Source organism: Dromiciops gliroides, chromosome 5 (assembly GCF_019393635.1).
Source record: "Dromiciops gliroides isolate mDroGli1 chromosome 5, mDroGli1.pri, whole genome shotgun sequence".
NCBI classification, from domain to species: domain Eukaryota; kingdom Metazoa; phylum Chordata; class Mammalia; order Microbiotheria; family Microbiotheriidae; genus Dromiciops; species Dromiciops gliroides.
Window position 1 is genome coordinate 300,507,021 of NC_057865.1, and position 72,089 is coordinate 300,579,109.

Below are 72,089 nucleotides of genomic sequence, written 5' to 3' on the forward strand. Positions count from 1 at the left end.
CCTCCTCTTTTTACATGAGGAAACCAAAGCGTACACAGAAAAAGGTAACAGCTGCTAAGTGGCAGAGCAAAGATTCAAACTCATGCCTTCCTATTCCAAATCCACATTGTCTACAGCTCACACTGCCAGCCAGTGGTTCCAGCAATAGTCTGGAGGCCTCTCTGATCCTTCTTTAACTCTAAGATACCATAATCTATTTCCTAAATTTATTCTTATAAATCTTGTTTAAAGAAAAGTCTATAGGAGCTACTTAATTGAACTAATTCACCATTGTCAGTTTCAACTTTCTCAAAATATGGAAAATGAAAAAGCAGGTAAGTGGTACAGACAATACAACCCTCAAGAACCCTGAAGAATCCTCCCTGGGTTGGTGACTGGCTTGAACAAACAGAGAGAAAGATTTTGCTTGATCTTCTCTCCACATTTTTTGTCCTGCTATAAAAAAAAGAAATCTTATGGCTGGAGGGACAATTTGAAAGCCCAGTCAGGGAGCAAGGCACTACATGCTGAGGGCTGGGAATCCTGGACAAGTAATTAAAAGCAGCAGCAGGGTGTGAGTGCCTTCCTTCTGATAGGGTCCCTTCCCACTCTGCCATCCCATGACTTTATGAAGGTATACACATAGCAGGGCTGCTGACACTGCTGCAGAGCAAAACAGAATGAAGGCTGAGAATCTCAGATCCAAGGAATCTTCCAAAATCACAGACTGTGACCATTGGAGCATGCTGGAATCAGAGAATCCTGGCAAACCAGAGCTGAAAGGACCTCCAAGGTCATCTGCCCCCAACCTCTATGGAAAATGGAAACCCCCTCTACATCATCCCTGGGCCATGGTGATTGAACCTCTGCTTGAGGCGTGGAGTGATGAAGGCATTCCAGTGTGAATACTGTGCTAGGCTCTGCTAGAGAATTGGGAGAGTCACATTTCTCCTCTCCATCTAAGCTGTTGATCACACAATTAAGGTAAGCAATCAATCCATAATCCATAAGGTTAGCAATCAATCCACTCTCATGTCATTAATGAGCACTGATGTAACAGAGTCATGCAGCCTCTGACTTCAAGGCTCCTACAAACAAGGAGAACTAAAAAGAATAGGGAAGAGCTCAGAAGGCTTTGTCCAGATCATAACCAATGCTAAATGTGTCACGGAATGCCTGCTCTACTTTGAGGCCTTTCTTAATAAGGGGAAGTCACAGTCATCATAACCCAAGCCCATTACTACTCTCTGTGCTCCAAGACTAGGAGCAATGTATCACATGAACAGACATCCAAGACTTATCCAGGGACACACACAGTACAAGGCTCTTGCCTTTACGGGAGATACAAAGGAAAGGATAGTCAGGAGTAGAAGGATGCAGAGCTACAGTGATTTCTTTCTCCCATCTGAGAGAATCATTCCTACAATAGCAGTGTGATGTCTCATCTTTAAAATGGCAAAAGCTAAAACAACTAGGTAGCACAGTAGATTGAGACTGGATCTAGAGCCAGGAAATTCTGAGTTAAAATCCAGCTTCAACCACTTAATAGCTGTGTGACCCTGGGCAAATTACTTAACCTCCTTCTGCCTCAATTTCCTCATTTGCAAAATGGGAATGATAACTGCACCTACTTCCTAGAGTAGTTGTGAGGATGAAAGATAATATTTGTAAAGCACTTTGTAGAGTGCTATATAAGTGTTGTTTTTGTTACTGTTATTATCAATTAAGTTCTGCTGTTCCCATCTTTATTCTGCTAACCATAAGTAGGCTTCAAATGGAATAGAAGCTGGTACCTTCTTCATGGTTGTGCACAATATCTGTTATCTATTTGCTCCTGTAGTTTAGCAACCTGGCTTCCATAGGGTGATAACAATGCACAGTGTTTCTTCCTGTGTATACTATTTCTTTCAAACTTCTTTCAAATGATAATTCTCTTTTTTTGTTATGGTTTTGTTTTTTTGTGGGACAGTGAGGGTTAAGTGACTTGCCCAGGGTCACCTGAGGCCATATTTGAACTCAGGTCCTCCTGAATCCAGGGCCAGTGCTTTATCCACTGTGCCACCTAGCTGCCCCGATAATTATCTTTTAACGTTAATATCTAATCTCAGCTCAAGTGCTCCTCTGCTGCTGGATTATGGCATTTAGATGACTCTAGATTTTCAAAGACAATGCCAGTGGAGCAAAAGCTACTTAGAATACCAACCTATTGGCAGAATGTGTGTCTATTGCACCAGGAATAGCCCAGGTAAGCTCAGGGAGGATCATTATCAGGATGGTGACAAGGTAATGAATTCTTCAGCCATAGCAATTCTCAAAGATCATTTACTAAGTAATAGAGAGGTTGTGGTTTCCATCAGAAAAGAGTATCCAAAATAGCAGATTACAAGCCCTTGAGATTCTGACAAGTCAACATGCAAATGTTTAAATACAGCTTGCCTGAGTAGGGGGAGGGGAAGAGGGTCCCCACTGGAAGTCTTTAAGCAGGGGATAGATGAATATTTGTTGAAAATGTTCATAGAAGACAGATCTAGGAGGCATCATAGGGGTCATCTAATATAATCCCTGATTTTACAGATGAGAAAACTGAGGCCTAGGGCTATATGATTTGTCCAGAATTCCGAAGTAAGCATTAGAGGAAATATTTAAGCCTGGGTTCTCAGACTTCAGGGACACTGCTCTTTCCACTGTCGATTTCTCCTGAGGGAGAATGAAACAAAACCACTGATGTCTTTTCCAATGCTAAGAGTCTGTGATTCTATTTAATTAATGTCAGTAATACTACTACTTCACTAACTACGTTTTAATAGAAAAAGCATAAATAGCTGAACGATTAGCATCAATAAATATTTATTGAGTGCTTGCTTTGTACGCAATATCATGATAGGTTTGGATTATTACAATTACCCTATTCTCAACATTACTCATGCCTAGGGTCACTGAGGATATACTACCTAACCCATACTACTGCCTCCTGGTGATAACCAACAGAATTGCATGCAGTATGTTTCATATTTTTTAACTTTAGGCCATATATCTAGCCAATTCAACCCAAGTGATAGTCATCATCATGACAATTATACAAAGATGGCTAAAAGCAATCTTCTGAGCAAATTTTCCTATGGCATCTTGGATATCCAATATATTTCACCCCAGATTCTACTAAAAATTCCCTCCCACCCCAGATAAAAGTTGGCATGGTCTGTGCTTGATTCAGAACCAAAAGGACAGAGAAGCCAGAAAATAAGAAATCATCTGAATATTAATTGAATTTTTTCCAAATCTTATTAAGGGTTTGTTGGAGTTTTTATTTGAGACTGGAGAAAATGAAGGCAGTTCTCATTTTCCTGTTGCTCTTCCCGAGCTGTTTTAATTTACAAGTCAAAGTTAATAAATTGTTTATATACCCTATCACTCAATGCTGGTAGTGTTCAAAAGTGACTCATTTTCTAATCTGCAGGAAGATGCTACATCCTCCAGTGACATTGATCTAAGTGAACTTGCAGACCAAGTTAGCTCAGGCAGGAATGTGCAGCAGAGCTGAGGACAGCTGCTGACCTCACGCGGTCATTTTGATATTGTGATTTTTGTCTGACCACACACCACAGGCAGGAGGAAGGGCCGGTGTTTGGCCTCTTTATTTCTATGCATCCATGGCGACCACCACGCAGCTCATAGATCATAGAGGGTTGGAGCTAGAAGGGACCTTGGAGATCATCTGCTCCAACCCTTTCATTTTACAAACCCTCTTGCTTAGTCTTGGGCTGATGGGAGTCATTTCAAAGACTAAATAAAACATTAAGAGGTATAATGAGACTCAACACTGCAGACTTGGCCAAGATGTGCAGACCTGGGACACGTGTTGAAAGCTTGATTTCTCTTTGCTATTAAGGGTAATTCTCACGGCTCAGCCTTTTATAAGCACAACTTTAATGCTGAGCCACAAGACAAAGTAGCCCAGGCCCAGGCTGGCATCAGGCAAGACTGGGAAGAGAATGAAATCTATTTTTCAATCATCTCAAATTCCCCTTTTCAACATCCTCTCCTCTTGTGGCTTCAAAAATATACTCGGATACCCCTCCTAATATTATTCCATGGGAGAAAACAACAAAAGTAAAGATCATGAACAGCTTCACTTGAATTACTTACACTTGTTAACCTTTCTAAACATTTTTACATTTGAATGCCACATGTGAAAAAAGTCAAAAATCCAGTTTGCCTGAGTGTAGATTATATATATATAAAGTGGAGCAATAAGAGAGGTGGATTGGGACTACGTAAAGTGCCAAACAGAAGTCTGGGGTTTTTTTCCAATTCTAGAGGTAATAGTGAGCCACCAAAATGTATTAAATAAGAGTGTCATGGTCACACTTTTGCTTTATAGAAATCCTCTGTAGAGGATATGTTGGAGAGGAGGCAAGGAAATAAGTTAGGAGGTTATTGGGATTGACTGATCAAGGGGTGCTAAGGATTTGACATAGTGTTGCAGCTGTGTGTGTCAGAGGGTTTTCCAGGAGGTGGATGTGAGAGATGTTGTAAAGGCATAACTGATAAGATATGGCTACCAATTGGACATGTTGGGGGATAGACATTGAGGAGCAGAGGATGACTTCTGAGGTTGCAGAACTGCATGACTGGAAGGACAATGGTGCTCTTAACGTAGCAGGAGACTGAAGGGTTTAAGGGGACATATAATCACTTTTCTTTTAGACACATCAAATCTGAGATATCTTTGGAACACTTATTTTGTCTGGACTTCAAGAGAAAGACGAGTGCTAAATATGTAGCCAGGGGACTCCTCTGTGAAGAGATGATCATTGATTCCATGAGAACTGATAAGTTCACTGGGAGAGTATAGAGGAAAAAGAGGCCCCAGGTTTTGGGGGATACCAACAAGTACTAGAGATGATGATCCAGCAAAGGAGCCTGAGAAAGAAAGTCCAACTCTTTCAAAAAGCAAGATATTAGGCTCTTGTGAAAATTTAGAGACAGGAGAGAGTGCACAGGAGGAAAAATTGATCAATAGTGTCAAATGCAGCAGATGGGTCAAGCTAGATGAAGATTTAGAAAAGACTCATAGTATTTGGGCAGTAAAAAATTAGTGGTAACTTTGCAGAGAGGTTTCATGTGAGTGATGATGGCAGAATCCAGATTTCAAATGGCTGAGAAGCAACTGAGAGATGTGGAGGCAATGGGTATAAAAAGCCTTTTCTAGGAATTTGGTTGTGAAGGTGAAGAGGAGTGTAGAATGAGTGTTTGAAGGTATGAAATGTCCAAGTAAGGATTTTTAATGATGAGGAAGACATGGACATGTCTGGAAACAGTAAGGAAGAGTCCAGTGTATATGGAAAGATGGAAAAAATGAAGAGTGATGGCTATGCCTATGGGAGCAAACTGCTGTAGGAAGAAAGAGTAGAAAGGAGGAAAGAATGTGAGATGAGGTCAAGCCTTTTTGAGATGTTGAGTAGAGGTGAAGAAGGAGCTCAGCGTTTGTCTTGTTTGTGCCCTCATTAGCCTATGAGCTCCTTGAGGGCAAGGGCTGTGCTTTTGCTCTTCTTTGGTAACCCAACAATTACCACTAGGCCTGAAACTTAGTAAGTCCTTAAAAACACTTGTTGATTTTACTTGACCTCTCAAAAGATTTAGGAGTTTCAGTTTTGCATTAACTCCACTGAAATAGTTTATATTTCCATACTGCCTCTTCAACAACTTAAAAAGGGATTTTTAAAATAATGTCAAGGGAATCAAATTTTGAGTGAGAAGACCTGTACTTTATTCCCAATTCTGCTCTTTATGACCTATGCTACCTCGAATAGGTCCATTCCTCTAGGCCTCAATTTAGTCAATTATAAAATGAATGGTTTGGGCTAGATCAATACTTCTCTAAGTGTGGTCTGGGGATCCCTCAAGGTCCCTGTGATTTTTTCAATGTGTCCAAAAGATCAAAACTAAGTTCACAATAATAATCCATTTGCCTCTTAAAATATTTCTCCTTTTCCAACTACAAATCTGTGTGAGGCCAGATTTTCTTCATATATATCAACCAAAACAACAGATTGCAACAGATTGGATGAAGAAGCAGATATGATCATCCCGTTTTCTTCTATTAAATGAGATGAGTAAAGAGATTTCAAAAATATGTAAAACAATGCTATTTTTGACAACATGGTTTTTAATAAAATGTTATTTATGTTAAACAAAAAGAAAGCTCATGGTGAATAAATTCTATTTTTTTTTTCAGTAAAGTGTTGAAGTCAGATCTGTGGAGAGGGAGTGAGAAGATAGAATGGTTGAGAGGATAGAAGGTTTTAGGAGAGAAGAAAATGTTTGGAACAACCTCTGTGGTGAGAATAGCAGGAATCAGTTAAGAATAAAAGCATCACCTTGATGCAGGGAGGGTCCAGTAGAAATTACATAACATAAATCTACAATGAGCATAGTCATTAGTTGCCTGACTTCCTCCAGCTCTGTCCAGCAACATGTGAACAGGAGTAGAGGAAGAGACTGATAGGAGTAATCCAAGGTAATATTATAGCAAAGCTTAAGAAATGATATTACAAGTGGTCAAGGAATTTGAAAGCAAAGGTCAATGTAATTTTGACCTGATTAACTGTAGATGATCAGTACAGGGAAGGGAGGATAGTGACTCAGAAAGATGAGAAAGGGTGTGAGAGATGTTAGGTAGGGAGATTGACAAAACTTGGGAACTGATTGAATATGGGAAGTGAAGAGTTGAGTTGAGTATGCTTAGGCATCTGAGATCTCAAACTGGATTACAAAGCGGCAATCAACAAAACAATATGTTACTGACTTAGAAATAGAGTGATGGATCAGTGGAATAGGTTAGGTACTTAATACATGGTAGTAAATGACTATAGTACTCCAGTGTTTGATAAACCCAAAGATCCAAGCTTTTGGGACAAAAATTTACATATTTGACAAAAATTTCAGTTTGGCAGAAACTAGATATAGGCCAATATCTCATGTCATATAACAAGATAAAGTCAAAACAGGTACGTGATTTAGACATAAAAGATGGTAGCATAAGCAAATTGGGGGAGCATGGACAATTTTACTTGTCTGATCTAAGGATAAGGGAAGAATTTAGGACCAAACAAGAAATAGATAGGATCACAGAAAGTAAAATGGATCATTTTGATTACATTAAATTGAAAACCTTTTGCACAAACCTAACCAATGCAGCCAAGAAATGCAGGAAACTGGGGAGAATGCTTTTTTATAGCAAGTTTCTCTGATAAAGGCCTCATTTCTCAAATATATAGAGAACAGTCATATTTATAAGAATATAAGTCCTTGCCCAATTGATAAATGATTAAAGGATGAACACAGGTAGTTTTCAGATGAAGAAATCAAAGCTATCTATAGTCATATGAAAAATGCTCTAAATCATAATTAATCAGAGAAATTCTAATTGAAAAAACTCTGAGGTACCAACCACTTCACACCTATCAGATTGGCTACTATGACAGAAAAGGAGAATAATAAATGTTGGAGAAGCTGTGGAAAAATTGGAACACTAATGCATTGGTGGTGGAGCTGTGAACTGATCCAACCATTCTAGAGAGCAATTTGGAACTATGCCCAAAAGGCTATGGGACTGTTCCTACCCTTTAATCCAGTGGTACCACTGCTAGGCCTGTATCCCAAAGAGACCATAGAAAAGGGAAAAGGACCCACATGTACAAAAATATTTATAGCAGCTCTCTTTGTGGTGGCAAAGTATTGGAAATCATGGGAATGCCCATCAATAGGAGAATGGCTAAACAAGTTGTGGTATGTGAATGTAATGGAATACTATTGTTCTGTAAGAACCAATGAGCAGGAAGAGTTCAGAGGAACCTAGAAGGACTTATATGAATTGATGCTGACTGAGAGGAGCAGAACCAGGAGAACATTGTACACAGTAACAGCAACATTGTATGATGAACAATGGGGATAGACTTGGCTCTTCTCATCAGTGCAATGATCCAAAACGGTTTCAAAGAACTCATGATAGAAAATGTTCTCAACATCCAGAAAAAAATAAAGGACCATGAATTATGAATGCAGATCGAACCATACTGTTTCTACTTTTGGATTGTTTTTTTTTCCTTCTTTTTTGAGGTTTTTCCCTTGTGCTCTGATTCTTCTTTCACAAGACAACTAATGTAGAGATATGTTCAATGTGATTGTACATATACAACCTATAAAGGACTGCTTTCTCTCTTGGGGAGGAGGAAGGGAGGGGAGGGTGGGAGAAAAAAAATTGGAACTAAAAATCCTGTGAAAACAAATGTTGAAGACTATCCTTCTATGTAACTGGAAAATAATAAAATACTTTTTAAAAAAGAAAAGAAAAATGATAAATGTTGGAGGGATGTGAAAAAATGGAGCACTAAGAGCAATTTGGAACTATGCCCGAAAGGCTATAAAACTGTGTGTGCCTTTTGACACAGCAATACCACTACCAGCTCTATATCCTAAAGAAATCAAAGGAAAAGGACCTATATGTACAAAAATATTTACATCATTCAGTCATTTATCAGTTGATTCTGACTCTTTGTGACCTCATTTGGGCTTTTCTTAGCAAAAAATATTGTAGTGGTTTGCCATTTTCTTCTCCCATTCATTTTACAGATGAGGAAACTGAGACAAACAGTCTTAAGTGACTTGCCTAGGGTCACATAGCTAGTAAGTGTTTGAAGCCAAATGTAAACTCAGAAGGATGAGTCTTTCTTATTCCAGGCTCAGCACTCTTTCCATTGTACCACCTAGCTGCTGCTAATAAATATTTCTAGCAGTTTTTTTTTTTTTCTGGTGGCAAAGAAGTAGGAATTGAGGGATGACCACCAATTAGGGAATGGCTGAAAAAGTTGTATTATATGATTGTAATGGAATATTATTATGTTATAAGAAATGATGAGCAAGATGGTTTCAGAAATACTTGGGAAAGTTTATATGAAGCAGGTGCAAAGTGAAGTGAGCAGAACCAGGAGAACACTGAACAGAGTAATAATTTTATATATTGATCAAATGCGAAAGACAGGTATTTTGATCAATATGATCCAAGACAATTATGAAGGACTTATGATGAAAAATGCTACCTACCTCCAGAGAAAGAACGGATGGAGACTGAATATGGATTAAAGCATAATTTTTCACTTTATTTTCCTGCTTTTTTGCAACATGGCTAATGCAGAAATGTTTTTCATGATTTTTTATGTATAATTGACATAAAATTCTTTCCCTTAAAATTGGGGGAAGGGGGAAGGAAGAGAATTTAGAACTCAAATTGTTTCAAATGAATGATTAAAATAAATTTTAAAAATTAAATCAAAATTAAAAATTAAAAAAAGAATTGAGCACAACTGGTGTTGTGAGTTTAGGGGACTGGAAAGACAAAAAGGAATAGCAAAAGGAATTTTAAATTATATGAAATCTAGAAGAGGAAATTCAGAATTCTAGGAATGCCTATTTGGACATTAGGCATTTGGGATGTCTGTGAAATATCCAGGTGGAGAAGTCTAACAGGCAGCTAATGAAATGGGCCTAAAGCTGAGGAAAGGCCATGACCTAAATGAGCATGTTAGGTAGTCGTGGATTTGGGAGTCATGAGCTACAAATGGGCAGTAGGTGGTCAGGAGTTCAATGATGAGAACCCAACACGAGGGAGCCAGAGATGAGCCAGAATGAACAGGGACAGGAAGAAGACAAGAGATCCCTGGACAGAGTCCTAGAAGACATCCTGCCATCATGAGCAGGACCAACATATTTCCATAGAGACTGAGGATCCAAGGAGGAGGAAAATCAGGTCAAAACAGCATCACAAAATACAGGGAGGCATGTTGGACATAAAAAGGTAGGACATCTAGGCTTGGTCACCCATGAGAAATGTTACAAAGAGATCAAGAAGAGTAAGACCTTGGAAAAGGCAACCTGAAAGAGGGCAGTTTCAGTCAAGTGTGGCCAAGCCAGGTTGCAAAAGTTTAAGAAGTGAAAGGAGCTAGGAGGTAAAGTCAGGGAGTAATGAGTCTAGACAACTCTTTCTAGAAGTGTGCCTATGAAAAGTAAGAGAGATATAAAATGACAGCTTAAGAATATGGGAGCATAAAGTAAAGGATTTTTCAGAGATGAGGATATGAGATTGTTTATAGGCAGCAAAGAAGTAAATGAGAGATTAAAGATGGGTTGGGTGAATGACAAAAAGGGCTGACTCTGGGAAAAGACAAGAAGAGATAAGAACAAGGGCCCTATCTGTGGAGTTAGCATTGGCAGGGAAAGGGACCAGTTCCCTCTTCCAATACAAGTGCAGAGAATGAAAGGACAGGAGTCATGAAGAAGAAATTGGAAGTGGGGAATTAAGAAGAGGGAACTTACATAGATAGAAAGTTGTGGGAGGTTGTAAAGTCAAAGGTAAAGTCCTCTGCTAAGGAAGAAAAGGGGGCTTGAGCTATATAGATAGGTAGGTGGCTTGAGGAGAGCAGAAAAGGTTGACCATTCCCCCCTGTTTTGGGAATGTGATGGGGGGGGCATCAGGAGAAAGGGAAAATGCCAAGTGATGATCTAGATAACATTAGATAACATTAATCTAGAGGAGATCCAATCAGCAGGACGGGGGGGGGGGATCTCCTCCAGGGACATTCAGCAGCACACACCCACAACTAGGGAAGGAGCCCAAGTCAATGTGGGTATGTTTCTCCTGCAATACACAACTGTGGGAAATTGTCCATCATTTCTTCTGTTCAATGCTTGTCTGCCTAAGGATGTTGGTTGGCTGTGACTGTGTTTGGTACCTTTCCATTATCTAGGGGTAAGCGTTCCATTGCAGGGGAGTCCTCAGGCCTGGAGATGATCAAATGGTCTGAGACGCTACACCGACCCCCACCCCCAACATGAGGGTTGGGTCCCACATAGAGCAGCAGGGTGAAGAAAGGTGCAGACAGGCATAAAAAGACACAAGCCAAGAGCTTCCTAAGGGATTCTGTCCATTACTAACTAGTGACTCATCAGATCACTACTTATTACAGCTTTCAACTAGATCAGTTTTAATAGCTGTTTGGTATGAGTCTTAAGGGACCAGATTCAAAGATTTATGGCTACCACAGTCAGAGCACATGTCAATGAACTAGCATGAGGACATTTTTTTTTATAAGGGAATTAAAGGAAGTATTATGGTGAAATTTATCATTTAATCTATGAAAACATCACATACTATTAAAGGTTACACCTTTACTTTATAGAGAGAGCATGTCATACTCACTAACTCGATGAGCATAGGCCACAGTCATAAAGTCACAGTGGGCTGAAGGTGATAGAAATATTGCTTGGTTCTGGCCATGGTGAATCATGTCCCTGTAAATTTTTGTCTGGGAAGGGCATCCCCAAATGCAAGATGCTCCTAAGTCCCCTCCTCTGCTCAAAGATTATTGGAAATTCTGGCATCCCTTTCAAATACCATGCCTTGCTTTGGCCCTTTGGTCACTCCAATAACAAGAGACAAGGAGGAAATGAGCTGGAATGGTGGAATGTCCTTTGGACTGGGGGTCAGGCTTTGCCACTAACTCAAAAGGAGGCTAGGAACACTATTGCCTTCTCTAAGTTTTAGTTTACCTTTATGGAATGGTTGTGTGAGGTGAACTTCAGGCCCCTTCTAGCACTAGCCGTTTGTGTTCAATATTCTAAATCCCCTCGCAGTTCTGACATTGCCTTTCTCAGACCCCTCCAAGCTCTGTGACAGCAACAAATTCTGAGCATCAGCTTCCTTTTCAGAACACCAATCATGTGAATCACCAGTTCCTTGTGCTCTCTCTCCTTTCTTAGTAAAACTGCCCCAGCCTGAAGTCACTCAGGGCTGCTCCAGAGGGTAATAAAATCTGACAGATTCCTTCCTTCATATTTTCTCAATAATTTGCCCTATCAAGACTCTTGTTCGATCTCACACTAACAGATACCCTAGAAGTATAGAGAGCTGTTATAAAGTGCTGTCTGCCGAAGAAGTGTGAAAGAATAGACTTTCCCCACCATGTTTATTCATATTCTATACTCAATTAGCTCAGAAACAGTTGGATGCCCAAACTCAGAAGGAAAACTCTACCCAGGAATCATTAAAAATTCCCCGCCTGGCAGGAGGGTTTCTTGAAACAAAGGCAAATGCACTTACCTTATTATTGAAATTGATTACCCATTTTTATCACTTCTTCCTCTCAACTTGTCTCAGCCTGTTGACAATAGCACTAGGCCCATAACTGGCTCAGGGAAGGAGGGAGGACCAAGGTGGTCCATCCCACTGAGCAACCTAATGAGCCATGTGTTCACACAAGACTCAGGGACCTCGGGAAGAAAACCGGGCCCTGGGGGGGAACTCGTGGCACTAGAAATGAGCTTGCCTAGAGGCAGAATCACTACCAAGGGCAAGCTCTTTAAAAAACCAGAAAATAGCAAGGCAGCATGTATGAAACTATACAAGGCAGGGAACAAGAAAACCCAGGTTTGAGGATTGGCTCTGCCTCGACACGTCATGGGAAAGCTAAGCAGTCTCTTCAGCTTTCTCCTTCTACTCCTCTGCCTGCAAAGTGACAGGATTGCCTACCTCTCTATATAGAAGTTGTGGACCATAGGTGTAAAAGGTTAGATATTTGATCATTTAGATTCCCTAGATTAGACTATTTTGTTTAATTGGTAATGGTGGGTTTGGGGAAGAAGGTATTTCTCTGTTTTGTTTTTTCAAAGAAGACACCAGGGGAAGAGAACTTATTGGGAAGTGACTATGGTATTTCTTATTCAGTTGTTTCAGTCATTTTGGACTCTTCATGACCACATTTGGGATTTTCTTGACAAAAATATTGTATTTGCCATTCCTTTTCCATCTCATTTTACAGATGAAGAAACTGAGACAAAGAGGGCTAAGTGACTTGCCCAGGGTCACACAGTAACTGTCTGAGGCTGGATTTAAACTGCTATAGCCTCAGTGATACTTGTAAGAAAGTCTCTATATATTCTCTCTCTCTCTCTCTCTCTCTCTCTCTCTCTCTCTCTCTCTCTCTCTCTCTCTCTCACACACACACACACACACACACATACACACACACACACACACACACACACAGGCACTGCTTCAAGACTTCACTAGATCTGGGTTTTCTCACAAACATAGGTACTTTATAAAATGAGGTAGGCTGCAACCCATAACCCCTTCTCATCCAGGGTAAATGTTGTCAGTGCCTCCCATCACTCCTCCCTAAGAAGGTCTACCCAATCTTCTAGAGCCCTGTTCTGGGTGTTTTCCTATTATACAAGGAAAAGTAGAGCCCTAATTCACAGTGCCTCATAGAGCTTACATCACTTTCTCATCATTCATCCCCTGGATTGAGTAGTTCTCCCTATACCTCTTGTTCATAAATAATCCTATGTATAATATATATATGAATTATATTTGTGCAAATATGTAATTCACATATAATGAAAAATACCATATAATAATCCTCTTATTCTCTGTCTTCTCTATGCCCTCACATGCCATATGTCTCTCTCCATGATTTTGATTCTTTGAAGACGGTGACATTCTCTGACGCACAACTGTAGCACATCACCAGAAGAATATTGGTGTTAAAAAAAGATGGTCTCCTGTTTCAGAGAGTAGCTTAAGATCATCAAATGTGCCATGCCATTTCCTAAATGTAATCCATCTTCCTTTATTGCATTATTATTCTATTCTGGACCCAGCTCAGTGTGCATCAGCAATGTCTACTTAAGATCTGCATATTGATGGGCTAACTAAATAGGCTGTCCATCCATCTAAATGCCAGAGGCATAATGGGTAATAAACATTCATCACTGATTTGGTTTTTTCCCATGTGGATTGGTAAGCCAAATATTTTTAAGTTGTCATGGATCATAGGAAGTCCTATAGTGTAGCAGGACTGAAAGAAATCAGTGCAATATCTTCTGCAGCATCTGGGGGACTTCACCATTATGGAAAAACTTATTTTATTTCCTCCTGTGTTGAACATTTTCCATGACAGTCATGTGGTAAGCATAATATGTCTTCCTGTTTTAATCCTCACTTAATGTCAATAGTCAGACGTTCATAAAAGTGTTCTCTATGGTTGGATCAGACAAGGAATCTTGCATGATCTACATGCATGGCTAGGAGATGCTTTCACACAATGAAGAAAAGGAGGAGAATGAGGTCGATGTGGGTGACACAAACATTATGTTTGTTTCCATTTGAATCCAAGTGCCCTGTTCCTAGAAAGGGTTAAGAGTAAACTTGAAAGGTGTTTTTGATGTGGGATTCTCATCAGCCATCCCAGGGGAACTCATTCGCAGTCATATGACAGATCCGCTCCTTGGTTTCTCCATTGGGATAATTTAAAACTGAAGAAAAATAAGCAAAAAAATAAATAATGCCAGTGGTTTTATCCAACAGCCATAAACCATGATAAATATGTGCTGAGATGCTACCTATTGCCTCGACATATATGGATGTGTGCTTAAACATGCCTTTCATCATCTTTGGCAGTGATGTTTTTTATTAAAAATGCAACTCAGAGCCCCTTGATTATTTTGTTCTTATTTCTTAGCCTTAATCTGTCTTGTCTTACATCTATATCTTTCCTCTGTCCTCCAGCATCTATCTCCTCTCTAATGAAAGCAAATGAGATTTCAGGCTACATAAGGAGGGGCATGAAGCCCAGAATGAAGGAAGAGTCCTACTATCTATGTCCCTGAGCAGAGCACATATGGGGTACCATGGAAGCGCTGGAGGAGGGGGACAGAGCATTTTAGGAAGGAACTTCAGAAACTGAAGAGAACCACCAGTGGGGCACTAGGGTGGGGAAGGGCCTTGAGATCAAACCATATGAAGAGAATTTGAAGGAATTAGGTGCATTTGCCCTTTAGAAAAATGTAATCACTGTCCTCAAGTGCTTATGGGCCTGGCACATGGAACAGGATCTGTTCTGCACAGCCCCAGAAGGCACAACATGAATGAGGCAGAAGGAAGGTGCAGGGAGGAAGATTTTTCTTGTCTGAATGATAAGAGCTATTCAAGAATTGAAAGAGCCCTGAAAGACAGCAGGCCTCCCTCGTGCAGAGGCCGCAATGTGCAGATATGTTGTGCTTCAAGTGGTTCCTGTTTGACAACGTGGTGGCAATGCCAATGTGGTCAAATTCCAGTTGGATGAAATGGCCTTTGAGTTCCTTTCCAATTCAGAGACTCTTGAATTCTAGAATGTCTTTTAGCATTAGGCAGTGAGGCGATACAATGGGTAGAATTGTGGGCCTGGAGTCAAGAAGATCCGAGTTCAAATACAGACTCAGACACTTTAGTGATATGACCCTGAACAAGTCACTTAACTTCTGTTTGCCTTTAGTTTTCTTGTCTGTAAAATAAAGGATCAAAATAGCAACTCTCCTTTGGCCAGTAATTGTGAGACTCAGATGGTGTGATAGTTGTAAAAAATACTTAGAGCAATTCCTGGTACACAGCAAGCACTATATAAATGTTTTCCCACCATTCTCCCTCTTTTAGTAGTAGCTCCTACTGGGCAGCTCCCTGTTCCATGCCTTAGTCTACTTCTCTGTGCCAGGAAACATCCAAACTTCATCCTCTGGTAGCTAACCAGGCCATGGGCCTCTCCACCCAGAGGTGGCCTTATTCTTAAAGGCCAGCACATGACTCATTCATTCCTGGATATGTTCTCTTTCTATCTTGCTGGGACTTTTCTAAGATTTCCTTCTTCTGGTGCCATCTTGAAGAAGGCAGGATAACTCCTATGGTAAGATGAGGCAGCTAGAGAAATATCAGGGTCTCTTTTTAATGAAATAAAAGGAAGTTCTACAAGTCTTTGTACCATAGGATTCCAATCCATCATCCAATGAGCATTCATTAGGCATCTGCCAAGCATGGTGCTGAGCACCGGGGACACAAAGGAGACAGCAAAATAGTCCCTGCAATTCAAGGAGCTTTGCATTCTTTGTGGGGATACAACATGGACATACATGATGATATACAAAACGTGTTCAAAGTCAAGGTAAAGTCATTGCTTTTTGGCAAGAAACACCCTAAAAGGTGCAGGGACAATGAAAGACCCCCTGTAGGGGGTGATGCTTTAGTTGACCTTTGAAAGTTGGTACTCTAAGAGTGCCTTAATCTGCCTCGGGAGAAATCCTAATTCTGCCCATCTGGTATGGTAGGAAGAACATTGGATGCTGAGTGAAAGCATCTGGTTTTTAGTCCTAACTGTGACTTACTCTTCACATCAATCCCTCTGTCCATATCCCAGTTTCTTCCTCTGTAAAATTAATAGATTAGATTAGTTGGCCTGTAATGTCCCTTCCAGCTCTGCTCTGAATCTATGAGTCCATGACCCCATGACTAGATAGTTCCTTAAGGCTCTTCTAGCTCTGAGAACTATGATCTTCGTGTCCAGAGCACCCTCTGGCTCTTCCCACAATTCCATTCCTATTTCTTCCTTGAAGGTTCCTCATTCCCCATTGAGTTCATGAATTTAAGAGGGAAGCAGGGTGATGCCTAGTTCCATTAGGTGGATTATTCTCTGAATAGTTTGCACTGAGCTCCGAGAATGCAAATTAGGGTCATGAAAGATAAACAAATTCGATGGATCATTCTGGCACATCCCTGGCTAAGCTGGAGGCAGTCTCAGCGCTCCACTTCCCCAATGATTCCCTTGTCTCTAGCCATCGAGGCCTGCTTGGGATTCCTTGTCTGGGCCTTCCAAATTCATTGTCTTAATTGATGTGGTTTTTATGACTTTAGGCTGTAATTAACAACATTCTCCATTATCACTAGGCTTATTAAAGGAAGAATTTCCCTAGGCTTGCAAATACAGAGCTTAATTTATGTTGAATCCTCTCCCCAAACACCTGCTGAGTAGTTTATGATATTTAGGAAGGGTGGGATGGATAGGAAATGTCATATAGTGTGGGTTTGTGGAACAAATCAACTTTTAGTGAAGGAGTTTTCCAGCAGGTTGAAGGTATAAAGGCAGAGGAAGGAGGGCTTCTGAGCAGACAATAAGCAGTGAGGGCAGGGTCTTTTTTCTGCAAAGGAGGAATTTCTATCTGGTGTGTGAGAATCCCAGAGGATCATCATTTTAGGGCTAGTGGTGCTGTTGAAAGCCCTCAAGACCAAACCCTCACTAAATAGGTGAGGAAACTGAGGCCCAGAAGTTTTCACTTACCCAAGACCACACAGGTAGTAAGTAACTGAGCTAGAATTCTCACCCCAGATTCAGTGACCCTGTCACAGTACCATATCTGGGCCTAAATCATAGTCTTGGAGTCCAAAAGGTCTAGTTTGAGGCCTGGATTTACCCAGTAGTAGCCAGTTGACCTTGGACAGGGCAGAGAACCACAGAACATTATAATGGCATGGGGCCTCCATAGCCATTGAATCCAACCAATAGTTGAATGAGAAGCCTGTCTGCAATCACACTTGGCAACAGACCTTCACCAAACCCATGAAGACCTTCATTGATAAAACAAAACACTCACAACTTGCTGTCTACCCTCTATATAGACCACTCCACTTCTGAACACCATGATCGAGAACAATGTTGCTATCCATCCGAAATCTCCTTCACGCTGAAATTTTCTCCCATTGCTCCAAATTCAGCCTTTCAGACCCAAGAAGAACAAGCTTCTTCCCTCTTCCACATGGTAGTCCTTTGCACACATCAGCTTACATGTGCACACATACACACCCCAAAATCTTTTCTTATACAAGCTAAGTAGCGCCAGTTCCTTCATTTGATCGTCCTAAGCCACATTGTCTAGTATCCCCTCCATTTGGTTACCTTCTTCTGAATGCTCTGCATTTTGTCAATGTCCTTACAATGGAGCACCCAGAATTGAGAAGACAGATAAGCTATCTCACCAAGTTAGGTCAGAGCAGGATGATCAACTCCATTATTCTGATCATCTATTAAATGTACATAAAATGTATATTTGCCCTCACCAATTCAGAGGGTTGTTGTGATTGATGTACCCATGAGCTTACTTGTGCGTAAAGACACATAGAAATGGATGAGAAGGGTCTGATTGTCCTCCTCGACATCCCTTTCAAATTTTTAGGTTCAATTCCCCCAAACATCACAATTTCCATTCAAAATCCATCTGAGGTATGCCATGCATGGACCTATCTAAACCTTATAGAAGAAGTCATTATTTTCAGTCTACACCACCTTGGGCATATGTTCCAGCAGTCACATCCTTTAGTATGTGGTGCTATCACTCACCTCTACTCATTTTTCATTTTGTCTGGCTCTTGGGCTTAAGTTTTCTTACTCTTTCTACTCTTAGCCAATGACAATGTCCTTTCGTTGAATGGGGAAACAACTGTGGATTCCATAAGCTTGTCCTTTTCGTTGTATAGCAATAACAGCATATTCCAAGAAGAGAAGATGAAAAAGAACATAGGGTCTGCCTTCAGGAAACTTGCATTCTAGAATAAGGTAAGTTATCCACACAGAAAATGGTAACTCTTGGTTTTCATAAAATGCCAGAGAGAAGGATGAAAGGATCACTTCTTCATTAAAGAAAGCATAATTCAAGAAGGCTTAATTGAGAAAGGGACATTTCACTGTGACCTTGAAGGAAGAAAAAGGCTTCAGTAGGAAAGAATAGGGGAAGCAGCTTAGGATACAAGTGATACAGACTCTCTTTTAGTCTTAGAGATGAAGTAAGAGCAGCAGACTAGTGAGTAGCTCAAGGAGAGAACATCATTTTCTTTGGACTTTCTGACATTTTACCTCTGGCTATTTTGGAAGTAAAAAGATGAATATAGGACACATTCCCAAAGGTCTGTCCTCTTTTTCTCTTGGCTAGATTGTGACACTGTTCATTCTCTCTTTGCCTTTCTTTCTACTTGTCTTCAACTAAAAGGTTTTATGGAGTCACTGAATCCATACATTGACAGGGACCTTTGAGATTGCCCAGTCCAGGAGTATCCTGATGGAATGTGGAATCCATATTCCATATGAGATCACCCAGCTTCCACTTGAAGGTACACAGTGATGAGAAAACTACTTTCTCCAGGGGAGCCTATTCTACATTCACAGCTCTACTTGGTAGGAGGTTTTTCCTTACATTTAGCCATAATCTGCCTCTGAACAACTTCCACCAGTTCCTCTTCAATCTGCCTTTTGGGACTATGCAAAAGAAGTCTAATATAATATCTCTCGCTCATGACAGTTGTTCAGATACATGAAGACAACATTCATATCCTTGCTCAGTCTTGTCTTCAGGCTAACCACTGCCCTTCCCTACCCCAGACCCAGTTCTTTTCATGAATCCCTACATGGAAGGCACAGTCTCTGTTTCTCTCACTATCCTTATCACACCCTCCAAACATTCTCTAGCTTGTCAGTGTTTTTTTTCCTAAAATTATAAGCAATACTCTAGATGTGATCTCACTAGTGCAGAAAATGACTAAGCTAATACATCTCTTGGCCTGGAGGTTTTGACTCTCTCCACGCCTCCTAACATCACACTTTGTCTACTGAATTGTCTCACTGTTGGCTTATATTGAGCCAAATGCCACACTCCCTTTATCTTTTGTGTGCCACTGACTTTTTGAATCCAGGCGTAGGATTTTACATTTCTCTTTATTATATTTCTTCTTATTAAATTTAGTCTCTTTCTAATCTACTGAGATATGTTTATATTTTATATTTTTATAACACTGTCATACAACATATTATTTCACATGAAAAATTTGACTGCAGCGATGTCTATGCTTTCATCCATGGATAACAATGGTAGAGAGCCCAAAACAAAGGACAGATGGTGAAGCATTCAACTAAAGAAGTCCTAAAAAAAAAGTTGACATTGATCCATCCATAGCAATAACTTTGTCTCCACTGAGTCAAAACATTCTGAGTCTATTTGACTGCACCATAATCTAGCCTATATGTCCCACAGTGATAGTATGACAAACTGTAATCCAAAATATTGCATAACACTTATATTAGAGAGGTACAAAATAATATAACAGTTTAAGATTTAAAGTCTGAAAGGTAAGGTTGTTAGCAACAAGAGAGATTAAAGAAATGTTTAATGGTAGAGGTTTCAGTTTAGTTATGCTTAAAGGGATGGGGAACCATTAAACAGAGGAAATGGGATAAATGAAACCGATTAGGTAAACAAGACCCAGAAGTAATTAAACAGAACAGCGTTTGATAAACCCCAAGATAGCAACTACTAAAAAAACTGGAAACCAGTCTGGCAGAGATCAGGTTTAGACCAACATCTTACAATACATAGCACAATAAGCTCCAATAGGTTCATGAACTAAATGTAAAGGATCATAAATTAGAGGAGGGAAGACTAGAAGTGTAGAATTAGCAGAGCAAAATAAATTGTATATTTTCCAATATGACCAAGGTGGAGATCTGTTTTGCTTGACTATATTCATTTGCTACAAGGGAAGGTTTCTATTTGGTGTGGGAGAAGTTGGTGGGTGGTGTTAGCGATGCAAAAAAAGAGAGAGAAGAAAAGGGCATAAATGAATCATTTAAAAGTACTCAGACAAGAGCAGAAAAAAGTTCATCAAAGGATATACGTGCAGGGACATTTTGTTGCTATCATGGTTAGATTTAATATCCACTTTAAAAAAGTAAACTCTACATGACAGAAGTTCATAGTTTCATATGTAATACTCTTTTTTTCTATTCTTCTTTGCATATTTAAATGTTCATGCTTGTTAGTGTTATCCAAGTTCATAATAAAAAAGAAAACGTAAAAAGAGAAAGAAAGAAAGAAAATGTGGTGCCCAGACATTCCAAGCATTGGGAACAGGGCAGGCAGAGGCAGGAAATGCAGAAGGGCAGGATGTATAAGGAGCCAGATGCATGATACAGCTTGGCAGCAGGCAAACATAAAAGGAAGGGAAAGCACTTTGACAGCAAGAGGTTGTGAGATGGTGGGAAGTCCGAAGATCAGGTGAAGGAAGTTTAATCGTGCTTGGGAGACAATAGGGAGCCACTGAAGTTCTTTAAACAGAGAGCCTTACTCATATTTTCCCTGGTGGCCTCTCTGGGGGCCAGGGCCCTCCATTCTCCTAGGCTTGCAGACTGGGTCTGCTTTGTACTGCTTCCTGATTTGGGTTTGGTCCGGTTGGTTTTTTGGAGCATTGGGGTCAGTGGCAGTACTAAGCTCTTTGATTTCCATCCTGGAAATCTCCCTTTCTTTACATTGTTGGGTTTGGGGGCTAGTGACTTTCACATGTTGTGGCTTCATATCCACCCAATTCATTCGAGTCTGGGAGAGTTACCCATTTACCATCTTATCTTCCTCTCTTGGGCATTGCTTTCCTTGCTTTTCTGCCTCTGTCACTTTCCTGTCTGGAGTGTCCCCTGTCTCCATTAGGCCCTCTCCAGTTCCTCCAATTAAAAGCAATCTTCACTTTTGCTTCATGCCCCTCTGACTATATTCTACTGGTATTTTATGGACCCCATACCTATTTGTTCCCATAGAATGCAAGCTCCCTGAGGGCAGGGATCATGTCTTATTTATCTGTCTGCTCCAGTCCCAAGCATAACATATCATATCTAGTAGATGCTTTAAAAATAGATGATAGTTGAATAAAGAACAAATGACTAAGAAACAAGGTCACCTCACACAGGTCGACTGTTCCTGCTCTATCCAATAAAGTTCTGTGGAGAGCCTACTGCATGCAAATTCCAAACCATCCTTCCATGAAGCTTCATGAATCAACACCTCATTTGAGAAAATATATTTCCTTTGATTTTTTTTCTGGCATCAAAACAAATTCCAACTGTTCAGAAACAACTCCAAACTTTAGGAGCTGACATCAGAGGAGTCAGATAGTAGGAAGGATGCTCTAAATTTAAATGGATTTGCATAAAATATTCAACTATTCAAGTAGTTCAGTGACTATCAGAGCAAACCTGGATTATAAAGAGAACCAGGACCTTGACTTGCTGGAGGCTTTCAGCCTCATTGATCTTCAGCACTCTTGGCTTCGGCATTTCATTTTCTAGTCTTGATTTGCGATTTCTCAGTTCAAGCCCCTGGAACTCAGGCAAGGTGTCAGACACTCATGGTTCCTGGGGCAGGAAAGCCAAGAAGAAATAAAAGTAATAGGTCAGGCTGGCAATTTCCTCTTTCCCCTCCCTTTCCCAAATGGAACTTGTGGATAGCGGACAGAGTCCTGACCTGGGATCCTAAAGGTCTAGGTTTGATTAAAGGCACCAAGGGCAAAACAAAGGAGCAGAGAATCCCTGCCCTCTCCCCTGATCAGACTCCAGCAGAAGCCCTGAATTAAGTTGGCAGTACCATGTTTTAGGGGAAGAGACCCACATAATCCAAAGCGTGTTGAGCAGGAGACTTGGAGTCATGCTATATGAAGATGGGCTTAAAGAATTAAATGCGAATATTGAGGCAGAAAAAAGAGAGGGATTCCTATGGACATGACCCCTCCCTTCAGACAATGGGAGGATTGTCAGACCAAATAGAGATTAGACAAATCATAAACTCATAGAAGTGTTCTTAGTGTTGGGAGGAATTTTGGAGACCATCTAAACCAATTCCTACATGAACGCCAACCTCCCTATGAACAAGATTCACGCAAACAACATGTTCTCCAGCCAGCCTTAGCTCAGTTTCAATCTACTCACTCCAATTGTTAGAAATCCAGAGCTTGGTCATCCTTCCAGCTTTCTTTGAAGACCCCCCAAGGAAGGAGGGAGACCAACAACTCTCAAGGCAGCACTTTCTACCTCTGGACATTTGTCATCATGAGGAAGATATTTCCTGTTTTTAAAGACTTCTTAATTACTTTTTTCTCCAAGCTAAAGACCCAGTCATCATAGGGCTTGGCCCTTCCACAAACTACTCACTATCCTTCTGGAGCACTCCAGTTTGTGAACATTTCCTCCTAAAATGGGATATTCCAGGTGTGTTCTGAATGCTTCAGGAGTTGGGTCCTTACTGATGTAAGATTCCAAGTATCTTTCTGATACTTGGAATATGGCTTATGTCCGGCCTAGTGCTGACATGTAAGTTAGTCAGAGAGATGATTTATAAAGTAGCATGGATATATGCTCTTATTGGACTCTCTCTCCAACTTTCAGAAGCATCAGGAGCAACCCGCCCCTGCTCACATAAAAGTAGCACATGAATGGAAAGCCTAGAAAGAAAGAACGTCTCATCAGAACTTAGTGAAACTTCCTTTCCTCTGAAAATATGGCACTAGAGGAAGTGTTATTAACAGTACCAGGGAGGCTTCAAGTTTGTGCTTCAAACCCACCAACTGACTCATTTCTCTCCTGGGATGATTAATAATGGGAAGTTGGTACCCCCATGTAAATAATACAGTTGTGTTACTGAGAGTTATTGGGGAAATAAAGCTCTCTCTCTCTCTCAGTCCAACTGGAGAGCATGAATTATGATGGAACATTAGGCATCCTCTTTGCAGGGCAGTAATCCATCGATTTCTGCTTAATGGGCCACATTGTTTCCTTGGGGTGGTTATTGGAAAATCTGACCAAAAAAATTTAGAGTTCTACCCCATGTCCTTTCTGTGAGTCTTGATCAAGGTACATGCCTCACTCTGGCAGCCACAAGGAAGATAGGATGAGTTACAGTGATCAATGACAAATCAGCCCAACTCTTTAATCTTTTTTTTCATAGTTCCTGCCAGGCCATCCACCATAATATTCTCCAAAAATCCTAAGCACTTTTGAGAGTTGCTAACTCACCTCCTCCAGGAAGTCTTCCCTGGCTAACCTCCTCATCATTTTGCATCACAATACACTGGACTCTGAACAGGAGACCTAGGACTTTAATATCAGAGGATGTAGTTTCAAATCTGATTTTTGATATCTAAGGGAAGGTGGAGGGAAGGGAATAAGTACTTATATGGTACCTACCAGGTGCCAGGCACTATGCTAAGACCTTTTCAAATATTGCCTCATTTGCTCCTCACAACAATGCAGGAAGGTAGGTAATGCTATTTTTACAGATGAGAAAACTGAGAACCGAGGTTAAGTGACTTTCTCAGGGTCACACAGCTAAGAAATGTCTAAAGCCAAGATTGAACTCAGGTCTCCCTGATTCCAGGTCCAGCACTCTCTCCACTGTACTCCCAGTAGCCTCTATTTATGTACTCCCTGTGTAACTTTGGTTGAGTCACTATTACTTCTGTAGGCCTCAGTTTCTTCATCTGTAAAATACAGATGTTGAACTTGATAGACTTTGAGGCTTCTTCCAGATCTCTGATCCCATGACCTTGGCCCCAACACTTTACTAGATGAATGACCCTGTTCGAGAGACAAAAAGATTGGTTTCCCCAACCATAAAAGAAAAATAATCCTTTTACTGCTGACCTTATGGGATTGATGTAAAGAAAGTGCTTTGTAATCCTGAAAGAATGAGAACAGGGATTCTGAATGTTTTATGCATCTAGTGCCCCTTGGCTAGGCAGGCTGACAAAGCCCATGGGGACAGATGCTTCTCAGAGTCATGTTTTTAAATGCACAAAATACACTAGATCACAAAGAAAAACAATGATATTGAGATGTGGTTATCCAAATATTTAAAATAGAAGTTCATGGATTCCTGCTTAAGAAACCAGCTCCAGAGCAATGTGAGTTATTATGTAAATTTCTGCTATTATTCTGCATTCTGTGAGCACTTGTGTATGCATGGTTTGTATCACAGTAAAACTGGAGTTTAATGAAAAATTGGGGGCCACGGGTAGCTGTGGTTCATTGTTGTCTGATTAACTAAATGTTAAGACAATATGCTTTTGATTTTTAATCTTTCAAGAGTCAATTCAATTCAACAACCATTCCCCAAGCCCTAGCTACATGAATAAACAGCATAGAATAGACAAAATCCCTCTGTTCCTAGCGTTTGCAAAAAAAATAATAAAATGATTAGGTAGAGCACTCTTCAAAAAGACTTCTGTCATGCATATGTCAACATCATACAAGATTCTCAGAAAGAAACCTCGTTCAATGACCTTCTCTTCACTAATATCAAGCAAAGTCTATGACAGGAAGATGCAGCTGGCACAAGGTGCCCACCACTTCAGTGGAGGATTCCAATGAAGCATTTGAGTTAAAGAGGGATTCCCATGGAGAACTAGGTCCTCCAGCTCCTCTTCTTTATGATCACATGGGGCTGGTCTCATCAAGCCCAGGATGATGGAAGATCCTCCTTAAAGACAAGGTTCATGATCACAAATGTTTATCCCAAATATCCAAATGGGAAAGATAAGAAGCTAAAGAAAACCTATAAGCAGTTGAACCAAAGACTGAGACAGTGTGTGGTGTGGGGTGGGGTGGGGTGGGGTGGGGTGGGGTGTGGTGTGTGTATGTGGTGTGTGTGTGTGGTGTGTGTGTGTGTGGTGTGTGTGTGGTGTGTGTGTGTGGTGTGTGTGGGGGGGGTGTGTGGGGGGGTGTTTGGGGGGGGTGTGTGGGGGGGGGTGTGTGTCTGGGACAGGTGCTGCAAATGGACAATAGAAAATGAATTGAATAGAAAAATGCAAGTTTTTTAACTCTGCATTTCAATGACCCCCCCCCCTCCCCGTCAAGCTTCTCATTAAAATTAAAGGCAATCCATTTGACACCAATATTGGAGGTGGGGTTGAATGGCTGTGAATCAGGTAGCCTGCCAGTTCCCAATGATCTAAAGCAGAGCATCACCCAAAGGACCAAGTAGGAAACAGGGTGGCCATTGCTGCAGCACATGAAAAGCAAGGAGAGGTGCAAGAGAGATTGAGTAAAGGGTATCACCAGAGAAATGTAGGACACAGTAGAGACATATATAGGGCACAGAGAGCCAAAAAGAAGGATGACAGGGGGTGGCTAGGTGGCACAGTGGATAAAGCACCGGCCCTGGATTCAGGAGTACCAGAGTTCAAATCTGGCCTCAGACACTTGACACTTACTAGCTGTGTGACCCTGGGCAAGTCACTTAACCCCCATTGCCCTGCCAAAAAAAAAAAGGATGACAGATGGTGATAGGCAGGTATTCCATTGACATCCCTACAATGTCTAGAGATTGAGAGGATGGCAAGCAACACCATGGGAAAACATCCTGTGGCGCAATTTCAGGTCACAGACAAGTCCCACAGGATGAGCAGACATGGATGGGCAGATCCCTGTATTATTGGAGAGTCTTCACATCACTGAGGTCCTCTAGAGAATAAAGATATATACAGAACTCTGTGCTGGGGACAACAGTAAAAATTAAACAGCTCCTCTTGCCCTCAAGGAGCTTACATTCTACCGGAAAGATAGAATGTGGTTTTGATGTTGTTGTTTTTGTCCATTGGTTCTATCTGACTCTTCACGATCCCACTTGGGGTTTTCTTGGCCAGGATACTTGAGTGGTTTGCCATTTCCTTCTCCAGCTCCTTTTGTAGATGACTAAACTAAGGCAAAAAGGGTAAAGTGACCTGTCCAGGGTCACATAGCTAGTTAGTGTCTGTGGCAGGATTTGAACTCAGATCACCCTGACTTCAAGGCAGGCACTCTCTCTACTTTGCCCCCTAGCTGCCCCTATAATATGTTTAGAGATCAGCAAATATACACAGTAATTTGAGACTGAAGAGAGCATTGGCCAAGTAAGGAATGATGGGAGAATTCACCAAGCAATCAGCACCTGAGCTAAGGGAAGACAATGACTCCAAGAGGTGGAGGTACAAAAGGAAGAGACCTGCTTGATGGCAGGAAAGCCAAATAGAAGCAATGAACTGGAAGTCACAGTGCCTGGAGGGTGACCTCCCCCCACACACATGTGTGAATGTGAAAACCCACATGGACATATGGGAATCTACAGGCAGGTAGGCACATGCCTAATTCCACACATCTACATGTATATGCCTCCAACTCCACACATTTGTACTTTCTCATTCATCGGGTACAAGTTCTCATTTATTCCCACGTACACAGAGACAAGCATGTCTCACGGTGCTTTCCCTAGTTCTTGTGGTCTAAGGGCCAGCTGTGTTATATTTTATTCCTTCCCCAAGGTTCTCTAATACCCTTGCAAGGGGCTCTCATTTCTGCCATTGGCTCAAGTCCTCATCAATTTTGTTCTCCAATTTTAGGGATCCAAGCACCCCAGTTCCATTTAACCACTGGACATTTAGATTAGATTTTACAAAGGAATATTTACTTCAAAATTACAGCAAGAACAAAAAGGTCCCCCCCAATATCTTGGGTGCATAATTCCCCCACCACACCCTATATCCCCTCAAACTCCAGGAAAGGGAGGTAGATTAAGTACACAACTCATTTCCTCCATAGCATTAACTCCCACTGATTTCTAAGTTCGAAGCCTCCCTGGGCTTATAGCCAAGCATCCTAGCTTCTCAGGATTTCCTTATCGGGTTGGTGGCAACATCTGGTCTGGAATCCTAAGCCCTCAGGTCCCTGTGACAAACTACCAGGTCCAGAACTCCACTCACCATATTTGGAACAGAAAATGACAAATAAAACAGACTAAAACTCTATGCCCATTTTTCAGGGTCATACGGCCTAAGAGGAGGGGAAGGTAGTTCCCTCCACAGTTTCCTACCTGGTATCCCTGCTATGAATGTATGGCTTCTTCAACACTGGACACCACAGAAAGTAGTGAGAAACTATACTTCTGTCATGTAGATTTAAAGATACAGACAATTCTGGCTACAACGCCATTGGAAAGCTACTGCCTCAACCAACCGGGAAGACACAGAAGGGCCACTCAGGATCAAAGACTCTCTCTCACAGAAGTAGGTTCCTAGTGTCTCCTGCATGGGTGCCTCCAACTTTGGTGGTCTGAGCATGCACCAAAGTTCCATCATACATGAGTATTAGTGTACACAAAAGTCATGTGTGCATGCAATACACACACACGTACATAGGAACATGTATGTTTTATGTATATATAGATGATCATATACATATAGAAAGTGTGCAACAAATATGTGTATACACATGTGTATGCATGTACAAATGTATGTGTGCGTGTACAGTCCTAGGGGTCCGGGGAAGGCACCAGCAGCTTTCTTCAGAGCAGGCTTAACACCAGGTTTAGATGATGGCTCTTTGGTTGAGCTCATTTGGCTTCATAATTTTCATCTTTGGAAAAGTCATCCCTTCTCTTTCTCCTCCCTTTCTCTCCTCCTTCCCTCCCTTTTCTTTGCTCCCTTCCAGCTTCAATCTTCCTTCCCTCTCCAATCTTTGTTTCCCTCTTCCCCTCTCTCCCTTCCTTTCGTCTTCTTTCTTTCACCTTCCTCCCTTCTTCATTGTTCCTTTCTCCCTGCCTCCTTCCCTTGGCCCTTCTTAAGAGCTTGCTTCCACCTCTTCCTCCTTGGAAGCTGCAGGATTCCTACTATACTTAGTGCTCTCCTGGGTCTCTGGTCTCCTCCATGCTCCCAGCTCAGGGTACTCGCTCCCTTTCATTAAAATCAATATGTCTCAAGATGATTACATTTTGTTCCATTTTGGCTGTAAAATGGAATTGAGAGTTAATGTTCCAAAGCAAGCAAGACTGATGAAAATGATCTCCATGTGGACACAACCACACAGCAAAACAATAGCGGGGAGCATGAGGCTCCAAGCAAGAAGATCCAGTGGGATGTTCTGAGGGGCCAAGACATTTCACCACTTCATCACATGGTCTGTGGCTAAGAAAACTCCCCAGCAAGCCAAGCCCAGCTCTACAAGGGAGGGGCTTCCCTTCTTGGGAAGGGAACATCCCTGGGCTTTGGGAGAGACAGTGACTAAGAAGAGGAGGCAACATGTGTCTCCACTTTAGGAAAGACTAGAAAGCATTCTCCCCACGCCAACCTTGTGAGGAAAGGAGTAGAAGTGCCATTGGACTAGGGTTCTAGAAATGACAGTGATGACACCTAGCACTTGGCAAGTGTTTTCAAGTTTGCTAAGTGCCTTATATTTATTATCTCATTTGATCCTTACAACAACCCTGGGAAGTAAAGGTGTTAATATGACCCCACTTGACACATAAGGATTTCAGACCAAAGGCTAAACCCTGGTTAAGTGTTCTTACCACTAACCATGCTTGTTTACCAGATACAACCAAAACCCTATGAAAATCTCATTCTCTAAGCAGCCCATAGGAAGGAAGCCATGTACACCACATTCCCAGAGCCCAGGCTAATACACCCTCTGAAGGGAGGATAGGGTGGGGGAGGGAAAGAAATCACTGGGTTCCTTTGCCAGGAAAAGGAAGAAGTTTTCTATTCATTAACATCTCCCATATCAGAGGGAATCTCTCCCCACTTCCCAGGTAGAAAGGCAGAGCTGAGGGCTCAGAAGTCACTCCTCACTGAGTCGAGCCGGATATTGATTTCTTGTCAGAAGGCAGTGATGAAGCCCCTCCATGCCTGGCCAGTCACAGCAGATAATGGTCTCGGATTCTGCACACATGCCATTCTTCCAGGCTGAAAATTTATTTATGACTTGACAATCAAATCCACTCCATTCTTTGGCATTTTCTCCCACACAAGAGACTGTGCACTGCTGTGGAAAGATCATTATACCTTCAGGCAAGACTTGGCCCCTCCTGACTCTGCTACCAACTTCCTGTGTGCCATTCAACAATGGACTTCCTTTCTTGACTCACTTTATCCCTCTGTAGAATGGGTGGCAAGAAGTAAAGGGTATTGGGCTAGATCATATCTAAGGTCCTTTTGAATTATAATATTCTGTGGTTTAATGTTTATTCTGGAACTAATATTCAATTTTCTAACATCCCTCCAGGTTCTGACTTCCTATATCCTCTGTCCCAAGATTTCCTCAACCTCTGAGATTTGCTATTCCATAACCTAAGGTCCCTTCCAGCTCTGCCATTCTATGTGCTAAAGCAGTAGTGTCACAAGCTAATAGAGATGGGGTCACTAATCCCTGCCAGCCACCTAGTGACCATTTTTAAAAGTAACATTATCTGTGTTTATTGTATTTTAATTTAGTTTGGTAAATATTTCCAAATTCCATTTTGACCTAGTTCTGGCTGTACTGCCAAGTATTGCAGGTTACATCCCACATATTCAACACTCTGCTCTAAAGCCTTCCCATCTCTGACATTCTTTATTTTATAGATAGATAGATAGATATTAAAGGTCTCTCTCAGCTCCATCTTTCCACATTTGAAGGTCCCTCCCAGATTTGCCAGACTTTGCTCTAAAGTCCTTCTCAGCTCTGCCATTCTCTTCTGTCCTGTTCTAGTCTATTCTTGTCTGCTTTTGTCTACTCTGTTATCCTCAACTCTATTCTCACGTCCCTCTCTTTTAGGTAAATGTGGGTGTAGAGAGAGGGAGGAGGGGGAGCAGGAAGGGACAAGACTGAAAAATTTCTCCAACTCATGCAGATGCTTCAAGCCTTGAATCACTTAGCATACTCTCGAACAAAGCCTGGCCCAGATGCCCTGTCCAATTATTTAAATCACGGAATCTCTGGCCGCTCCAAAGATTGAACAGGATTGGACATTTATTAGATAACTGAATGGCTATAATAAGATAGCCCATCCCAAACAGAAGAAAATTAAATGTTCCTGAGTTATCTCATTGAAATCTCTCTTGTTCTCTTTTTATTGTCAGTGATGGGGCCAGACGACCCTCAATGCTGCATTGGAAGATGCTCCTAGATGGGGCTGATCAGCCAGGGCTGAAGTCATCAGTGAGATTCAGGGATTGTGCACCAGGGGCCCCCTGGCTGCAGGAAGACATCTGCAGGTAAACTTGTGCATCATTCCATTGGCTAATCTAGTCCCACTTAATTGTGTCCAGGGAATTTTGAACAAATATCACATATATGCAATTGATTACTTCTTTTTAGTAGACATTAAATTTTACTGGCTGAGTTCACTATTTTATTCATTGAATTTTTATTACTGTATTACCATAAGAAAATGCATTGATTGCATGTCAAAGACAGTCCCAATCAAACCCAGAATAAACTGCTGGTGGACAATTATGGAGTCAATGTCTGCCACAGGAAGGAAAAGTAGGGGTTCAACATATTGGAGAAATTAAGGAGAATCGTTCAAATGCTTCTAGAGATGGATGAAACGAGAATCAGGGGCAGAACTGGGTTAAGGAAGGGAAGAAGAAGAAAAGGCCAAAAGCAGGATGGCGAAGAATCCCACAGTATCAGAGCTGAAGGTACCTTAGGACTTGGGTGGGCCATGAGAGTTTTATCCTTGGGTGCTAGATTTAGGGGACATGGAAAGCACTTCCAATAATTCTGCAACAATAGAGAGACTGTCATTATTTGGCAAGAATGGTTCAATCAAAAAATACACTGACGGGCTAGTGTGAGACCATCTCTGCCCCCTCTGTTCGACCCAGGCCGTGGCCTTAGTTTGTGCTATTTGACCCAAGTACAAAATTTCTCACTGTAGTTCTGCATACAGCTCTGCATACATATTTCTCATTATAGTTCTGCCCATAGGGATGGGCATATTAATCTAGAACTAGGGAGGGATCCTAGAGTTCCCTTATATAAATATCTTCATTTTAGTTAAGATCATTCCCTGAAAGTTTCCTTTTCTTTTTCATACAGTATAGACATATCCCCCCATGTCTTTCACCCCAGTCTTTAGATGACTTATTCTTCATAAGGCAAAGCCCTCTACATATGCCCTTAATTCTTTCTTCCAGAGAGAGGATGGCCTCCCAGTAAATGCCCAATTCACGCCCTCTCCCCCTCCCCCCTCCCTCCCCCTCTCCCCCTCTCTCTCTTTGAGATCTCACTACCTATGGCTCATTTTCTGATGCCCAAAGGTATGCCTATAATAATTTTGTTTATCCTATAATCCCCTTTAGTTATTGGCCTCTCTCTTTCCTTTCTTCCCTCCTGGGAATGGCCACCATACTAGGTACCTCCACTTCCTCTCCTCTCATTCTCTTCTAAACTCTCCTAAAGTGTTGGTTCACCCATGTCACCCTGACATGTGTCTTCCACCTTGATTATTCAACTCAAACTTCTCTCTCCAAAGTTGGCATTATTGTTCAATCATGTTCAACTCTTCATGAGCCCATTTGGAGTTTTCTTGGCAAAGATAGTAGAGTGGTTTACCATATCTTTCTCCAGCTCATTTTACAGATGAGGAAACTGAGTCAAACAGGTTAAGTGACTTGCCCACAGTCACACAGCTAGGAAGTGTCTAAGGCCAAATTTGAACTCAGAAAGCTGAGTATTCCTGACTCCAGGCCCTGCTCTCCATCCACTGCACCACCTAGCTGTGCAAAATCGTCACTGATCTCTTAACTAAAAAATCAAGTGTCTCTTCTCAATCCTAATACTTCTTGACCTCTCTGCAACATTGTACTATTGATCACCCCCTGAATGCTCTTCCTCCTCTAGATGTTTGTGACAGTATTCTCTCCTGCTTCTCCTCTCTGCCTGACCCTTACTTCTCAGCTTCCTTTGCTAGTTCTTTATCCACATCATGCCCATTAGCTGACCATGAGTGTCCCCCAAGGTTCTATCCCAGGCTTTCTTTTCTTCTCCCTCTATAGTATCTCACTTGATAATTTCATCACCTTTCAATGTTTCAATTCTCTTTCATGTAGAAGTCTAGATCAATATATCCAGCCCTAGTGTCTCTCATGAGCTACATCATCGCCTGCCTCAGATACCACTGGATGTTCCATAGGCATCTCCAGCTCATCATGTTCAAAACAGAACTCATTCCTTCCCCACCCCAAATACTCTCTCTTTTCAACCTTATCTATTTTTGGAAGATGCAACCATTTTATCAATCACCCAGACTCAAAACCTTGGTATCATCCTCTACATTCATTCTACATTACCAATCTCTCACTAGAGCTTGTCATTTCTACCTTCACAACATCTCTCATGTGCTTCCCCTTCTCTCCATTCACACAGCACCTACCGTAGTCCAGACATCATCATCTATACTGCTGCCCTCACCTTCTAACTTGTCTCTAATTGACCTAAAGTCTTTCCTTACACCAATTCATTATCCATTTAGCTGTCAAAGTGATTTTCCTGAACATAAATCTGCCTGATTCACTCAAGAAATTGCAGTGGCTCCTCACTACTTCCAAGATCAAATCTAAAGTTCTCTGTTTGGAATTTAGACTTTTCAGAATCTCAATCAGAATCTTTCGTGCCTCAGAATTCTGTTATGATGATATTTCTCAATGCTGACATTCTATATTCTAAGGCCTCTACAAGCACTGACATTCCATAGTCCTTAGTACGTCTTAGAACAACAAAAAAAACCCAGAGCTAAGGTCTTTCCCAACTTTAGTCTCTATTCTACACTCAAGGTCTCTCTCAACATAGACACTCTATGTTCTTTATTCTAAGTTTATTCCAGTTCTGAAACTCTATGTTTATGATATGGATTCTACTAAAAAAAATTTCAAAAGGAAATACCGCTGTAACATTTGTGAAGAGGGGAAGTCAATTCTAAATGACCCAAGATACCCATAAATTTGATATATATGTTCCTCCTTAATGAATAAATTTCTTTCAACCTCAGAATGCATGTGTATACACATATATTTATAAGCTGGGTCCAACACTCAGAGGATGGAATTTCTGGGTTGTAGTGAAAAAAACAGATCTTTTTCCTACAGAGGTCCTTCCCAGAAAATTCAGTCAAAAATGATCACTTTCTTCTACTTTTCTTTTTGTTGTTGCTTTTTTCTTTCTTGAGGTTTTTCCCTTTTGTCCTGATTCTTCTTTCACAACATGACTAATGCAGAAATATGTTTAATGTGATTGTACATATATAACCTATATCAGATTGCTTTCTCTCTTGGAGGGGGGGAGGGAAGGGATGGAGAAAAATTTATAACTAAAACTCTTACAAAAAATGTTGAAAACTATCTTTACATGTAACTGGAAATAAAAAATACTTTTATGATTTAAAAAAAATTTTTTAAAATAAAATGTAAAAAAAAAGAATGATCACTTTCTAATCTTCAGATAGTGATTACATAAACTGCATCTCCCATTCCAAAACTCATTTAAGAGAAATGTAAGGGGGAAAAAAACAGTGGAAGCAGGAGATCAGTAGAATTGGCTGGATCTTGAAGAAAACATTTCTAGCCCTTTGCAGGTGGAAGCTGCCTCATGAGCCTTTAAGAGCTGTTTCACTGAGCCTCTCTGAAGACTTAACCCTAAAACTTCTTCCTCCTTGATGAAGTGAAAAAATTGTGCTGGAAAATATTCCTGAGAAGTGGTCATCCAATCTCTACTTTAAGAAACCTACTTTAAGGGGCAGCTAGGTGGTGCCGTGAATAGAGCACCAACCCTGGATTCAGGAGGACCTGAGCTCAAATCTGGCCTCAGACACTTAACACTTACTAGCTGGGTGACCCTGGGCAAGTCACTTAACCCCAATTGCCTCATGAAAAAAAAAAGAAAGAAAGAAATCTACTTTTTAAAAAGTTAAATTAAATTAAATTAAATTAATTTTTTTTAAAAAAAGATATCTACTTAGGAGGAGGAAGGGAGAAGTGTGGAGTATCCATAATATAAGTTCCTTGAGGGCTGGGATTGTTAAAGTTTTGACTTTGTCTCCTCAGCACCCAGCACTGCGAGATGCACAAAGTACTAAATGTTTTCTGTAAAAATCAAAGTCATGTATGTTGGGGCAGTTGGTGGCACAGTGGATAAAGCACTGACCCTGGGTTCAGGAGGACATAAGTTCAAATCCAGCCTCAGGCACTTGACACTTACTAGCTGGGTGACCCTGGGCAAGTCACTTAACTTTTATTGCCTTGTCCCGCCCCAAAAAGTCACATATGTGAAATGATATGAACACTAAAGATTCTGCAACCCTCCCAAGATCTCACTTTCACAAATGAAAACTATGACACCATTTCTCAAACAGGAATACAGATCATTGGACAAATTGAGGAATTTTTTCTCATTCTAATGCTTGATTCTCTGAAAAAGAATTAAGAGGCAGCCATATTTTTAAGTGAAAAAAAATGCAGAGTAACAAAATCCCCTCTTTGCAGAACACAATAGGACTTCAGAAGCTGGTTAGTGCAATGTTTACTTGATCAAGAATTCTTTCTTCAACATTATCAGGGGCGGCTAGGTGGCACAGTGGATAAAGCACCGGCCCTGGATTCAGGAGGACCTGAGCTCAAATCCAGCCTCAGACACTTGACACTTACTAGCTGTCTGATGCTGGGCAAATTCACTTAACCCTCACTTCCCTGCCCAAAAAAAAAAAATTAAAAAAAGAATAAACAAGCCATCATTCATTCTCTACTTAAAAGCCTCTAGTGTCAGAAGAGCCAAGTTTGAACTTCAGGTCCACTATAACTGCCTAGACAAGGTTTTACCTCTCTGAACTCAATTTCTTCTTCTAGAAAACTTCAAATGAATGGAGGTCTACATGTTCTTTAAGCAAAATTTCAAATTCAGTGAATAGAACCATGTTAGAACAATAATAATCATAACCTAGTATTTATATAGCACTTATTATGTACAACGTACCATACTTATCTTTTGTTTTTAAAAAGAAGAGCTTTAATACCTCATGCAACAAAAACAAAAATCCAGCACTATCATATTTTCTAGTAATAAGTCAATTTTTGTAGCACCTTAAGGTTTAAAAAGCATTTTCTCTCAACAATTCTCAGGTGAGAGTTTCATTACACCCAACTTTACAGAGGAGGAAACTGAGTCATAGAAAGGTAATTCAAATCACCTCAAGTTCACAGAAAACAAGTACCATAACTGATCTCAATTGAGTTCTTCTGACTCTGCATTCAGAATTTCAGAACCCTTCTTACACTGGTTTGTGGAAAAAATTATAATTCCTCAGACAAAGTACTATAGTAGAATCAAGCTCCATCACACAAGTAACTTCCTTGTCCTGTTTGACTTCAGTTCTCTAGGCCTCAGTTTCCAAATGTGAATAATAAAATCCATAACATTTTTGTAAGATTTATCAAAAAAGGATAAATATTCATGCCAACACATGTTCAAGTGGCTCCCTTTTCCAACCAATGGGAAGGCAGTATAATTTCCAAACTTTTTTAAAAAGAAGGTTTGCTTAATTTAATTGAAATCAAATTAGATCCTATTCAATTACAAGCATTTAAAAAAGCTGAAGTTTTCTGGGTATATAAATGGAACATAAAATTTTGGGGATAAAAAAAGCAAATTTTGCAAGCAATTAGTTCATTATAATTTCTTTTATAGTTATAAATACCTTCTGAATACCACGCATCTAAAGTACACACCTGTGCACTAATTACTTTTCTAAGAGATGTTACCATGGTGGTGGGGTAGGTTGTCTAGCCCCCTAGAGTAGAAATGGTACAGGTAGGAGCAGGCAATCCACATCAGAGAGGGTCTGTATTGGACAAAGAGCAATGGATGCCTACCAGCACCACTGTCTTTCAACACCATGGCTCTTTAAACAGTTCCCCAACCAGATTTCAAAGGGTCAAACACATGGCCTTGCATATAATGGATGTTTGATCAAGGAAGGATCGTAGCATCTTGAACTAAAAGGCATATTAGTGAGTACCTGGTACAATCTCCCCTTTTATAGAATAGGAAACCGATGCCTTTAAGGGTGAAGTGACTTAGCCATCTTTATACATGTAGCTTGTAGTGGTAGATCAAAGATTCTCATGCATGACCTCTGCCTGATATTACCCTGAGAAGGGGGCTGAAATAATAATCATGTCAGTAGGATTCAGAAACCAGGGCGAGTTACTTCTGAGTTCACTTGAAATGCAGAAGTAGGATGTTGAGTTAGATGGAGTAGTGAATTTGGAAGGAAGATTTGTGTTTGAATCCTGCCTCTGACAACTGAAAGTAATTTGACAATGGAAAAGTCACAACCTGTCTAAGCCAGTTTTTTAATCTATAAAATGAGAACAGTTCCTAATAGGGTTGGGAATCAAACATATATAAAGCAACTTTCAAAACTTAAAGTGCCACACAAATGTCAAGTATTTCTGTTTTCTCATGTATAGACATTACCTTCAATGCTCACATGACAATAGGCCTTTGAACTCTAGTCTCTCTGCAATAAAGTTTTAGTTCACATTGCTGAAATAAGATGATGCACCTTAATCATTTGGAAAATTCTCCTCATAACAGATCCTTCCCCACAAGTGCATATGGTCCTTTACTCTTTTCAAAATGATGCCACATCCAGCCACCATCCTGCAGTGTAATACGGGCCTTACAGTCAAAAGACTTCAACATTGAGTCCTCACTCTCACAGCGTATGTGTTACATGTGTGACCTTGAGAAACCACTTTACTTTGTGAGCTTTATATTTCCTGGAACATGGTGAGTGTCCATATTGTACACACACTGCCTCACTGTGAGGGAAACATTTTATCAGCTGTTAAAACATTGTGGGGGCAGCTAGATGGCACAGTGGATAAAGCACCGGCCCTGGATTCAGGAGGACCTGAGTTCAAATCTGGCCTCAGACACTTAACACTTACTAGCTGTGTGACCCTGGGCAAGTCACTTAACCCCAATTGCCTCACCAAAAAAAAAAAAAAAAAACATTGTGGAAAGGAGCACTTTCCTCATTAGTATCATTAGCCCTTCCAATTCATTGCAAGTCAAGACATCCCCTTACTGGTACCCTTGGTCCTCTTTGAGAACAAAGGACAAACAACAATCATGAACACATGGGCTCCCATTTCACCACCATATAGGTCAGGGCTGGACCTAAGCCTGAGTACATTAGGGAGTTGCCCAGATGTTATGATTTTAAGGCCCTCCTCCATCAAAAAGTACCTCTTCTGCCCCCAGCAACACTGATTTATCTATTTATTCACTCATTCAACAAATGCATGAACATAAATAATCCAATTGCCTGGGTGTATTTATAGGCTTGAGGAGACTCTGAATGTAGTAAGAACTCTCCTTGGTGACCAAGAATGTGTTCTCAAGACATCATCTCATCTGTGTCTTGTCCAGTTTGACTGAAAACTCCAGGTGGGGGGAGAGGATGCATCTTGTTTCCAGTCACTTCATTGGCATCTAGCACTGGGCCCTGTATATTGCAGGAGGGACTGGGTAGGTATCTGTAGATGAATGAACTCTGTCTCCTTTCCATTGTAACCAAGGTCTATTCAGCCTCCTTCAGAACAAGGGCAGGAAGTAAAAGCAGCCTCACTAAGGAATTCCTTAAGACCTGCCTGAAGAGGGTCCTTCTTGTCCAATATGTGCCTCTTGGAACACTCATGTCAGCCTACATCCGCATAACAAGAATCTAGCCTTCATATAGCCCACTGAGGTTTTCAAAGCACTTTACAAATGGGATTGGCTGCTTTGCTTTTCCCAACATCTCTATGAAGTAGGTCCAATCATCCCTAGTTTACAGATTTTCTAGCTAAGAAGTGGTGGCACAAGCTGTCCCTGGCCACAAAGCTAAGTTAGGATCAAAGGCAGCATTTGAACTTGAGTTTTCGGGACTCCGAGTCTGTCACTCTATCCACTACACTATCCAGCTGTATCATGAACTTTGACTCAGCTAACACTCAGAATGAGCCTCTTCCTTCGAATTGCAGCTCAGGCACCTCCCACTCCATGAAAACTTCCCCAATTCCAGTTCCTCCCACCCCATCCACCATCTCCAACTAAAGGTGCCTCTTTGTCATGTGGAGCTTTGACCAAAGCATAGTCAAGGATAAAGTCTGTCTGCAGTCAACATGCCTCAGTTGATCACCAAGAGTAGAAAAAGGGATTTGCATGCAATTCAGTGGTCGCCAATTAATATCTCTGAGGCTTCTCTCAACAGAGCAATGCTACCTTTTCCTATGCTTGCTAAAGCTGAGGCTTTCCTTATCAAAGGGTAGGTAGGTAGTGCCATGGGCAGAGCACTCGGCCTGGAGTCAGAAAGACCCGAGTTCAAATCTACCCTGATATACTTACTGTGTATCCCTGGGCAAATCACTTAACCTCTACTTGCCTCGACTTTAAAATGGAGATAATAATAGCATCTACCTGCCAGGGTTTTTGTGAAGGGCAAAGGAGAACATTACAAAGCACAGTATTGGACACATTGTAAGTGCTATGGAAATGCTAGTTATTATTTTTAATGCATAGAAGGACCCATTCCACTAGCTGTTGATTTCCTCAAGTGTTCCTCATCTCTTTGCTAAAGCCTGGGTGGCCTACCCAAGGCCTTAGGCCTAAGAGGCCCTACCAATGTGTATTTGTGAGGGAGGCTGCTTCAACAATTTCATTATCTGGGTCTGAAAATCTTCACAGAGAATTGCCAGCTGTCTTGGTTGAGTGCTCAGCGGCCGGCCCTAGGCTCCTGGTTGGTCTTTTTCTGAGCAATATAGTAGTTCTCCTGAAGGAAGGACACATCTCTCCTTTGTACCTTCTTTTTTGATTGGCTTGTACCCATGTGGGGTGGGCGAGAATGGGTTGCATGTGAAAAGTAGCATACAAAATATAATCAAGGACATGTGTGATGGTGAATAGGAGATAAGCAGCCCCTTAGCTAGACTAAGGGGGAAACAGACAGATAGATGGTCTAGCTGCTCTACCTGTATGGAGTGCCCCCTTCCAGAGCTGCTTCCCCAACTTCCCTCTGCTCCTCTGGTGTTCTAGGGATAATCCTGAGCGCCTTGGAATTTCTCTGATAGTTTTCCTTAGTCCTCACACTTCTCCAGCTGTCCGCTACACCCAAGAATGTTCTTCACCTTTTCCTCCTGTATACTCTCACCTCTGTGGGGTTTTCTGATCCTGCTCTTTCTGCTTGACTGACCACTCCCTTTCTGAGTTTCCTTTGCTGGAATACCTGCAGCATCTTAAGAACAGTTAGTATAAAATGTACATAGAAGCAGAGCTGCATCTAATTCTTTCAACCAATCCAAATATATGTTTTCATATGATTTCATCTAATGGCTCCTGAAATTCTTCACTTCTTCCCAACTTGGTTAACCAGGTTGTTTATACCTAATTTATGCCTTTGATTTATTTATTGATTGATTGATTCAATAAAGATGGCTAGGAATTATTCACGCCTGTTTTAACTTTGATTGATTCTGTTATTTAATTCAAGGTGCTTTCTCACCTAATAAGGGAGGTGGGAAGCATCTGGTTAGTTACATTAATTGCTGTTAGCAGGCATGAAATGCCCCCTCTCAGAAAAGTAGCAGAAAAAAAAAAAACCAAAGTAACGACTGAAAAAGTTTGAGGTATATCCTTTCTAGGCCAAGGCCATTGCACCAGAGGAGATCACCTTGTTGTGCTGTGACTCATGGAAGAGGAGGGGGTGCCCACAGGGTTGACCTCATAGATCTATTTATTATCACTATGCTGAAACATCAATCTTTCCTAATACTAAGCACAGGTCATACCATCTATTAAGCCATAGTATTCTGTTGAATTATACTGCCTGAAAGATAACTAACATATAAGACTGAAGATGATATGTCAAGTGAGTGGACTAGACAATAAGGTAGGTCAAGAATGTAGAATAAGTCTGTTCCACCTAGGATGAACACAGAGGACTTTCTGGAAGAAGTGGTAGTGGAGCCAATAATGCCCCTAATTGGTTTGCTAAGTTAAGCTTTTACCTTCCTATTCAGACTGCCAGCATAAACTCTAACTGGGCCCAGATTTGGACTGGCCAATTGATATTTCATGACAGAGAAGGGGGGGACAGGTCCTAGCTACTCCTGGTTAGGACAATCCAGAATTGGCACTAGAGCTTAAGGGACATTCAAAAATTCAACAGCTCCTGACAAGAGAGGAGATTCCAGTGCTAGGAAATGACATGAACAAACCTCGGAAACATGAGACATGTTCAAGAAACAGAGAGCACTCCAGGTCTTAGTTCTTAATAGTAAACATGTGTACACAAGCACATATATCTATATATTGTAAAAAAAATAATTATTAATAACTATATAACCTGGGAAATTATATATAATTGGATTTATGAAAAATTATAACTGGACTTACATAAAAAATTATAGGTTTAGAAAAATTATAAGTGGGCCGTATGTCCTGCCGTGGTCGCCATTCAAATGTTGAAATATTTTAAATGACTGGGGCCAATTTGAGGGACTAAACTGACTGGGGTACTTAATCTGGGACTGTTGACTAACTGGCTGACTTTGTTAATTGAATGTGGGCCATTTATAAAGTTCCACCACACTGCTCTACACCCAAATTGATAAGCAAAATATTAAGAAGCCTCAACTAAATAATCAAAGCAGAGTTTATTTATGAGATACTATTGAAAATTAAGAATACAGGGAAATAAAATGTACAACCTGACAGCTTTCCTGCTGTCTCTTTTCCACTGTGTCTCTTCCCACCTGCTGCGCTTCAAACTTTTTTAACACAATAAGGGCCTGAACCTTCTCTTGCCTCAGGGCACTCACTTGCTCAGCTACTTTCACTAACTCTGCCTGTACCCTTTCACTTTGTAAATCCCCCTGCTCCTAACTTTCCTCTCCTTACTGCCACCGCTGAACCCGTGTTCCTCTCTCACCAACCTTCTGTCTGTCTGCTCCATCAGTCTGCCCTCTACTGCCTTTGCCACCCCTCTAATCTTTTCTGCCTCTCTTAATCTTGTCCACCAGCCTTTCCTCCTTGCTCCTAGTCCTGCGTTACTGTTTGTCTCATCCCCTGTCTCCTTGTCCAAACCTCTTCTCAGCCTCTCTCATCCGTCTGAACCTCTCTAATCTCGTCAGCGCCGCCCCCAATCTAATGCCCAGGACTATATATACCTTTTCTTCTCTCCACTCAAATCTCAGGGCTTCTTGCACCCATACACCAAGCTAATCTGCCAGCCAGAGCTGCGGCTGATGGGGGGGGCGGGGTGCACTCCAACTTCCCGTGCCTCAGCACAGGCTACGCCAGAGCTCAGCATCTCTCAGATACCTCCGCTCAGGTCAGAGGGAGCTGGGGATTTTTTATCCCCCCAGCTGTCTGACCTGGGGTCTTGCATAGCCCCCAGGGATTTTTGGCTCAGCTGAAGCAGAGGGGGAAGGGCACCAGCCCCTCCCACACAGAAGAGACCCTGAGGACCTAAAGCTTTCCAATCTCAGCCCAAAGGTAGGGTCCCCAAATCAAAATAAATTTCCACAATATATGTGTGTGTGTGTGTGTGTGAGAGAGAGAGAGAGTGTGTACCCATATGTACATGTGTATACATGTGTGCGCAGGTTATGTTGTGAGAGTGCGTGTGCTCACAAGGGCAACATCGGATCTTGTTATCAAACACACAGAGGGGCACAATCCTACCTCTGATTCTCACTCCCTGTGTCACTGCCAGCAAATCACTTCCACTCTCTGGGACTCAGTTTCCTCTTCTGCAAAATGAAGGGCTTGGATGAGGTGGCCTCTGAGGGTGCTTCAAGCTCTGCACTTAGGAGCCTTGGATTGTCTTTGGGGCCAGCCCATAACTGCCTTACGGAGCTGGAATGATGAGGGCCAAGAGGATTTTTGTGTCATTAACTTAAATAAAAATGAGTGTGTGTGTGTGTGTGTGTGTGTGTGTGTGTGTGTGTGTGTGTGTGTGTGACCTACACTTTGCTCTAAGACCTGAAATTGCCAAACTGCAAAACCAAGGCTGCGTAAAAGCCCAAATCTGTTTATCAGCATCTACAGGGCTCAGCTCATGTTCTTTCCTACCGATAATTTAATAGGAAGGCTCGCTCTGGGTTTCACACTCTACTGGCTGTTTTTTTTTTTTTTACTTTTGCCCAGTATGTCTCTGCACACAGCTGCCACACATTTGCTGCCATTCCTGTTTGCCAATTTGGGACTCAGCTTTCTGGTCTGCACAATTAGGGTAACTATTTCTCTGCAGGCTTCAGAGTCACTGAGGTTTGAGGGGAACCCTAGATCTCACAGAAGTTCACACTTGGACAGAACATCCTAAGAACCTGACACTACCCTGGACCTGAAAATCTACCTCTCCCCAGCATTTTTGAGAAATGCTTGAATACCTCCATGGGTGGGCATCTCACTAATTCCTAAAGTGTCCTTTTGGAGTTTTAAGCAGCTCTCATTCTTTTTTTTCTTTTTTTGTTTTTTTTTTTTTTTTGGCGAGGCAGTGAGGGTTAAGTGACTTGTCAAGGGTCTAAGGTCGGATTTTAACTCAGGTCCTCCTGAATCCAGGGGCTGGTGCTCTATCCACTGTGCCACCTAGCTGCCCCTACAGCTCTCATTCTTAAGGAGTTTGATCTTCCCAGTCAAGCCCCTCTGAAAGATTGGAACAACTTACATCTCAAGGCTTGTAAAGTGCATTCATGGTTATGCTCCTGCTCCTGTGGGTGAGGAAAGCCTTATTGAACCCATTTTACAGTTAAGAAGTTGAAGATCATCCAGATGACCATTTCATTCTAGGTCTCCTATTCCTGTGTTCTGCACATTTTCTAAAACATCACTTACAGTGTTAAATATATGTGGGACATCATCATCATCATCTTCTTCATTCCAAATTTGTGACTAAATCAGTGTGGAAACTCCCTGCCTGCACTTAGACAGTCCACAAACATCTATTAAGCACTGACCATGTACCAGACACTATGTTCCACTGAAACGGGTCCACACCTTGTCTGGAATTGATAACTGCATTGCAGAGTTGCCTGACTACTCAAATAACTTGCTCAGGTTTCATAGCCAGGATGTGCCCCAGGCAGGACATGAAGTTGGGTCTTCTAGTCTCCAAGTCTGGCTCTCTAGTCACTTCACCATACCATCCATCCTCATGACCAATGCCAGCAATGTCTATGGCTTTCCCTTGAAGTCTCTAGGGCTTTAAGGTTGACATGATCTCTTTGGACTTTAGATAGGGGGTGGGGGTGGAGTGGGGGTCTAAGTATAGGGAACTACTAGTGAGGAAGATCCCTCTCCCAATGCAGACCAGGAGCTTCTCTGCAAGTTACAGTCTTATCCAAGTGGGGCCTGAGGCACCAGTGACTTGCCCAGGGTCACACAGCCAGTGTGGGTCAGAAGAAGCACCTGAACCAAAGTCTTCCTAGATCTGAGCATGGCCCTTTAAGCACTAAATATGCTGACTCTTACCTCCCCTGATTCTCATTATTATGTCTTCAAATCCATCTTCTCCCTGCCATGGTCATACACAGTCTGGGATCTCAGGTCCCTTGGAAGAGAAGACCCACATTATGCTCATTAGGGGAAGCTGAAAGGTGTGGCAAGGACTAAGGTGTGATAAATATCTTAATAACCGGGTTGAAGGCCCAGAATCCCAATAGAGTCCCAAGCTTGAAAGCAATGAGCCAACCAAGCAAGGTAAGGAATAGCTCTTGGGTCACAGCCTCCATTTTTATCCAGTCCCAGCTGACTTCCCAAAGGCTTCAACATGTATTAACATCACAAGGATCAAAGAGCTGCTGCCTGGCTCTGTTTCTGGCTTAGCAGAGGCACTGGGTGCTTTTTTCTTCTTCTTTTAGCACACACTAGAGACAACTAGACTTAAAATCAGAGGAAACAGATGTTTAAATTCTGAGTCAATGCTATGCTTCCTTGTGACCTTGAGAGAGTTCCTTCTCCTCTATGGGCCTAAGTTTTCTCATCTTGAAAATGAGGAAAATGGATCTGGGGGTTCAAAATATCCAGCAGTAGAAAAAGTGCTGGATCGATCCATGGAAACTGAGCACAAATCCAAACTTTGCCATCTGTGTGACACTGGCCAAATCAACTATGACTCAGTTTCTTCATCTGTAAAATGGGGGGGGGGGGCATCATAATAGCACCTACCTCCCAGAGTTGTAGTAGATATCAAATGAGATATCATTTGTACAACATTTGCATACCTCAAAGTACCATCTACATAAATGATAAGGTTTAGAAGCAGCTAGGTAGCACATTACCTAGAGTACTAAACTTGCAGTCAGTAAGACCCGAGTTTGAATCCAGCCTTGAAAACTTGCTAGCTGTGACCACGGGCAAGTGCCTTATTTTGCTCATCTCTAAATGGAAATAACAATAGCTCCCACCTTCCAGGGTTCTTGTCAGGCTGAAATGAGATCTCATAATCATCTCTATTTTACCAAGGAGGGAACTGAGGTCCAGAGAGAGAGGAAATGAATTGCCCAAGATCACATAGCAAGTAAATGTCAGAATTATAAAAGAAATTCATTGTGTCCAAAGTAAAAGCTTTCTGCATATATATGAACTGAATAAAATTTCTGAGTTCCTTTCTGATGCTCTAAGTTCCAAGAAGCTGAGGAATATAACTCATAGACAAGGAATCATAGTGCATCCAAGCTGGAAAATTTTTTACATCTTTCTCATTTTACAACAAACATAGAATATAAAATGTCAGAAATGGGAGAAATTTTAGAATATGCATCAGACCTAGAGGGTATCTTAGCAATCATCCAATATAATAATCCCACTTGATATATGTTAGAGACTGAGGCTCACAGAGAATAAATGGTTTGTCCACAATCATGATCCAAATCTAGGACTCTGTTCACTATATAACACTGCTGTATACAACTGAAAATATCCACACCAAGGCTATTCTAAATTGATCTCTTCTACCACCTTTGAAAAGTGCCTAGGTTCCTAGAAACTTAGAAATGCAATCAACAGTGATATGATAGTAGAAATAAATTCAAGGCATAAGCATAGGCAAAGAGGAGATAAAATTATCTCTATTTGCTGATTACATGATGGGTTTGTTTAGAAAATCCCAGTGAATCAAACTAAGAAAATGGAAACAATAAATAGCTTCAATGATATATCAAAGTACAAAATAAGCCCATGTAGATTGATAGCATGTTATCCAATAGCACAGAAATCAGAAGGAAATTATAACTAGGAAAATCTCATTTGATATAAGTAAAAATATGTAAGATTTAAGTCAATCACTACAGCATAGTCAAGACTAAAATACAATTCCAAAACAGTATAGAATAAAAAAATTATCCAACATTTATACAATATTCTTAAGGTATACAAATTTTTACATGCATTATTTTATTTGATCTTAACAATTCTAGGGAAGTAGATTCATATAATTATCTCCATTTTACAGATTAAGAAACTGAGACGGAGAGTTAGGTGAATTGCCTGGGGTCACAGTGAGTGAAGCAAGAGTCTAAGGAATGATTTTAAATCAGGCTCACCTGACTACAAGTCCAGCTCTCTATGCACTTCCTAGGTGAACAACTAAGATAGCTGAAGAAAAATTAATTACTTATGTTTTTTAAATGATACTACCAAAATTAATTTACAAATTTAGTCCTATTGCAATAAAACCATAAAGCTGATATATTATAGAACTATACAAAATTAATTCACCTGAAGGAACAAAAGGTCTTGATCTGCAAGAGAAATAAAAATTGGAATGAAAGGTAGAATAGCATATCTACAGCTCAGATTGCGTTATTTAATAGTATCATAAAAAACACAGTATCAGTTTTTAAAATAGAAGAATAGAGCAGTAAAAACAGATTAGATACTGAAGTCTCAGAAATTAGACTGAGAGGGAAGGAAAGAAGAAAAGAAAGGAGAAGGAAAGAGGGAGGGAAAGAAAGCTGGAGAAAGGGAGAGGGAAAGAGAGAGGTAGAAATAGAGAAGGAGATATATGTGTGCAGATATTATATAAACATAAAATTATATAATACACAATCACATCTCTTGAAGGGAGATATTGAAGAGCCTACATAAAATGAACAACCTCTATCCAGCAGTCTCACAAATTATTTCATGTTCTGATGTTTATATCTCAACCTGGGGAACTATGGGAAGAGAGCAGCATATCAGTACCTAGAGGAACCAACATTCCTCATAAGCAAAACAGAAAAGTTCTAAAAATATCCCAGAAGGAATAAGAATTTTTTTTTAATTCCAGCCTTCATTCTATCCAAGATGGTACAAAAAGTCTTCCAAAGTCCTGCAGAAGCTCTAAATTTATGTAAGGGTAAGTAATGGCACAAAAGTAACCAGGTACTACAGCATAAAGGAGGTACCAGGTACTACAGCATAAACTGAGCCCCAGTTACCACAGGAGACAGGGTTGCTAGTGTCCAGTTAAGCCCCAGTCAACCCCATAGCATACAGAAGGAACAAGGTCAGGGTAGGGTTAAGAAGGAAAGAATGACAAGAATAATAATACCTTAGAATAGGATTGGGGTGAGGGCAGAGCCAAGATTATGGAAGAAAGGCTGTAATGTTCAGAGCTCCTGACAGAATCTGTCCAAATACCTCCAAATAATGCCATAAGACAATACATGGAGCAGCAGAACCCACAGAAGAACAGAGTGAGAGCATCTTCCACCCAAAGATTTCTTAAAATGGCAACAGGGAAGGTCTGCTGTACTGGTGTAAGAGAGGAGCACAGCACATGACACAGATCCAGTCCCAGGCAGGCTGTGCCTCCAGAGCCTCAGAATCGTCAGTGTCAGTGGCTACTTCTGAAAGTCAGCTTACAGACCTGTGAGGGGGTCCAGTGATTGACCAGGGGGAAATAGTAAGGGTCTCTGTTGGAGATAAGGTGGAATGCTGTTGTGTTGTTCAGGAAGTAGACTTGAGTGGCAGTGGCAGAGGAGGGGAGGGGCACAGGCACACCAAGCTTGTGGCCACAGAGAATAAGATTTCTGCTTCCAGGTTAAAGAGTAAGCAGGCCTTTGTTTACTTACAGGCCAGGCTAAGTGAGAATGAGCTTCTCCTTAAATTGCACCACCTGGGACTCCCTGAAGCTTGGGACAGTGAATACTTGAAGCAGTGCTCCACTTTAAAAAGGAGTTAAGGATCAATGTATAATGAAGTGAGCAGAGCTGAAAGGACATTGTGCATAGTGACAGCAGTATTATTCAATGAGTACTTGTGAATGACTTAACAACTCTCAGCAGTGCAATGATCCAAGACAATCCCAAGGAACTAATGAGGAAGCTTACTATGCACCTCTATAGAAAGAACTGATAAAAAGAACACTTGTGGATTGTAAAAAAAAAAAAAAAAAAAGGAGTTAGGGGGCAGCTAGGTGGTGCAGTAGATAGAGCACCAGCCCTGGATTCTGGAGGACCAGAGTTCAAATCCAGCCTCAGACATTTGACACTTACTACCTGTGTGATGCTGGGCAAGTCACTTAACCCTCGTTGCCCTGCCCAAAAATAAAGGAGTTAAAAGCCAAGAAATAGGTGGACCAGATGAGAAGGCAGAAAAAGCAGCAGACCATCAAAAGTGTCTTTGGTGACAAGGTAGATCAAAATACACCTCAGAAGAAGATAAAGTCAAAGCCTCCTACAACCAAAGCTTCTGAGAAGAATATGAATTGGTCTCAGGCCATGGAAGGTGCTCAAAAAGGACTTTGACATAAAGCGTGGTAGAGGGAAAAGTAAGACAGGTACAGAAAAAATGGAAAGAGAAATGAGAGTGATGCACGAGGATCATGAAAAAAAGTCAGCAGCTTGAAAAGCCAAATGGACAAAAGGGGAAAGGAGGTACAAAAGCTCTCTGAAGAAAATCATTAGCTTAAGAATTAGTTTACCAAAAAAAATTTAAAAGGGTGGGCAGCTAGGTGGTGCAGTAGATAAAGTACCAGCATTGGATTCAGAGAAGACCCGAGTTCAAATCCGGCCTCAGACACTTGACACTTACCAGCTGTTGGGACCCTGGGCAAGTCACTTAACCCCCATTGCCTTGCAAAAAAAAATAAATAAATAAAATAAAATAATTAATATAGAGAAAATAGAAGCTAATGACTTTATGAGAAATCAAGACACAAAGCAAATTCAAATGAATAAAAAAAAAACAGAAGGCAATGTGAAATAACTCCCTAGAAAAACAGCTGACCTGGAAAATAGATCCAGGTGGGGCAGCTAGGTGGCACAGTGGTTAAAGCGCTGGCCCTGGATTCAGGAGTACCTGAGTTCAAATCCGGCCTCAGACAATTGACACTTACTAGCTGCGTGACCCTGGGCAAGTCACTTAACCCCCATTGCCCCACAAAAAAAAAAAAAAGAAATTCAAAGAATTCATCACCTCTTGAAAGATCCAAATAAAAACCTTCAGGAATATTATAGCCAAATTCCAGAGATCCCAGGTCCAAGGAGAAAATATTCAAGCAATTAGAAAGAAAAAATTCATAATATAGCTCTAAATGCTTACATGAATAAAAAAGAGAAAGAGGAGATTAATGAATATGGGGCATGCACTTAAAAAGCTGGAAAAGAACAAATTAGAAATCCCCAATTAGACACTAAATTAGAGATCCTGAAAATTAAAGGAGAAATAATAAGATTTGAAAGCAAAAAAACTATAGAATTAATCAATAAAACTAAGAGCTGGTTTTATGAAAAAACCAATAAATATATAAAATATTGGTTAATTTGATCAAAAAAAAAGAAGAGAGAAAACCAAATTACCAGTATCAAAAATGAAAGGGTGATGTTACCACCAATGAAGGTGGAAATTAAGTCAATAATTAGGAATTAATTTTGCCCAACTGTATGCCAATAAATTTGACAATCTAAATGAAATGGATGAATATTTACAAAAATACAAACAGCCCAGGCAAACTGGAAGAAGAAATAAAATCCTTAAATAAACCCATATTAGAAAAAGAAATTGAACAAGCCATTAATGAACTCCCTAAGAAAAAATCCCAGGGCCAGATGGGTTTACGGGTGAATTTTACCAAACATTTAAAGAACAATTAATTCCAATATTATACAAATTATTTGGAAAAATAGGGGAAGAAGGAGTTCTACCAAATTCGTTTATGACACAAATATGTGGTGATTCGAACAAAACCAGGCAAAGCAAAAACAGAGAAAGAAAATTATAGACCAATTTCCCTAATGAATATGATGCTAAATCTTAAATAAAGATATTAGCAAGGAGATTACAGCAAGTGATCACCATGATAATACACTATGACCAGGTGGGATTTATACCAGGAATAGCAGGGGGCTGGTTCAACATTAGAAAAACTATTAACATAATCAACCACATCAATAAGAAAACCCAACCAAAATCATATGATTATCTCAATAGATGCTGAGAAAGCTTTTGACAAAGTACAACACCCCTTTCCTAATAAAAACACTAGAGAGTTTAGGAATAGGTTGAGCTTTCCTTAGAATAATAAACAGTATCTACCTAAAGCCATCAGCAAGTATTATATGCAATGGAGATAAATTAGTGGCCTTCCCAATAAGATCAGGGGTGAAACAGGATGTCCATTATCAACCCTATTATTTAATATTGTCCTAGAAATGTTAGCTTTAGCAATCAGAGAGAGAGAAGGAATTAAAGGAATTAGAATAGGCAAGGAGAAACAAAACTATCACTCTTTGCAGATGATATGATGGTATACTTTAAGACTCCTAGAGAATCAACTCAAAAATACTTGAAACAATTAACAACTTTAGCAAAGTAGCAGGATATAAAATACAATCCACATAAATCATCAGCATTTCTATACATGACCAACAAAGTCCAGCAGCAAGAGATAGAAAGAGAAATTCCATTTAAAGTAACGGTAGATAATTAAAAAACTTTGGAGTCTACTTGCCAAGACAAACCCAGGAACTCTATGAACACCAACTACCAAGCACTCTTCACACAAATCAAATCAGATCTAAATAATTGGAAAGATATCAATTGCTCATGGATAGGCAGAGCTAATATAGTAATAAATGACAATACTGCAAAATTAATTTACTTATTCAGTGCCATACCAATCAGACTACCTAAAAATATTTTATACAGTTAGAAAAAATAACAAAATTCATCTGGAAAAACAAAAAATCAAGAATATCCAGGGAAATAATGAAAAAAATTCACAGGAAGGGGAGTTAGCGGTACCAAACCTGGAGCTTTACTATAAAGCGGCAGTCATCAAAACCTATCTGGTACTGGGGCCAGCTAGGTGGCGCAGGTGGATAGAGCACCGCCCTGGAGTCAGGAGGACCTGAGATCAAATCCGGCCTCAGACACTTAACACTTGCTAGCTGTGTGATCCTGGCAAGTCACTTGGCCCCAATTGCCTCACTAAAAAAAAACAAAAAACAAACAACAAAAAAAAACAAAAAAACCATATCGGTACTGGCTACAAAAATAGAGTGGTACATCAATGGAATAGGCTAGGCTCAGGAAATGCAGTAGTAAATGCACTAGTATGTAGTGTTTGATAAACCCAAAGACTCCAGCTTCGGGGATAGGAACTCAGTATTTGACAAAAACTGCTGGGAAAACTGGAAGATAGTATGGCAGAAGATTAGGCAAAGACCAACATCTTACACCTTATACAAAAATAAGGTCAAAATGGATACATGATTTAGACATAAGAGGTGATCCATAGGTAAATTAGGAGAGAAAGGAATAGCGTACCTATCAGATCTTTGGAAAGGAAAACAGTTTTTGACCAAACAAGAGATAGAGTATATTATAAAATGCAAAATGGATGATTTTGATTATATTAAATTAAAAAAATTTTGTACAAACAGAAGCAATGCATCCAAAATTGGAAGGGAGGCAGAAAGCTGGGAAACAATTTTTGAGGCCAGTGCTTCTGATAAAGGCCTCATCTCTAAAATATATAGGGAATTAAATCAAATTTATAAGAATCCAAGTCATTCCCCAATTGAGAAATGGTCAAAGGATATGAACAGGCAGTTTTCGGATGAAGAAACCAATGCTATCTATTCCCATATGACAAAATGCTCTAAATCTCTAATGATTAGAGAGATGCAAATTAAAACAACTCTGAGGTACCACCTGACACCTATCAGATTGGCTAAAATGACAAAAAAAGGAAGATAATAAATGTGGAGAGGCTGTTGGAAAATTGGAACACTAATCATTGTTGGTGGAGCTGTGAGCTGATCCAACCATTCTGGAGAGCAATTTGGAGTTATGCCCAAAGGGCGATAAAGCGTGCATACCCTTTGACCCAGCAATCCCACTTTTAGGTATTTTGCCCAAGAAGTCATGGAAGGGGGAAAGGGACCCACATGTACAAAAATATTATAGCTGCTCTTTACGTGGTAGCAAGGAATGGAAGTTTGAGGGGGTGCCCATCAATTGGGGAATGGCTGGACAAGTTGTGGTATATGGAGTTACGAATGGAATATGCTATTGTGCTGTAAGAAATGATGAGCCGGAGGAGTTCAGAGAAACCTGGAGGGTCTTACGTGAGCTGATGAGAGTGAGATGAAGCAGAACCCGAAAAACATTGTACACAGTATCATCAACATTGAGTGTTGACCTACTGTGATGGACTATATTCTTCTCACCAATGCAATGATACAGAAGAGTTCCAGGGAACTCATGATAGAAGAGGATCTCCAAATCCAAGAAAAAAAAGAAAGAAAGAACTGTGGAGTATAGATGCTGATTGAACCATATTATTTCTTTTGTTTTGGGTGCTGTTGTTTTTTTTTCTATTTGAGGTTTTGCATCACTGCTCTGATTCTTTCTCTTGTAACAGGATTAATGCATGAAATAGGATTAATGTTATTATGTGTATAGTATATGTGTGTATATATATATATACTCTATATCTATATGATAGAGATATATAGATATAACCTATATCAGATTACCTGCTGTCTAGGGGAGGGTGGAGGGAGGGGGAGGGAGGGAGAAAATCTGAAATTGTAAAGCTTGTATAAACAGAAGTTGAGAACTATCTTGTACCTGTAATGGAAAAAATAAATAACTATACAAAAAAAAAATCAAATACTGTGAAGCTACAGTCAGGATAACACAAGATCTAGCAGCTTCTACATTGAAGGATCAGAGGGTATGGAATGTAATATTCCAGAGGGCAAAGGAACTGGGATTATAAACAAGAATCACCTACACAGCAAAACTGAGTATAATACTTTCTGGGGGAAAAGGCACATCAATGAAAAGAGAGAACTGTTCAGGCATTCATTGATGAAAAGTACCTGAAATGAATAAAAATTCGACTTTCAAATAAAAGACACTAAAGAAGCATAAAAAAGTAACAGGAAAAAGAAAACATGAGGGATGTTAAAAGGTTAAACTGTTTACATTCCTATATGGGAATATGATACTGAGAAAGTTCTTATGAGTTAGAAGTATTAGGGCAGCTGAAAGGAATATACTTAGACAGAGGGCACAGGTGTGAATTGAATATGAAGGGATAATATCTTTAAAGCATTTGTTTTTGTTTATCCTTTTTTGTGGGGCAAGCAGGGTGGTGTGGTTTATGTCTGGGGCTGGATTTGGGCTTGGGGCCCCCTGGGTCCAGGGCTGGTGCTTTGTCCACAGTGTCACCTAGATGATCCATGATGACATTTTAAAAATAAAGTTAAGGGGTAAGAGGAATGCACTGGAAGAAAGGAAAAAGAAGAAGTGGAATGGGGCAAAGTAGCTCACATAAAAGAAACAAGAAAAAGATTATGGAGTAGAGAGGAAGATGGGGAAGTAGTGGGAGAGCCTTATTCTCATCAGAATTCGCTCAAAGAGGGAATAGCATACACACTCAAGTGGGTCCAGTAATAAATCTTGCCCTGCAGGGAAGTGGGAGGAAAAGGGGATGAGGGGGGAGAGGTGAAAGAAGAGAGGGCAGATTGGGGATGGGGCTGTAAAAAGCAAAACACTTTTGAGAAGAGATAGGGTGAAAGAAAATAGAAAATAGAGTACATATCAAGGGGAGGGAATAGGATGGATAGTAATACAGTTAATAATAGTAATTGTGAAATAAATGATGAGCAGGATGCTCAAAAAAATAAAAGGATGGTGGCAAACCTCATCCAAGAACCAAGCTCTTTGGAAAAGGTGCCGGAGATCAATAATCCCATGAAAGAACATTAAATATTAAAGCAAAATTTATAAAAAATGAAAAAAAGAAATTTTAAACTATCTACCTAAAACATATGACCAAAAAAATAAACCCTAGATGCCATATTTCAAGAAATCATGAAGTAGAAAGTTTGCTCTCCCAGGAAAGAAAAGAAGTAGAAAGGTAAGTGAAAATTGAAAGAACACACTGGTTATCTCTTATAATAACTCCTAAATGAAAACATCTTGGAATTCCATAGATAAAATCCAGAGCTTCCACATCAAAGAAACAACATTGCAAGCAGCCAAATAAAGAGTGAAAGTACCAAGGAGCCACTATAATGATCACACAAGAGTTCATAGATGCTACTATACAGAAGAGGGGAGCTTGAAAAATGGTATTGCAAAAGATAAATGCTTACAATGAAAGAGCAACTTCTCTGACAATACTGAGTATAGTTCCAGGGGCTGGGGGGGGGGGGAAGGTGGGGGTAGATAAAGTAGTAATTGACCTTTTGTAAAATTAGTTTCTAAGAATTTCTAATGAAAAAAAAAACAACTATTTTATTTACCTAGCAAATCTTGCAAAGAGATAAAGAAAGAAGTTAAGGACTTGAATCCTTAGATAAAAGACCTCTGTTAATTACTAAGTGGGACCAGAAGGCACTCACATATTTCTTACCTGGGCTTGGTATCTTTATGAAAACAGACTATGTGTGGGGACAGACAAAAAACAGCTGACAAGTATTTATTAAGCACTTATTTTAATTTTGTGTGAATTTTTATGTTTCAAGTGTGTATGTGTATATATCCAGTACTTAGCAGTGTCTGCTACAAAGAAGCATTTAATAAATATTAGTTGGTTGATGTATTCTTAGATTCTGTTTCTTATCCAGTATATTCTCTTTATTCATTTCATGAATATGGGCAGGGGGGAGAGCCAAGATGGCAGAGGAAAAGCAATAACCACTCAGACATCCTGACACAATTACTCAAAAAAAAAAAAAAAAAAAAACCTCCAGACACACACAGAAAACAACTCCTGGAGCAGCAGAACCCACAAAAGATGGCAAATTATTTTCCAGCTAAAGACACCTTGGAAGTTCGGCAGAAAGGGGAGCCAGGCTGGAAGTAGAGTCCAACCCCATGGTTGCACCAACACAGATACAGCCCCAAGCAGGCTGCACCAGAGAAACTTACCCCCAAGCCTCCAAATCAGTTGCAGTGCCAATGTCTTCTGGAACTCAACTCATGGTCTGGTGAAAGGTCTGAACAGCTGGATGGGATGGGGGAAATCTATGGGGGTGTGTGCAGGAGCTAAGTGGGGATTTGGATTCCTAACTCAGTTGGGAACCAGGAAGAAAACTTGAGCAGTGGCAGTCCAGGTTGGGGAGTAGTGCAACCATGGCACATATTGCTGCCTGGTTGATTCGGGAGTTGACCTGGGGTTACCTACAGACCAGAGAAAGGGCCAGGAGAGGGAAGAAACTGCCCCTCATTAAATCAACACCTGGGACCCCGTGAAGTTTGGGGGTAGTATATGCTGGAAGTAGGAACCTAAACTAAGAAGGAGTTAAAAGTTAAGTGAAAGACGGGCAGGATGACCAGGCAGAGAAATTTGCAGATTCAAATGAATAAAAAAATAGAGGGCAATATAAAATATCTTCTTGGAAAAACTGCTGACCTGGAAAATAGATCCAGGAGAGATCATTTGAAAATTATTGGACTGCCTGAAAACCATGATCAAGAAAAGAGCTTAGATATCATCTTCCAAGTAGCTGTCAATGAAAATTGCCCTGATATTCTAGAAGCAGAAGGTAAAATAGAAATTAAAAGAGTCTGCCCATAACCTCCTGAAAGAGATCCCAAAAGGAAACCTTCCAGGAATATTACAGCTGTAACAATTGGAATGATGCCACCTGCTGGAGACTTACTGCATGATGCTACGCCATGAGGAGAAGGCATTTGATGGCAAGACATGGAGCTCTTTGGTGTCAGAAAGTGATGTTTTCTTGTGGAAGGAAGAGGGGGCGAGGCTGGCACTCTCGCTCTCTTTTGTCAGGACTCTGGTTGAGAGTGGAGCTAAAGATGTGCTCTCCCTTTGATAGATAGATGAATCTAAGCCTTTCTCTCTTTACCAAATTCTTATTCTCCTTAATAAATGCTAAAAAATCTAACTCTTGCTAAAGCTTATAATTTAGGGTGACCACTCATTAGATATTTTAGACAGACTAGCTAGAATTTTAGCCCCTTCCATAGCCAATTCCAGAGCTCCCAGGTCAAGGAGAAAATATTGCAAGCTGCCAAAGAGAAATAATTCAAGTACTGTGGAGCCACAGTAAGGATAGCATAGGATCTAGCAGATGCTACATTAAAAGATCAGAGGGCATGGAATATGCTATTCCAGAGGGCAAAGGAATTGGGTTTATAGCCAAAAATCACCTACCCAGAAAAACTTAATATGATCTTTCAGGGGGGAAATGGGACTTCAATGAAAAAGAGGACTTTTAAGTATTTGTGATGAAAAGACCTGAAAATTTGACTTCCAAATGCAAGACCCTAGAGAAGCATCAAAAGATAAACAGGAAAAAAGGTTAAATTGTTTACATTCCTACATAGGAAGATGATATGTCTAAATCACAAGAGCTTTCTGAGTATTATGGCAGATGACAGGAAGAAATTTAGACAGAGGGCACATGTGGGAATTGATTATGAAGGGATGATATCTGTAAAGCACTTTGTATGTTTTTCTTTTTGGGGTAGTCAGGGTTAATGTATGTCTTGCGTCCGAGGCCAAATTTGGGCTTGGGTCCTCCAGGGCAGATGCTTTGTCCACTGTGTCACCTAGCTGCCCCATGATGACATCTTTGGGGCAAAATTGAGAGGGGGGAAAGAATACACTGGGGAGGGGATAGGGGAATGGCAGAATGAGGTGAAATTTCACATAAAAGAAACAGGAAAGGGCTGTGGAGTGGCGGGGTGAGGGGGAGATGGGGGAGGTGTGGGGAAGTGAAGGAGCCTTATTCATATCAGAATTAGCTCAAAGACCTTAAACTCATCAGAGTTGGCTCAAGGAGGGAATAACATACTCACCCAATTGGGTGGAGTAATCTATCTGTGATGTCTAAAAAATCTAATGTGTTTGGTTGCCTTAAATTAGAAGCTTTAGCACCAATCTTTGGGCATTAAGCATTTATTAAAGCATATACATATTCATGTGGAGTTCAAAAAGTTAAGAAAAGGCCTATCCAGCCTAGAGTTCCAGCCTGGTCGGGTTCCTCCTCAAGTCCTCTGCCACGAGCCTGCTTCAACCATGAACTCCCTCTCAAACTGAGTGTGGAAGCTTTTTTATAGGTCTGGAGCAGAGGCGGTCCTTACACACTGCTTCAAGTTGATTGGTTAGCATCATCCAAATCCATTGGTTCACTGGACTTGAAGGTGGTCTTGAGTCGAGTTCAAAGTCCTTAGCTTCTGAGAGCAGTACCTTCCTAAGGGCTAGCCAGGTGTGATTACAATCTAGCTAACTTGAAGTAGGCTAATCATCAGTCAATCACTCTCTTTTAATTCACTCAGTTTAGATTAATCTCCCGGTGGGCCTTTGAGTATCTGCTAAATCCCATTATTTTATCACATAACCCTGCAGGAAAGTAGGATGGGAAGGGGATAAGGAAGGGAGGGTGAAAGAAGGGAGGGCAGAGAGGGGAGGGGAGGGGACAGTTAAGAAGTAAAACACTTTTGAGGAGGAATAGGGTAAAAGAAGATAGAAAATAGAGTAAATATCATAGGAAGGGAATAGGATGGAGGGAAACAGTTATGATGATTGATTATAATGGCAAAGTATATGGTACTTTGCTGGACTATTGTGAAGGAAATTATTTGTCAGGTTTAAGGCATTATATAAAAGCTATGAACAGGATGCTATCAGAGAAACCTGGAAAGGCCTACATGAACTAAAGCAGAGTGAAATGTACTGTATACAAAATAACAGCAATAGTGTAAGATGATCTTCTGGGAAGGATGTGTTTATTTTCAGCAATGCAATGATCCAATATAACTTTGAAGGACTTATGAAAATTGCAATCCATCTACAGAGAAAAAACTGATGGTATCTGAAAACAGATTGGAACATAATTTTTTTTGCTAGCTCCTTAATCTGAAGTTTTCTTTGTCTGTTTTCTTTCACAACTTAGCTAATGTGGAGATGTTTTGCATGACTACTCATGGATAACTTATATTGAATTGCTTGAGTTCTTGGGGATGGCGAGTGGGGAGGGAGGAAGATAAGTTGGAGCACTAAGTTTTAAAAAAAACTGATGTCAAAATGTGTTTTAATTTGGAAAATAAAATTCTAAACAGAAAAAAAACATGTAATTGGAGGAAAATATTATAGTAAAATGCTTATTTCTTTCTTCCCTCCCTGATTTGGGAGGACCCTAGACAGGAGCCAAAGCTGAATCTATAAGTAATTTATCCCAAAGCTCTGGGGTACAAAAGCTAAAAAGTACAAGAAAATTATCTGAGATTTCATATGAGTGATTAGGCTCCTGTAGGATTCAAACTAGTTCATGTGCATGAGTTCAGAGTTGAGGGGCAAGCCACATAATAAAGGGAAAGCGGGACCAGTATTGCCTCAACATTGGGAGTTTTGCTGATCTAGGTTTGTTTTTTTCTCTTATTTTCTTCAGTATAAGAGATGACTCTTTGGGGTGGAGAGGGGATGTGATATATTAGGAAATTGGTTGCTATAAAACCAAAATATATAAATAAATATTTTTAAAATAAATGAGTATGAAGAATTCAGAGAAGCATAGGAAGACAAATGTGAATGGATGCAAAGTAAGCAGAAGCAGGGAAACAATCTACATAACAACTACAAAAATGATACTGGACACTTATTTTAGTGACCAAGCTAGATGCTGAAGAAGGTGGCCATCTAAGTGACATTGCACATACTATTGGGCACCTACAGACCTTTACAGCTTGACCTCAGCCTGTCTCTCCTGGTCACACAGTATTCTCCTTCACAAATACTATGGCCCAGCCACATTGTCCTTACTGTTCTCCAAACACAGCAGGACACCTCTTATCTTCCCTCTCCCATCTCCACACCATGCTGCAGACAGCCCCCTGTCCTCTAATGCTTTTCTTTATCACCTGTGCTCACAGAAAGCCCTGATTTTCTTCATGTCACCTTTAGTGCTTCCTTTACCAAGCAATATTTCCTTCCTTCTTCAAGTTACCAATGTCTTTCAAATTAGCTTCCATCTATTTTGAATATACCTGACTATGTGCATTGGTGTCTCCCTGGGAAGACTGTGAGGTCCTTGAGGGAACATTTGGCTTTCACATCCCCAGCACCTAGCCCAGCATCTAGCACACAGTAGGTGTTTAATTAATGCTTATGGACTCATTGACTAATACTGTCAGAGTAGGTCGATGTGCAGTAATATAGCAATCATTCTTTACCACAAAAATAATGCTCTATATGTAATATAAAATTAAGAGGACTCAAAAATATTGTTTTGAAAAGAAAAGAGAGAAAACAATGTCCTCACTGCTCTTACTTCTCCCCTCCACAGCGGGGCAGTTTTAGCATCTAGATCTACAGAGACACGCAGGCATCCTGGAACAAGAGCCCTGAACTTTGGGGCAAAAGACCCAGGATCAAAATCTGGCTTTACTACTAACTTACTGTGTGACCTTGGGCAATTCATTTAACTTCCCTGGGCCCACGTTTCTGTGTATGGAAAAGAAGGGGCTTGACCAAGATAGCTTCTAAGGTCCCTAGCTTTTCTAAATCTGTTACCATGTGACTAAATTATCCACAATTCCCTTTCAACACTAACATTCTTGATCCTAAAATCACCTGTAAAATGAGGGAGTTGAAAAATTCTAAGGGGCCTTTTGTTTCTACCATTCTATGACAGTTATAGACCTGAAAAGGCATCCGTTTTGTTAGCTATTCAATCCAGAACATAAGGAAGCTGTCATGATCTCATAATATACAATGTTAGAAACTCAGAAAATACCTCAAACCACTGAATCCAACCCATGCCTAAGTGGGAATCTCCGCTCCAGCATCATCCCAAAGTGCTCACTGAGCACTGGCTTGAAGAGCTCCTGTGATAAAAACAAACGTCCATTCCCTACGAAAGATCACCAGCTCCCTGTAGACAACTCAGCAGCATAGGGAGCTTGCCTTTGCATTTGGCCAAAATCCACCTCTCTGCCAATTCTATCCATGGCTTCTAGCTCAACTCTGTGGGACCAAAGAGGAAAACCCTAATTCCTCTTCCATGTGACCACCTTTCAAATACTTGAAGGCAGCCATTATCCCCACCCCCATTAGTCTTCTCTTCTCCAACCTCAACACCCCTAGTTGGACTCCACTATCAGCATCAATCATCACTATCAATCAGTCAATCACCACCATCAATCCTCATGAATCATCATCATCTGTGTCTAACTTTTATTACCTTTCTTCCTCTGGACATGCTGTAGTTTGTCAGTGTCCTCCTTAAAACGGTACCCAGAACTGTGCACAATATTCCATGTGAGGGGTTCTAACAAGTCCAGTATCTCTTCTGTTTTATGTCAACAGCTGGAACCTGAGCCAGGCGGGAGGAAAAGACTAATTGAGCTGCAAGGGACCATTTTATTCTGTTGACCCAAAGTAATTCAGCCCAATTCTGCCTTTACAGCAAAAGCCAGTCCTGTCTGCAAAAGCATATACCAGGCGATATGTAAGCTTGCACTGGCAGTGTGCTCCCTGCTGAGAAGGAATGGAAGCCAGACCACACACCTCTGTCAAGGGTGGAAAGAACAGGCGACTGCACTGATTGCTCTCACTCCCCTGCTGGGCTCATCATTGCCCCCGCACAAAGCTGCAGTGCTAGGAAGACTGAAGCAGAACGGGGCTGAGAAACTAGTAAAGGATGTGATCTAATGGAAAGAAGCCTCATTTGGGGAGCAGAGGGCCTGATGCTTGTCCACTTTCTCAGGGATCTGAAGCAAGATGTTCTGGGTCTCTGTCTCCTCCTCTGTAAAATGAGGTGGATCGACTTGGTGGCCTCTGAGGCATCTCCTAACTCTAGGTAGAGGATCCTATTTTCTCTTCCCCTCAAAGGACCTCAGCTGCTTCTTTTACAAAATGGGAGTCTGATCAGATTTTCTCTATGATGCTTTTTAACTCAAGGTCTTATGTATTATTAATTCAATCCATTTCAATTCAACATACAATTACTAATCACTCATGTGTTTGCAAGGTCCTATATTCCATACATGTGGTGAAGTTGGGGGGGGGGCAGTCTGGGGCAGGGAGAGATGATACAATGATCAAAACAGACATGGTCCCTGCCCATCACCATCTAGCTGCAGAAGCATGAGATATAATGTTGCAATGAAGAAATAGGAGAGAGAGAGAGAGAGAGAGAGAGAGAGAGAGAGAGAGAGAGAGAGAGAGAGAGAGAGAGAGAGAGATTGGAGGAGAGAAGACTCACTTCATGAAAGGAAAGGTAGGGAATATTTCCCCAGAAGAGGTGTCTAAAAGAAAACCGCTTACCTCAGTATTGGGACTGAAGGCTAGTAGGTGTGGGTGTACTGAGAGTCACCTTGGACTATTAACAGGCTCTGAAGTCAAGGACTTTAATGTCTCAGGAGAAGTTCTAGGTCTTTTAGGCCAGTCACTAAGCTTATTTACATTATAGTAATTTAAGAAAAAAAATAATAGGTTTTTCTTTGGGGGGGGGCGTGTACATGGCAAACGTGGAAATATGTTTTGCATGATTGTAAATGTATAATTGGTATAAGATTTCTTACTTTCTCAATGAGTAAGGGAGTAAAGGAAAGGAAGAAATATGGAACTGAAAAAAGTTATGACATGTAATTATGTGATAAATAAGTATTGTGTAATCAAAATGAAGTACATAATAATGAATTAAATGTAAATTAAAAGGAAAAATAGCAGAAGTCACTACCCATGTAGCCAAATGACACCCTTTGTAGGAGTGGACAGAATTTGTGCTTTGTATGCAACAGTAATATGTTATTATGAGTGGTACATGACTTATATATGTGATATGCAATATTCTCTCATCACTGTGATCTGTTCTTTGCTACTTCTGAGGGTATTCTATGCTATTCAGTGCTAGATGTGGCGGTAGTGTGTTTCTATGATGCCCTATGCATTTGGTCACATTAGTTGAATGCACTAATGCTAGCTACCAGCAGTCCTAGTGTGGAGGTCATATATTAGGTTCCTCTATGCATGCATAGGCTTCTCCATCCCTGTGCTGCAGGAAATGGCAGGGATTTAGTAGTAGGAAGGAGGAATTAGAAAACAAAAGTGTGGCACATCTACCTGAAGTGCCTCAGAGTGAAATTTTGAAGGTCAGAGAAATTTGAGGGGAAATGACAGCACTGCTATTTGCCAGGTCTGGCCAGAGAATCTACTTACCTTTTTCTGCAAAGACCAGCCATGACATGAGTGTAAATCAGAAATCTCTGCCAATGATAGGTCACTGAATGGAAAAGCACTGGCTTCCACGTTGTGATTCAGTCCAGATCCCAAGGTCTTGCCCAAAGCTGGGAAAGACTCACGGTTCAGAGTTTCTGCGTGGTTCTCACACTGTCACATGATATCTAGTCTGGCTGGATGTATATATGCATATTGTATTAATGATGCATACCCTTTTTCTCCACTCAAGGAGCAGTCATGGAGTCTAAGCAAATTGGGCTGTGTTGTTCTTCAGTCATGTCTGACTCCTGACTATTATCTGGGTTTTTTCGGCAAAGCTACATTTCACAGATGAGGAGACTGAGGCAATGAGGTAAAAGTGACTTGCATTAAGTTACACAGCCAGTAAGTATCTGAGGCCAAATTTGAACTCATGAAGATGAGTCTTCCTGAGTCCGAGCCAGCACTCTATCCGCTGTGTCACCTAGCTGCCCAAAAGTGAGCTGTGCCTTTCCTAAAATTCCTAGGGTCAAAGCAGCTAAAGTTACTATAGAGGAAAAGGGATGGTCAAGCTTTAAATATTTTATTGTGAATTGCTTTGTCACCATTATGTATGATCGTGTTTTGTTGATTTTATGCAGAGAATAAAGTATACTCGATCATACATGTCCAGTATAGTGGTGAGTCAGCTCTTTTAGGTCAAGGTCACATGACCATGGATCACTGAAACATAATATTCTGGAAAGATGAAGGATTTGCTATAGGTAACAGCACAAGAACTGAATCAGATTAGGTAAAGCTATAATGATCCACATGCATGTGCACACACATATACACAAAAGCACACATACAGATAGTGAGAGAAGCTGAACTAAGGGTGCAAGGTCATTCATTCTCTAAGTACTATGGAGGGGTCAACATTTCCCTAGCACCACATAAGCAGAGTATGTGACCCCGTTTCCCTATGAGGGAATGCTTATAAATGCCAAGGTGAACATGAGATAACACCTTCAGATCCTTCGATGTAGAAGATCAGGATAATGGCCAGCAGCACCACCTGGTGGTTAAATAATCCACCTTTGTCATTTAAGTGGAAAATGTGAGACTGCAGGAAGGGAAGCAGTGACCTTAACTCAAATTCTCACAGGTAGTCATTGGAAAAGTTGATATTCCCACTTATGTCTTCTGAGTCCAAGTCCAGATCTCTTTGTTTTATGTACCATAGTCTTCAATATACCTCCAATTATTAATTGGCCAAATTCCTCCTCAGAAAAATCTGGATAATAATCCTTTGAACTCCCTAGCTCACAGTGCTATTGTGAGGGAAGTGCTTTGGAAGTCTCCAAGTGCTAAAGAGATGGGGGTAAGAGGGCACAGTGAATCTGCTTTATAGCCCATAGCTGGGAATATGACTTTGGGATTCTGGTGGAGTTTCCCTGTGCTGTGAAAGGCTGCTTCAACAAACACTGCTACTTGGTGCAGTCTCTCTCTCCATGCTTCTACCAGGCACTGTGTCTGGAATTTAACCATCATGGAAAATTGCTCAATTACATTTGCAAAGGTTAAATGCTGCTCTGAGATCAAAGAATCATAGACTCTCAGGGCTCAGAGGGACCTTAGAAATCATCTAGTCAAAACCCCTTAATGAAAGAGGCAGTGATGGGGCAGAAGAGACCCTAAGGGTCATCTGGTGCAACCCTTCACTCTAGAGATAAAGAAATAGAAGCCACGTGATGTGCCCAAGGTCATTCAGGCAGAAAGTAACAAGAGAGCTTTTGGGAGCAGAGGGCATAGAAAGCTCACAAAGGTTTTGTCACCTCTCCAAAAGATATTTTCAATAGGAGCTGAATGCATCTCCCCAGGGCCAGAGCCTGACTTCCTGGAGAGGCAGTAGGGGTCCACAGAGGAGCACAGATCTCAAAGTCAGCAAACCTGGGTTCAAGAGCCCCTAACCTGTCCCAAGGGCTTAGCCTATCCACTTCTAGTCCTCCTTAAAAGGCAATGAACTGTAATGCACAGTTCACCTGGGCTTAGGGCCCAATTCTGACAAGCTATTTGTGCAACCTTGTCCAGAAGGGATTCTCTGGGTGTCACCTGCATTGGCTGCTTGTATTATTTCACTTACCTGGCTGTGGTAAGGCTCAGGTGTGTGCAGGGGGTCATGGCTCTATGGGGATCCAGGGCAACATACATTTAGGGAATTCACATTCTTCCTTTCCACCAGCCACAGCCTTTCCAACTCCTTCCTGCTCAACCCTCTAGCAAGTCTTCCCTTCTGTCAAACCTCATTTTGTGGGGGTACAGAGATCCCACTCTTCTGTGCCCATTTGGTTTGCCAGTAAATTGTTGAAGCAGAGCCTCTCGTTTTAGTCTGTTTCACCAGAACCCAGTACAAAGTAAGCACTTATTAAATGCTTATTGAATGTGTGGCAACCTTGTGAAGTAAGTCATGTAACAATCACTACTCCAGTTTTCGAGATGAGGAAATTGAGGAATAGGGGAGAGATAATGACTAGCCAGTGGCAGAGCCAGGCTGGCTTCTTGCTCTACCTGTTCTCAGCTGCCTATTTTCGCCACAGATCTCCCAAGTTCGGTCCCTTTAAGCTGTTAGATGATGGGCCAGCCAAGGCCCCAGATCATATTAGCTGAGGCTCCATCAGAATTACGACTTCACTTTATGTCCTCAGCCTTTATGGAGAGTCCATCTAAGAACTGCCCATTTGAGCAGCAAAGTTGTGTCTGGCTGTTGTAAAAGCTCAGCTTGATGACCCGGCCAGTATACGACCAAGTGTCCACTGCACAATGACTTAGAAAAACTTCCTCCTGATTTTTAGTGGCAAGAAAACTTTGTCACTGCAGACAGAATGGTGCTGCAGCTCGTCAGTGGCCAGAGCAGAGGCCAACTCCTCTGAGGCAGGAAGCACATTCAGAGAGCTACAAGGGACCTGAGGATCCACCGAGTCAAACCAACATGGAAGCCAACATCCCCATCCAAGATAAATTGACCATCTGTGGGTGCCACTAGCTTTGCCCTCTGGGGCCAAGCAGGACGAGAGTAAGCCACCTTCCCCATGGCAACTCTCGGATACCTGAAGGATGCTCTCATGTCATATACAAAGTCTTCTCTTCCTCCACCAAATATCCTTATTTCCTTCAACAAGTTCTCACATGATGTGATTGTAAGGTCCTCAACCATCTTGGTCCCCCTGAGCTGGGCACTCTCCAAAGGATCATCCTGCTTCCCCAAGTGAAATACCCAGGACTGAGGAAGATCCTCAAAATGGGGCCTGACCAGGAGAGAGGACAGAGGAACTTCCTTATTCTGGACATTAACCAACAACATCATCACCATCGTAACCAGCAACAACCATCACCACCATCATCATCACCACCATTTACATGGCAAGTTACGGTTTGCAAAGCATTTTACACATTCTTTCATGGTGCTCTCACAACTCCTCTGTAATCTAGGGACTATTATTCCCATTTTACAGATGAGGGAAACTGAGGTAAGGTGAAGTGGCTTGCCCATAGTCACACAGTGACTGAGGTGGCCTTGAACTTCAGTTTCGCAGACTCTAGGTTCACCATTCTGTCCTCTGTGCCACCATATTAGATGGCTGACTCATTGAGCTGGTGGTCTCCTAAGACCCCCACCCCCTCCTCCCCCATATTTTTTCACAGGAAATGCTATCTACCCAGGCTTCCTCTGTTACATCGTTATGCAGGTGACTTTTAAACCCCTTCACAAAATGAGGGTGCTCATGCTACCTATAGTGTCCCCATCAACTTGGGTGGTTGGGAATACCAAATGAGGTCACATGGATAATGTGATTCACAAAGCTCCTGTGATTACAGAAATAACAGGTCTTAGCATTAATGTTCTGTATACTGAGGTTGCATAAATACATTAGCCCTAAAGAGCAAAGACCCACCCTAACATCTCAGGGAGGGAGACCCAGCAACTATTCTCTGGAGGTTTGGAATGTAAAGCCCTTGCCATTAGTTGCTCAGGCAAGATCCCTGTGGGGGAGAAAGAAGAGCACAAGACTTGGATTAGAGAAGTCTGGGCCCAAACCTGGGTCATGCTGGACAGGGGACTTCCCCTCTCTGACCTTCACCTTTTCATCTACAAAGTGGGGCTATCATCCCTCTCCATGCCATACCTTTCAGGGGGATTGCAAGAAAAGGGTCTGGTAAAACCTGAGTGCAATAGAAATGTGAATTATTGTGTTGTCACAAAACCTCAGAGTTTAAAGGGCTTCCAAAGTCATCTAGGCACTGGAAACATGGTGCCTCTCAACAATATCCCCCAAAAGTTGTTATCAAGCTTTGCATACCATCAGGGATGTGGAACTCATGACCACCTATTGCAGCCTTTAATTGTGCTTCCTCAAGAATGGGGAATTCAATACCACCCATTCTAATCTTTCCTTTTACCTCTCCAGGAATGGGAAACTCACCACCAGTGTTCTTTGCTTGAACATCTTCATGGATAGGGAACTCAATACCTTATTTTCTATTTTGCAATGGCAGTAATTAATTACCTAGCTTGGCTGTCTACATAACCCAATTTTCCAGACAAATACTAATATCCCACATAAAACTGTGCCACATTGGGTAGGCCCTATCTATTACATCTCAGCTAAAGGAGCTCTAAGTTTCTTGTGGGACTTAATTTACTGAAAAATCAGTTCAGTGTACTTATATAAATCAACACCCATCCACCAGGAGGAGAGCGTCCGAGGTCTATTATTCAAGGAAGGCTCCCTTGTCATTCAGTACTTCTGGCTCTCCTAATTAAAAAACGCTCTGCTATAAATTTCTCCCTCACCCACAGCAGTTATGGTCCTCATCTGAAGCAAGAGCATGTACAAAGAAGGCATGGCATGTCCAAACCCCTTCGATCTCTAGCCACCTCTTCCTGTGCAAAGCACAAAGAGCACCAGGGCTGGAGTCAAGGGACTTGGGTTCAATCTCTGTAACCCACAACCTCAGGAAGATCATTCACTAGGTTGAGGACGGGTCCATTTCTTCTGTAAAACAAAGGGACTGGACTTTATCATCTCTAATGTCCCTTGAATTCTGGGATCCCAGACCAAGCAGAATATGGGAGACAAGATTGTGCAGTCAGAGGACCTGCATTCAGGTCCCAGTTCTACCATTTGCTGGCCATAGGACTTTGAGGAAACTCTGTAGGACTCAGCCTCTTGAACTACAAAATGTGGGGATTGGATTCCCTTCCAGGTCCCTTCCAGCCTGAGTCTGTTATCATAGAAGAACAGGGCCCAAACAAAACCCATGCACAAGCCCAAAGAGCCTGGAGGAAAAGAATGCTTTTGGTCAGAATGAGCTTTTCCTGTCTCTGGGGACAGGACAAGTACCATGAGGTAGGAGCCTATTGGTGATCTTGCCATCTGACAGTGAATCTAAATACATCTGAAGCAGATGGAGAATCTGGGAGTCCTATTGAAATCTGCTTTCTCGGAAAGGGAAGATTTTTCATGGGCCCAAGCATGAAGGCCCTTGGCAGAAGACGAGGGAGTAGGGATGAGGAAAACTCTAAACCTTCTTCCCCATGAAAGCCTTTCAAATGCTTGGAGATTGCTATTGTGCCCCACATCTTCTCTTCTCCACCTAAAAATCCCTAGTTACTTCCATGGGATCTTTCTACACTGCTTATTCTTATGGCCTTTCATCATCCCACTGAATCTCCTGTGGATACACTCTAGTTTCTCCATGTTCTGCTTAAAATGTGGTATCTAGCAGCAATAACATTGGTCCATATGAGGGCTGACTTGAATAGTGTACAGAGGGCCTATTGCTGCCCTAGTTCTGGACACTGTGGCATACTCAAATGTACCCTGAGACAGCTAGCTTTCTTGCTATCGAACCACACAGGGCCACTAAAGAATAAGAGGAGGGCATATTTTATCCCAGAGATAATAGGTAGTGACTGGAATTTATTTAGCAGAGGAGGGACATGGTCAGAGCTGAGTTTACAAAAAATCACTTGCACAAATGTGTGTGGGATGACCTGAAGGGAGGCATGGAGACCAATGAGAAGGCTGTTGCAACAAGTTAGGTGAGAAGTGATGAGGGCCTGAAATAAGGTGGGAACTACATGAGTGAAGAGAAGGAATCCATTGCAAGAGAGCGGGTGGAGGACAAAATGGCAGTATTTGTCAACTAATTAGACATGTAGCTGAGGAGGCATAAGGAGTCAAGGATAATGCCAATGTCACAGAGATAAGAGCCTAAAAGAAGTGTGAGAAATGGGGAAGTTTGAAGGAAGGGTTCATTTGGAGGGAAAGATGTTGCCTTTAAGATATTTCTGGGACATTAAGTTGGAAATGTCTAATAGACAATTGGTGATGCAGAATTAAAGCTTCGGGTAAATAGAACTGGGGTGCCCAAAACTGTTCTAATTCCATGACTGCAAATTCTGATATTCCCCTCTGATCATAATGTCCCGTGCTCCTACCTCTCCCTCCTCCTCCATCCGAACAGGAGATCTTCATGGCATTGTGTCTAGACTGTGGGCTTGACATGAAGGAGACTTGACCTTGAATTAAGTCTTTGACACTATCTTACTTCAAAAAGCAATAGGTTATAGTGAATAAGTCACTGGACTTGGAGTCAGGCGGGTATGAGTTCAAAGTCTGCCTCTGACACATACTAGCTGTATGGCCCGGCCCATCCACCCAACTCACTATGCCTCAGTCTTCTTTCTCATCAGTATGATGAGAAGCTCAGACTAGATGATCTTTAAGATCTCTTGTGGGGAGGGGCAGAGCCAAACTCTCCCAAACTCCTCTCCAAACCCTTCAGATACTCACAAATAGCTATTATGCCTGGAGTCTTAGAAGCTGAGAGAAATATTAGAATGCAGAATACCACAGTAGGGAGGGCCTTAGGACAAGGAATGTCAGATCTGGGAGGAACCTGAGAACAGAATGTTGTGGTGGTGAGGGGGGATTAAACATAAAACATAGGAAATCATACTTTGACAAACATGAAATAAACTTTCAGAAATTATGAAACCAAGAAAAGGAAGGTAAGGTGCCCAAAGTTAAACTAGCAACATCCCCCAAAACTGTGACAACTAGCAAGTAGGCCAGCTGAGGTTCGAAGCAGGACCCTTTGAAACTAGTCTGACATTCTCTCCATGAATGCCCTAACTCAGCATTCAGTGGCCTCTCTTACATGGCTGCTAGGCCTCATCCCCTTGACCATGGGCTTCCTCAGACTCCCCATTCCCTACCCATCCCCCTCCTGGCTCAGCCTACCCCTCTAGCCTGCCCTGTTGTCAGACTTACCTCTTACTATGCACACGATGCCTCTTAGAGATGGATGGGCCCCAAAGCCAAGACACAAACAAATAAATATTTGTTCTAGAAACTCTTGTGATGTCAAGTTTTATTGTAAGTGCATTTGGTGAGTGACAAACAGATAAATCTTGCCTGTGTTAAGATTCCCTAAGCTCTGTGTCCTCTTCCCCAACCTGCTTGGTATTCCATGACTGTTTGGCTCTCTCATCCAAGATGGTCCTTCTCTGCCTTCCTCTGAGCCCTGGAACAGGGCAGACTGTCCTCCAGCCTCAAGGTCTGCTGACCATGGCAGTGCTTTTCCTGTTTCTCCATGGGCCCCCAAGGACAGTCCTTCCCATCATCAGCAAGAGAAAGAGCATTGATTGCCTCAGAGAAAATAATAATAAAAGGCCAAATTTACTGAGCAGTTTATGGTTCCAAAGGAGAGATACACAGGCTCTCATTGGAAACTCAAAACAGCCTTTGTCCTGAAAACTCACAAGAGCACTGGATTTTGCACTCGTCATGAATATCGTCACATAATATTGAGTATTTGTTGTTGTGCTCCTGTCTCATTTCTCTTCTACATTCACTTCCATGAGGGCAGAGAACTCGATCTTACCTAAATATTATATCTTCACTAATGACTGGCCCAATGCTCTCTACATACAATAAGCATTAATGAAGTGTTTTGAATTATGATAGGTAGCAAGACACTGTCCTGTAGTGAGTGGATAGATTTCTGGACTGAGAATCAGCAAGATCTGGATTCAAATCCCATCATCCCACTCCTTTGGGGACCAGTTTTCACACTGATCAGGTGGGAGAATTAGACTAGATGCCTCTATAGTCCTTTCCTGCTAAAGATCTAGGATCTTATGACCCTGTATTAGATGCTGGGGATGCCAAGACAAGGAATGAAAGAGTCCCTGACTTCAAAGGGCTTGCATTCAATGAGGGCTCCTCCACGTCACTTAAATTGAAATCCACCAGCATTTGAGCACCTACCATGGACTGGACACTGTACTAGGCAGAGATACACAGACAAGTGCCAAACAGTCCTTACCCTCAGGAAATTCCCATTTTATTGGAGGAGCCAGCATGTCCATCCACAGAAATCTTAGTTAGGTTTTTAGAAAACACAAACAATGCAGGTACAAGGTGTGCTGAACTCTCTTTAGGGTTTGTTTCTGGTTTAATTCATCCTAAAAGGCAGGAACAAGGAATGAGCCTGTGAGTCCTGAGACAAACTGGTGCTGATTTGGGATGCCCTAAGCTCATAAGAACTGGGGCGATACAGACAACAGGACTGTGGTGGTTAATTATCTGGTTATAGCGTGAGGCCAGAAAGAGGGGAAAGGACAGGCCAGAACTGTGGAAGCCAAACTGGCAGCTAGAAAGGACAGATTCTAGTTACAGCTGAGGACCAAGTCTAGCTGGGCAAAGAAAAAGATCGGAAGCAGAAAACAGAAAACTCTGCTTGCCTGGCTGAGCCCTCCTGCCCAGTGAGGTGTTAGACAACACAGCATGGATCACATCCCCTTAGCACCCAAAGATTCCCCTTCAATACAGAAACAATATTCATCAATGAACATTCATGAGCAGCTCCTGAGACAGAAAAAGAACACTGAAGTTTATAGTGAGAGGGCTGAGGATTATCCCGAGTGCATGGCTTCTTCACTCATGGGCTTGATTCTATAAGTGTGGGCCCATTCTTCCCCATAGACACTGAGTGTGGGTACAAGAGTGTGACCCACATTTATGTATGGATTATTCCCTTTTTATTATTTATGTGTTTGCCTCTATATATGACTTCATATTTTTTAACTTCATTGTTATGGAACTGGCTAAGTTTAGTATCTAAAAGTACCACTACTGTGAGTGCACAAGATCTAGAGTGGTAAGAAGGGGCGGTGTATTTCCCTAAATAGAGAACCCCCTAGAACTCTAAGAGAATCTGAATGTAATGATGCAACAGTGTTTCTTCCTGTTAACCTGAGCCTGATGGTGTGAGAGCAGGTTGGAATAAGCCACTCAACTCAAAGAGTAAATAAGTATCACATGTCTAGATGAAGGGTATTAGGTGCTACAGTATAGGCATATCACCCCCATGTGTTCATTACAATGATTATCTTGAGTAGGAAGAAGCCCTAATCACCAAGGTGGAGAAGACCAGGTAAGGCCTCCTGCAGAAGGTGAGCCTTGAAAATAACCACAGTTAGCAAGAGGTAGAAATGAAGAGGGAAATCACAAATTCCTTAGTATAATTGCTACAGGACTATTCTCATTTACAAGTAAGGAAACTGAAGTTGACTGCACTACCCCTCAGGACAGCTTATCCAGTGGTTGGACACCTCTGCTAGATAGGAAGTTCTTTCTTGTATGCATGGAATCAAAAACCTGCCTACTCCTTGCTCCTGCACCCTCTGGACCCAAAGGGGATAATCAATCCTCAAGCATTGAATAAGGGAACACTATGTGTTGGGCACCATGCTGAGGACACAGAAAATGAAACAATCCCTGCTCAAGGAGTTTCCATTCCCTTTTGGCATGCCAGGCCTTCATGCCATCATGTGAGGGTGAGCCTTTCACCAGATCCTTAGCTAGTTTGGT